The following is a 72,089-nucleotide window of genomic DNA, read 5'->3' on the forward strand; positions in this document are numbered from 1 at the left end:
CCCTGACACTGCTGCAGCTGAGAGATCCTTGGGACTTCCGACATTCAGCCGGTAGCAGGTAAGATTTCTTACCATGTCAGCCTCCTGGAATCTCTATCTGTGGAGGCAAATGGAACCAGAGGGGTGAGAGGCCTTTTTCTCTCTTTCTGAATTTAGCAGGAGAAAATACTTGTGGAACTAGTTCCTTGGGCTAGGTTACACTTTGGCTACATTTGGTAGAGTGCTCTTGGGTTCCTGACCCATTTCCTCCCAGAGATGGTCTCTGTTTTCCTTTGTCTGTCTTCGGTGTCCTTTAATCCCCACATGAGGTAAGGCTGTTGCTAAGGGACATGTTGGAAGCCAAAGCGGCAAAATTGGTGGGCACAGGTCGAACACTTAAAAGCTGTTAGAGTGCTTACCACCTCAAGAAGGCTCCCATGTTATGGTAAGTTGGTCACAGAACAGGTTAGATTGACACTAGGTCACCCCTGAACCTCAAGAAAACTTCCGTGCAATGAGATACACTGTAAAACAACACACAATCCTTAACCCCGCTGCACATCCCTCCTAAGTATTAGTGTGGCTGTGGCTCCAAGAGACCCAAGGCCTAGCCAAGGCTTGTAATGTGCATATAAAAGATGTGCCCTTTCCTCTTGTTCTGTGTGGTTTTTTTCAAGATTTGAGAGAGAAAGCACGAGTGGGAGAGGGAGAGAGGGAGAGAATCCCAAGCAGACTTCCCGCTGAGTGTGGAGCCCAACTTGGGCCTCAACATGGGGCTTGATCCCATGACCCTGAGATCATGACCTGAGCTGAAATCAAGAGTCGGATGCTTAACCAACTGAGCCACCCAGGCACCCAGTCATGTTCTATGTCTTAAGAGTACAGCCGGGGCACAGGAGTGCAAGAGCACCTGGCTCGGGGGGGGTCCCAAACAGAACAGGTTTGGCCACTCACTGCTGACAAAATCCAAAGGCAGAGAAGGGAGTGGTGGTGAAACAAGAAAGGAATTTATTTCAGTGAGGCCAACACCCAGAAGACAGTGGACTAGTGTCTCAGAGACTGTCTCCAAAGTGCTAAAAATACTTCTAGGTTTATATCAGGAAAATGTGGGGCAAAGGTGGGTGAGTACCTGCAGGTGGGCCGTGAAGGTCAAGTCGATCATTGTCCTGAAGTCAAGCACAGGCAGGGTCTTGCTGGCTCAGGGCAGTCCTTATGGCTTAAAGGGGTAGTTTTGGTTCCTATCCGGGGATGCTTTGCCCACAGGGTATTTTGCCCGAGTTAAGAGATAAGCCAGAAAGAAAAACTTAATCAATTAGAAAGTTTGAGGTCAAAATGGAGGTAGTTGAAGTCCTCTTTCAAGAGCTTGGCTTTGTGACCAGTGAGAATATTGTCTTTGGTCTCTACCATTCAGAGGGTGCACTTTCTTGAGCGTACTGGCTGACCAGTCAAATAGACTGAGATCCGAGGCTCACTCGCTCTGTCTGGCTGTGGGAACTTTGTCATGAGAGGTTCTGGCCCAGAGGAACCCCTGTCATCTCAAACTTCGTCGCTTGTCAGTGCGGGAAAGTCCCATTCCAGGAGCACCCGCCCCGTGTCACAGATGAGCAGGTCTGTAACTGGAGGCATCTCACGATTTTGTGAGGACCAGAGACACAGTTTTCCCTACACCATCCTTACTGCCTATGCAAGGCACACTTTTGCTTTCTTAGACTAATTTTGGGAGTAAACTTTTGGATCATGGATGTTGTGTCATCTAACCCCTCTTTGGAAGCCTTGCATCTCTGGCTAAACGTTTACATTAAGGCTTATTGGTTTATTAATACATCCTACTCAATGGCTGAAGGATGGAGACTTTAAATTGGCTATAGTAAAAACATTTTTTTTAACAGACAGCTCTCAACTGTCTTATTAGTGTAGTAGCTCGCCTTAGGGACCACCTTGACAAGATGAAATAACGGAAATTAGACTTATGACTTAAAAATAAATGTCCACATCCAATGTAAATTCCCCTTCTTAAAACCCAGCTTCATCTGCCCGTTGTAACTTCCCTTTCCCTACAAGATTTACAGGAAGCACTGCAGCCTAATCTCTAGGTTCAAAGTATACAGGTTGCTCATGTAAATGTTACAGGATTTTTGTCCCCTTAGTGCCCGAGGTTCTTGGTCACGCTGCTTCGAAGAATGAAGAGGTAGACCAGAGGAGTGGTGGGCAGCAAAGCAAAGTTGTTGAGCAAGAGTATAAAGCTCCTGGGGAGGGAGGGGGGCCCAAGAGGGTTGCTCTCAGAGTTTCTAAGTTTAGGGGTTTTTATGAGCTCTTTTGCAGAACTTTCTTAAGCAATCAGGGCTTTGGTCACATATCTGTCTATCTATTAGGTTAATGTCTCTGTGCTGATGGTCTTTTTTGCTCACATCTGGAGGCTTATGTCTTAATCGCCCCTCGCCTGTGATAGTGACAAATGCTTTGTGGTTAATTACCTTATTTTAGGACATTTTGCCGAAGTCATTTCTGCAAAGGCTGCAAAGCAGAATACTAATGTGGTCCTGTCTAAGCTGTAAAACAGGATGTTAGTGTTTTATTTTAGCTGTCCTGACTCCATATTTTCTTGTCGGGGACCCTGGCCCAGACTACCTAACTGTTCAACTAACTCCTAACAGTATTGCTAAAATTAACTCATAAAAGAGATCTATGTAGTCAGTTTGAAGGCAAGTGTTTGTAAGATTGGGCATATAAAATTCAGAAAAACAAAAACTAACCCAAATGTTTTTCAAGTTCACATGATCTGGGAAAGTATTCAATATGAAAGCTAATTTAAGGTTGTTGGTTAAGTTAAAATACACATTTTTAGAGTTAACAGCATTAAATATAAAACTTGTAGTCTGCCTGTGTCCACTGCAAGTCAAATAAGTCCGTTATCTCTGTTGCAAAATTTGTCTAAAAAACCAGAGTAATGGTTGACTTTGTCTGATGCCTTATAAAGTTTTGTGGGTAATCTAAATGTAATTGTTAAGAACAAGTAGTTTAAATAGATGTAAATAAGGTAAAAAGGTTTATAAGTAAACTTCTAAGTAGTTTCAAAATCTTTGGTAACCTGAAACTTTAAAAATTTTGCTAAGTTAAATAATGAGTTAAGTTAAATTTATTGAATACCTAAATCATTTCCAAATAAGACAAAATAATAAACCATCAAGTACTAAACATAGGTTTATCTGTTTTTATCTTATCACAGAGAAACTAAAGATAAATATAGGTCTTTTAGTAAACCTGGTTTATGTTTTATTGAAAAATTATACTATGAAAAAGCACGTTTCTAGAAATTATGAAATGTATTCATAAATTTGCTATTGTAAAGAATAATGGTATAACAGATGGCTCACAACTGCTTACTAGTTTTTACTAGAAACTAAGTTTTTAAAAAGTTATGAATTCTAATAAATGTAAATGAGAATACTGGAAATAAGGGGAACAACTCTGTATGCAAGGAAATTAAGACGTGTTTTTGGTAAGAAGTAGTATAAGGAATAGAAATACATTTTTATTGAGTTGAGGAAAATAAAACGATTTTCTCCTAAAATGATGCTGGTTATTTAAAGAGGGAAAACTGAGGGCAAAATGTGAATGTAAAAAAAGTTGTAGAGGGTTTATACAAAAGGAACCTTTTGAAAGGAATTTATGTGTGGTCAATACTGGCTAAGATTACGATAAATTTCAGTAAGTAAATGAATTTTAATGCCAAAAATGAAAATAGGGTTTTCTCTTTATTAAAAGGACAAAGTTTTCTTGAACTATTGGTCTGCTCTTAATAAGAAATTGTAAACAGAAGTTTTTCTTTACCTTTAAAGTTATCTGCCTAGGGGCACTTGGGTGACTCAGTAGGTTAAGCATCTGCCTTCGGCTCAGGTCGTGATCTCAGGGTCGTGGGATCGAGCCCAGCATCCAGCTCCCTGCTCAGTGGTGCTCCCTCTCCCTCTGCTGCTCCCCCTGCCTGTGCATTTGCTCTCTCTCTCTGTCAAATACATACATACATAAAATAAATTTATCTGCCTAAAAAACAAGGATTCTATGTTTTGCCAAAATAATTTCCTGTTTGTCAGGTCTTTGATTACTTGGAAAAAATAAAAACAAAAACTGAGTCTTAATATTAAAAAAGCTAAATTTTGCTCACTACTATGTAACCTTCTATATTTGCCTTTAATATCTTTTATTGTCACTTTGGTTAAAAATGGATATTGTTTCATAATACTTTATGATTCTATTTAATCACATGTTCAAACCTTTTAATATTTTTTAAACATACTTCCCAAAATAAAATTTTTTTTAAGCATTTTATTTATTTATTAGAGAGAGAGAGAGAGAGAACACACGAGAGGCAGGGAGAGGCAGAGGGAGAGGGAGAAGCAGACTCCCCGCTGGGCAAGGAACTCAACACAGGACCCGGGGATCACGACCTGGGCCGAAGGCAGATGCCTAACCGACTAAGCCACCCAGGTGCTCCACAAAATCAAATTCTAAAATAGTCTTTTGGCCACAATCTGAGGTGTTACAAAGGGTTCATGGAACATTTCAAAGATTTTGTGAGACATTAAACTAGGCTTATTTGGTATGTTAAATTACATGAGAAGCATTGTCAAGTAAGTGGTACTAAACCCTCTTAGATTATATTTGTATAGATATCTTATTAAGATAAGTGTTCTAAAAATGGTATGAAACTCCTAGAAATCCGATGTTCGGTATGTTATTAACTCGAAATGTTCATTTACAGTTACTGTTATACTCTGATGCTGGTGCAAATGTGTTTCATATTAAAAGATACTCATAGAAAACCTCTGAGTATAGGTTCCTGATAACCTTAAGATCCTAAAAGTGAAGGGCGCCTGGGTGGCTCAGTCGTAAGGCGTCTGCCTTCAGCTCAGGTCATGATCTCAGGGTCCTGGGATCGAGCCCCGCATCAGGCTCCCTGCTCCACCGGAGGCCTGCTTCTCCCTCTCCCACTCCCCCTGCTTGTGTTCCCTGTCTCGCTGTGTCTCTCTCTGTCAAATAAAGAAACAAAAAAATCTTAAAAAAGAAAAAAAAGATCCTAAAAGTGAACTGAGTAAGAATTTCTAAAACTAGGGGGAAAACTGGATTTAAGCAGAACAAAAAGTAATAACATAGAACTGCATGAACTGAAGAGGGTAAATGTAATTTTTATGACTTTTTTTTTTTTTTAAAGATTTTATTTATTTATTTGAGAGAGAGAGAATGGGAGACAGAGAGCATGAGAGGGAAGAGGGTCAGAGGGAGAAGCAGACTCCCTGCTGAGCAGGGAGCCCGATGCGGAACTTGATCCCGGGACTCCAGGATCATGACCTGAGCCGAAGGCGGTCGCTTAACCGACTGAGCCACCCAGGCGCCCTATGACTTTGTTTAAAACACTGCTGACTTTTAAAAAAAATGCTTTGTTTTTCCAAATTAAAAAAAATACTTTTAAGCTTACTGATTTATAGCAATTTGATAAAATATACCCTTGTGAACAAATTGAAACATTTATCTTTTGTCCCTACCTGATCCCTCCAGAATTCAGAAACTGTCAGTGAGTGTTCTTATTTCTTTTTAAGATTTTCAACTTTTTTTAAAAGATCTTAGTTTTAAGTAATCTCTACACCCAAGTGAGGCTTGAACTCACAACCCTGAGATCAAGGGTCACATACTCCACCGACTGAGCCAGCCAGGCATCCCGAGTGTTCATATATTTTTATGGCAATATATATTTGCATAAATTCAATAAGAATCCGTATTCCTTGTAGCAGGACACAATTGGAAACAATGGATTATATGACATAATTGAAATTGAAAATGAAAGACTTTGGCTGCCTCCATTTTGACCTCAAACTTTCTAGTTGGGTTCGTCTCTCTGGCTTATCTCTTGGCTCAGGCAGATTTTTTTTTTTTTTTAAGATTATTTATTTATTTATTTGAGAGAGACAGAGCAGAGTGTGTGAGAACATGAGTGGGGGGGGTAGGAGCAAAGGGAGAGGGAGAAGCAGGCTCCCTGCTGAGCAGGGAGCCCGATGTGGGGCTCGATCTTAGGACCCTGGGATCACGAGCTGAGCCGAACGCAGACGCTTAACCGACTGAGCCACCTAGGCACCCCTATATTTCCCGTTTTGATTTGAAAATAAAAAATCAGATTTAAGAAGTCCAATCCAGTATGAGAAATATTTAATACGACATAAAACAACCACAAGTAGATTAAGGTTATAAGTAGGTTGCTAAAATAAAAGCCTGATTGATTTCCCTTTAGTAAGGAAGATCCTTTGAGATCCTGTGTGTTGCTTGATCTCCACAGAGCTTGCATGTTCGAAAAATGTGCTACTGGTGTTTTTGTAGACACCCAGAGGGAAGTCATTTAGTATATTCAACAACTTTACTTTTCAGGTTGCATCCAAATTACTTTATGACTCCAGTGTCCAAAGTGTGGTAGAGGTCCTGGCAGAAACATTTGGATGAATCCCTCAGGTTGTGTCTCTTCTGGGTGCCTTTTCTTGAAGTAGAGTTAGGCTGGTTGAAGCATAGCCTTTCCTCCTGGGGAGTAGGTGGCCTCTGCTTTTTGGACATCCTCCTTGAATGTTCTGCGCTTCAGGAGTGGGACTGGTGGCATGTAGTCCAGCAATCTGCTGTTAGACAAGGGGATGAAGACCTTCGACTTTCTTGGGGCTGCTGTTGACCAGGCTACATTCTCTCTTGGCTCTGAAGCCAGGTTGGCCCTTGAAGTTCTGCTGCTCCACAGAGGTGGAGGCATGGGCCTGCTAGTGAGAAGGGACTTCCCGTTCTGGAAATCATGAGTAGGTGGCAGAGCTAAATATGAAAATATTTCTTATTCCATTTCTCCTCTTTTTATCCTTTAATGTGTATAGGAACTATATAATAATCAAATAGCATGACAAGGCAAATGCATCTTCAGCACACTCAGATGACATCAAAGATTGATGGCCAATCATGCAAAGAGTTCGTTCTTACCATAATGTGGTGAGTCACTTTTATTTTTCTCAGGGGAGGAAAAAAACATTACCAAACTCTCACTCAACTCATATTACTTAAAGATTTTTTTTCCTCTTTTTAAAGACTACTGCATATATGATTTTTACAGTGAGCAGGGAGCTAACTGTACATGACTAAAATTCATGTGCCTGCCATCCTTCCAACCATGGGGAAACTTCTGTTAAATGTCTGGCCTTCCACTGCAATAGTAGAGAGAACAATTATGCTCATCCATCTCCTTGTCTCCAGTAGCTGAAGGTAGATGTGAAATTGGAATATACCGTATAAGAGGAGGGTCATTTTCTCCTTTAGAGTGGCCTTAGCCATCCACTCAACAGAGCTCATTGACTACTGTTATGAACTAGGCACTATGTGGGTGGCCAGACCAAGGGTAAGCAAAGAGTCAAGGGCACATGGGGTCACAGGTGAATGCCATGAGCACAGATATTTATAAAACTTGGGAAGAACACATGCTATAAAACGGAGAAACCTAGGGGCGCCTGGGTGGCTCAGTCGTTAAGCGTCTGCCTTCGGCTCAGGTCATGATCCCAGGCTCCCGGGATCTAGCCCCGCATTGGGCTCCCTGCTCGGCAAGAAGCCTGCTTCTCCCTCTCCCACTCCCCCTGCTTGTGTTCTCTCTCGCTTGCTGTGTCTCTGTCAAATAAATAATAAAATCTTTAAAAAAAAACAAAAAAACAAAAAAAACCGGATAAACCTTGAGGACATTAGGCTAAGTTAAATAAGACAGTAACAAAAGGCCACATACTCTATGATTCCACTCATATGAGGTACCCAGAATAGTCAAACTCATAGAGACACAAAGTAAAATGGTGGTTTTCAGGGGTTGTTGAAAGGGGGGAGTTATTGCCTAATAGGTATGGAGTTTCAGTTTTTCAAGATGAAGAGTTGTGGAGATGGACAGCAGTGATGGTTGCATAACAATGTGAATGTACTTACTACTGTACAATTAAAATGGCTAAAATGGCAAATTTTGTTATGTATATTTTACCACAATTAAAAAAAAAACACCTGAGGAGAAATATCAAATTATGGTGTAACAAAGAACACAAGACTTGGAACTAAAAGAACCTGAGTTCTCATCCTTGCATGTCTACTGACTGTGTGATCCTAGCCAAGTCATTTAATTTCATTAAATGTCCTAATCTATAAGGCAAAGAAAATGATTGGAAGGTTATTGGGAGAATTCAAAGATGTAATGTATGACAAATCCACTTTAGTTAAATGTATGGGGCAATACAAAATAAGTTTTATCATGGAGGTGATGAGGGAAGGTTTCATAAGGGCACCGTGATTTGAACAGGTCCTGGAAAGGGAGGGAAAAACATTTATGAGTGCCGATTGTGTGACTGTTTCAGTTAACATAGCAAAGTTTTGTAGGTATTATTCTCAAAAAGAAGAAATTAAAACACAGAGACATAATTTGCCCAAATCCAAAAAGCAGCTCTGTCTTTAAAATTCCTCATGCTCGCCATTCACAGGAAGCTGGAAATAAAAAGTGTTGAAATTGGAAATAAAATAAAATAGAAAGTTAAAAAGTAGAAATTCAATAAATGCAGAAGCTGGTTCTTTTTTAAAAAAATCATTTTATTTTGAAGCAATTTCAAACAAAAATTTCAAGAAGAATACAAGGGAAAAAGAAGAATACAAATGACTCCCTCATGCCCTTCATCGAGATTCAACAATTGTTAACGTTTTGCCATTTAAAAAAAAAGATTTATTTATTTATTTATTTGACACAGAGAGCGAGAATACAAGCAAGGGGTGTGGCAGGCAGAGGGAGAGGGGAAAAGCAGGCTCCCCGTAGAGCAGGGAGCCCCATGCCAATGCTGATCCCAAGACCCCGGGATCTTGACCCAAGCCAAAGGCAGACGCTTAACCGACTGAGCCACCCAGGCGCCCCCATATTTTGCCATTTTGGCTTTATTATCTCTCTCTCTGAACCATTTGAGAGTAAGTTTCACACATCATGCCCCTTTAGTCTATCAGAGAGAAAAAACTTCCTCTACTCTCTTAGGTTAATGACTTGATGTCTGCAAATTAAACTGACAAAAGACAGATGAACAAGAGGAACAACAGATTTATTTACACACACAGCACAGGAGCTCACAAAGAAATGTGACTCAAGGCAGTCAGAATTTGGGACTTATCTGGCATCTAATAGGGGATGGGTAGGGGCAGAAGGTCACTTCTGGGAGAATAAATGACTTCTTAGAAGGAGGAAAGAAAGGGCACTTATGAAAAAACAAGTAACTTTTTGGAAAGATGAATGGGCCCCTAGAAGAACTGGTGGGAGCTATGATAGTTTTGTATCAATGCCTGTTTGACAAGGTTAGAGGTGCTCCTGGGTAGGAGATTTATGACAATTGAGTTCCTTTGGGAAGCTCTGCTTTTAGGCAGATAAGGCATTTTAGGAACTCAAACGTTTTCAGCTCAAAATAATTTTTATGCCACAGAGTCTTATTCTGGACCCTTTCAACTTCTATACTTCAGCCCTGTGTTTCCCGAGAACTTAGGTAAACAGAGAACATTCTCAAAATCAGGAAATTCAATGCTATTATCCTAGAGCTGAGCACTCTGTACCTGTTCTTCAATCGCCTCTGACAGTATGTCTTATCTAGAAGGGGGGTTGGCTAAACTGCTCCTTGCAGCTGTATGAGAACTCCATACTCAACAAGGATTTCTAGAGTGCCTACTCTGTGCCAAGCTCTGTTCTAGACACTTAGGATTCAAGATAACTGTATCCATGTTTTCTCTTTCCCTCTCTTAGACAGGGCATCTCTCTTGCTGAAGGCTCTTGCTCTACTTGTGCTCTAGAGCCCAATCTCCTCCCTTGATGATCTACTTTCTTTTTCTTAGGTTCTTCCCATCAGCACCAAAAACATGCCCACAATTTTCCTAGTGCTAAAACAATGACAACAACAATACTGACACTTTCCTCTACATCCTTCACCAAGTCCCAGTTCTCCCCACCCCTTCCAAATAGAACTTTGTTTTTTAAGATTTTATTTATTTACTTATTTGAGAGAGAGAGAGAGAGCGCGCAAGTACGAGTGGGGAGAGGGGCAAAGGGAGAGGGAGAGAGAATCTCAAGCAGACTCCACACCGTGCCCACAGTTCCATCCCATGACACCAAGATCATGACCTCAGCCAAAATCAAGTTGGACACCCAACAGACCGAACCACCCAGGCACCCCCTCAAACGGAACTTCTTGGGTGCGTTTTCTGCATTTGCAGTCTCTCCCTGCACCCCCACCCCCCTCCACCCACCACAACCTGGCTCAGCTTTCTGTGCTGTACTGGGTCTGATCTCTCAAGATCACCTATGAACTACTAAAGCCCATGGACATTTGACAGCCTCTCTCAGTACTATCTCACATTATTGACATCTTGATACATTCTCTTCCCTTTGTTTCTCTAATACCAAACTCTCACTTGTGGTTTTCCTCCTAATTTTTTTTTTTTTTAAGATTTTATTTATTTATTTATTTATTTGAGAGAGAGCACGAGAGGGAAGAGAGTCAGAGGGAGAAGCAGACTCCCCGCTGAGCAGGGAGCCCGATGTGGGACTCGATCCCGGCACTCCAGGATCATGACCTGAGCCGAAGGCAGTCGCTTAACCAACTGAGCCACCCAGGCGCCCCTTCCTCCTAATTTTCTAAAGTTCATTTTTCCTCTTCCTTGTATCCTTTTTACCTAAAAGCTGGTGTTCTTGAGTGCTTTATCCTAGGATACCTTCTCTTTCCTTTCCCTTTCCTTCTCTCCCTAGACGATCCACTCCCATGGGTTTAATTACATATTTGTGGTAAATCAGCTTGTACATGGTGTCTCCAACTAATTTCTACAGAGTTCCAGACCTGTACGTCCAACAAACCACTTGAAGTTCTCCCAGGCCGTCAAACTCAAGAGTTCCAAATTGAACTGCTCCTTTTCTGATGTTTCCTAGCCACCATTCAATTGTCCAAGCCAGAAACCTGAAGTCCTCTTGACTCCTTCCTGAATCTAAACCACATGAAACCATCAAATATAGTGGATCCTACTTTTGATTTGTTCTCTCTCTTTCAACCTCTACTGTCACCATCTATTTTATATCACCATCACCTCTTGCCAAGATTAGTGAAATCGTCTCCTAACCAATTTCCTTGCCTCCAGACTTGCCTCCCTCCAATCTATCCTTTATCCTTAGTCAAGGTGATCCACCAAAATGCAAATGTGATTATGTCACTCTTTTGCTTGAGACTTCCAGTGACTTCCCATTTGCAATTAGACTAAAGTCCATAACATATTTCTAAGACCTGGCCTCTGCTAACCTTCTTGGCTTAATCTCTTGCCACCCCATGCCTGCAACACTTAGTAATGCTTAGCATATATTTATTGTTTTAAAAATAAATAGTTTTTTTCCTTACAAAATACAAAAAAGAAAAATTGTCTTATTTATTGCTATATCCCTGGAGCCCAGAACAGTGCCAAGAACATAGTAAGTATGCAATAAATATTTCTTAAATGAATGAAAGAATATTTCTATCAGTTCTAGTGACTACAGAATGGGGTTAAGCAAGAAAAATGGAAACTTTTAAATCCAATAACCATCTCCTAGAGTAGCATATTTACAAGAGTCATATTCTAAAATTTGGCAAATTTAAAAACCAACTACAATGATCTCAGAAGAAAAACATTTTAAATGGGGAAAAAAGCACACTTGCTCAAACTTTATAAGAAATAAAATACAAATTCATAGTATCCTCATTACCTCTTATTTTCATGATTTTAAATTATGATTAAAAATGCATATATTTGAACATGTAATCAAGGAATGCAGTGTTCCAAACTTAAATCATTATATAATTAAAACAGATGAAGAGAAGATACTTACTTTAAAATCAGGACATCTATTTCAAAGACAGATCTTTTTTTAAACCTTTAAAGACTAATATTAAACAATCCACAGAGAGAGGAATTAAAGCTTGAAAATCTAAGAAGCAAAAAAATATTTCAATTAAGACGTTGATGAAGACAGTACTTTTAGATAATGATATAATTAAGGATAATCTCCAGATTGCTAATCTATATTGCTTAGGAATGAGAAACACTATTTCAATAAAACTAAAAACACCTTAGGGAAAAAAATGATTTAAGGACTCTTGTCAAAGTACAAGACATATTCTCAATTCACTGTATTACTGAACTGAAAAAGTAAATAATAAATAGCTGCCTCCTATATAAATAAGAATGGTTTATTAAATGAGAGATAATTTCACTTATTATAACCATTCTCTCAAAAGGATATAAATTTATGTCTCCTCCTGGCTGGCATGAAATAGCTCTTAAGACTAACCATCTCCTTTGAGATGACTGGCTAATCATTTAGGGATAACAAAACACAAGATTATATTCCTACTTTGCACCAACATCAAAATACCTTGCATGTAAATTAAAGATTATAATATTTGAAAAAATGAAGTCATAAAATGATCATAAAATGTTCGTGAATATTTATAAAATCTTGAGAAGACTTTGAAAACATTTCACCAAAGGTGGAAAACATAAGGCAAAGCTTAACAGATCATGATATATAAAAACATAAAAATAAGCATTAGCATTATACTTAAATGAGGTTTTAATTTATTCACATGTAACAAATCAAATGGCAGAGCTGAGCTTATGATGAAAAGCAGTAAGACAATAATCACTCCCAGGAAAAATGGGCAAAGGATGGGAATAAACAAAAATAACACAATGGCCAATAAATACATTTAAAAATGTTTAACTTTTTTTCTAAACAAAGAAATGCAAATTAAAATGGGATGCTGTTTGCATATCCAATTAAGAGAAAAAAATGTAAATGCAACAAGGCGATATGTATATATAAAACGTTCACATTTCAAGAAAGTAATTTTTCTTTTAAGATTATCTTAAGAGTTTCTAGAATTATCCAAAAAATCATAGATATGCAAAAAGATTTAGTTATAAGTATATTCCTCACTGCTTTGTTTATAACATTGCAAAACTGGAAATAATAGGGGTTGGTTAATTATGTCATATTCAGGGGTGCCTGGCTGGTATCAATACCCATACCCACAAACACAGGTTATTTTGAATAGTTTCAGTGAGCAAAATCTTTAGCCAATACTTTAAGTATTATGATTTTTGGTTCATTTTAATTGGAGGAAGAACTATTTAAAAGGGTCAAGGCCTGGAAGACATTCTGGACAACCAGAGCGAGCCTGACGACAGTGGAAGCCAAGAAGGCATATCAAAAGGAGGCAGGATCTGACACCACTGTGATCAGGGATATCAGGGAAAATTTATGTCATAATTCTGCATTATGAAAATAAGTAATTTAAGTACATAATATCTTGAATATGCCAGGCACCATATTAAGAATTTCATGTAAACTGCTTTAACAATCTTAAAAAGGAAAATACTGTTATATCTATTTTAAAAATAGTTCATGCTACATAGAAAAATAAACCTGGAACCTGGATTTCCTACCTCCCACCATATATTCTAGAAATCAAAGATCTCATTGTGAAAGTACAACTCTAAAGCAAATAGAAGAAAGTGTAGGATGTTATTGTGACTTTGGGATAGGACAGCACTTTTTCAGTGAATGAATCAAAATGATTCATGAAAACAATAAAAAAATTAATGGATTTGACTATATCAAACTAAAGATACTCGTTCAACAACAAAACCTCATAAATAAAACTTATAAATGGGTGACAGGCTGGTAAAAATTATTTGCAACATCTAAAATGGACAAGAGAGGGGTGCCTGGGTGGCTCAGTTGTTGAGCGTCTGCCTTCGGCTCAGGTCATGATCCCAGGGTCCTGGGATGGAGCCCCGCGTCGGGCTCCCTGCTCAGCGGGAAGCCTGCTTCTCCCTCTCCCGCTCCCCCTGCTTGTGTTCCCTCTCTCGCTGTGTCTCTCTCTGTCAAATAAATAAAATCTTAAAAAAATAATAATAAAATAAAATAAAATGGACAAGAGATTGATATTTAGAACATGGGCTGTTCTGTAAACAGTTAGATAGTAAATATTTTAGGCTTTGGGGGTTATACGTTCTTTCTTGCAACTGCTCAACTCTGCTGTTGTAGCATGGAAGCAGCCATACACAATATATAAATGAATGAATGTGGCTGTGTTCTTTTTAAAAAAAATTGATTAATTTATTTCAGAGAGAGAGAAAGGGCAGGGGGAGGAGCAGAGGGAGAGACAGAATCTCCAGCGGACTCCCCAATGAGTGTGGAGCCCAAAGAGGGGCTTGATCCCAAGACCCCAAGATAACGACTTAAGCCAAAGTCAAGAGTCAGAGGCTCAACAGACTGAGCCACCGAGGCGCCCCTGAATGTGGCTATGTTGTAAGAAAACCTTCTTTACACAAATAGGTGGTGAGCAGGATTTGGCTTGCAGGCAGCAGTTTGTTGACTCCTAATCTAGAATATACAAAAAATTCTTACAGATCAATAAGAAAAATTTAGTAAACTCAATGGACAACCCGGCAAAGGGTATCAATAAGCAACTGGCAAAACGAAAAATCTAAGCGGCTAAACAAGTGTATGGATGCGCAACTTTATTAATCTGAGAAATGCAAATTAAAAGGAAATGCCATTTTGCACCCAATGAAAAGTCAGACAATTCAGGGGGAGGTGAGGGCATGGGGAAATATGGAACCCTAATGCCTTGCTGATGAGGGTCAGTTAGAGAGACATTCTGCAGAGCAATCTAGAAGGGCTAAGTGAACTTATGTATGTGTTTCCATAATCCAAATAAAGGAGAGCTTCTTGATAAAGGACAGCAGGCACCTTATAACAACACAAATACATTTTCCTTATTTTGTAATTAGATATAACATATTTTTCTCATTTCACTAGAAATAGACAAAAATACCATCATAGACTGTCACTAGTCTACAGACCAGCTGTTATAAACTACTACCGATGTGTTTTAGGGACATATGAAAAAAATATTAATATTCTTAGCACCTAATTCTTTCACAGTTTAGAGTTTCATATCTTTAAGAGAACTGGCTTTATGATACTTGACTGAGTGTAAAATTTACATAAATTTAAGATAAAGCAAGACTTCAATTTTGTAGGATGGAAGCCAATTACAGGGTTCTACTCTTAGATCTTTCTGAGTTTTTCCCCTTCTCTAAGGTGTCAGGAGCACATCAGTAGAAAAATTTGAGAAATGGTCAGTTAATAAGAAGGGACAATTATTGAATATCCTTCAATCTTTAGCTAAATAAAACTAAGCTATAAGGATGTTTTTGTCTCTCTTCAATGGGAAATTAGGCAATATCACCTGCTTGGTAATTAGAATTGCAGCTTCCTTTAACCATTTTTTCCCTACCTCCACCCTGAGTATAATCTATTGTGGTATTAGGTTTTGAAATAGAGACTTTCCTTTCATTGAATTCATTTGCCATGGTCTGATAAAATATACAATGAATTATTCAAATTAGTATGGCCGAAACAGCAAGAGTAGCTTGCAAATACACCGATTAAAAAGGCATATTGTCTCAAAGAAAATATATCCACATGCTTTATCTTCTTTGGGGGGGGGAGGGGCAGAGGGTGAGGAAGAGAGAAAGACTCTTAAGCAAGCTCCACACCCAGTGCAGAGCCCAACATGGGGATCGATCTCACAACCCTGAGTCATGACCTGAGTCAAAATCAAGAGTCAGATGCTTAACCGACTGAGCCACCCAAGGTGCCAATCACATGCTTTACCTTTTTTTGTTTTTTTAAAGATTTTATCTTTAAGTAATCTCTACACCCAACATGGGACTTGAACTCACAACCCCGAGATCAAGAGCTGCGTGCTCTACTGACTGAGCCAGCCAGGCGCCCCTCTACATGCTTACCCTTAAAAATGATTTGTTATTCAACTCTATTCCAGTACTGAAAACCACTTCAGAGTTAAAAGCTGTGAAATAAATGAAACATTTTCTTTCTTCCCAGTCTTTTATCACATGCTCATTTGCTTAAAAGGTTAGATTATACTAAAGCCTATGTATACTATTGTTTGAGTAGTCATTAAAAGAAAAAGAGTTTACAGTGGAATTGTACACATTAAACAGGTGAATTTTATGGTATTTAATTCTATCTCAAGCTGCTAAAAAAAAGTGGTTTAGATAATCAGTCATCTAGTCTTGTGGCTCTTAACTGTAGTAGAATGGGATCAGAGGCAAAAAGGAGGCATGGAATGATGCTAGCCAATCAGGATTTGGGCTAAATTTCCAGCCTATTTTATCTGGATTTTAGGTAATCTAGAAAGAGATTATGTGCCTATGTGTGTGTGTGTGTGGAGGGGGGATGGGTGGCATAGAGAGGGAAAGAGAGAGAGAGTGGGAGGGGAAGAGAGAAAAAGAGAGGGAGAGAGAGATTGAGGCTGGCCCTGTGGACAAGGGAGGAAGTGCTAGAGCAAAAGGTCAAGACGAACCAAATGTCAGAGTTGAAATACTTTTCCATGAATTCCTAAGAAACAGACTAACTTAGAGAAGACTTCTGTCAGACACTATTGAAAGGAAACGTGATAGTCCTCTTTCTTCATCCATAAACAGGCCATTTCCAAAACACTAGTAAGAGCTCAGGAATCTTGTTTAAAAAAGACTTCTTTTGGGGCACCTGGGTGGCTCAGTCAGTTAAGTGTCTGCCTTCGGCTCAGGTCATGATCCCAGGGTCTTAGGATTGAGCCCCAAGTCAGGGTCCCTGCTTAGTGGGGAGCCTGCTTCTCCCTCTCCCCACTGCTTGAGCTCTCTCTCTCAAATAAATAAATACAATCTTAAAAAAAAAAAAAGGCTTCTTTCTGTGGCCAGCAACAACTTTCATATAAGGACTGCTTGAGTGAAAAAGTGAAGGCTGCTTTTAGAAACAAGAATTGAAAACAACAAAGATCATACTGTATGTAAAGGGAACACTTTTGATAGAATAGTTTTTTTAAAAAAGACAACACATAAATATGATAAAACATAGAGTGCTGGTACACATTTATTCTTTTATTGCTAAACATCAAATGCCAGCAACTATGGTATCTTGGTATCTTCAACTTGAATACTAAGAATGAATTACAGCACAGTCGAAAGATCTGTAGAAAAAAATACCTGTGCACCATCAATTAGTATGTGGACATTCAATAAATACCATAGGACAAACTGATGACTGAAAGCCATGTATCCATGAAGTGCTTGTTTAAAATTTGCTGTTAGAATAGAAGACAATGACCCTATAAGAGCGATCATCAAAAGGTCAAGTTTAACGCATGTCTTTTCAAACTGAGATGAAAAGAATATATACGTTCTTTACATATTGTAGGTGATTTAAAAAAAACTGTTGAAAATGTAAACAACATAGAGTAGGAACACTGAAAGTAAAGTTGTACTGTTGAACATGACAACACAGAAAGCACATTTTCTTCAAATCCTCAAAGTAATTCATTTTTCTAATTGCTCTACAGTAACCAAAATGGATTATTTTCATGAAGATAATAATATACTAGGGACACAAAGACCTTCCAAGTTATTGTTTTGTTAACATATATTTACAGTAAATATTCAATAATACTATTCATAGCTTACTTAAATAGAAACATGCTTTTCTAATCCATAAATACCACTATTCATCATCCATTCAACCACGTTTAAGTATTTATGATGTCTCATGCACTGTGCCAGGGATGCAAAGATGAGTATGGCATGGTCCTTGCTCTAGAAGTGCCCACAATCAAGCTGAAGAGACGACAACATTTCCTTTTTTACACGATGAGGCCATTTCTATACAAATGCGATTGATCTGCTCATTATCCTAATAGGAGTGGTTCTCAAAGCCTGACCCTATGAAGCAAGAGACCAAGAAGTTCAAATGCTACAAGAAAATGAGGTGTTTGGTTGTTGTTGTTACAGTTGTTGTTGTTTTTTCCACCCAGAAAAAGAAGTTAATGGGTAGGAGTTCCTCTATTTAAGTTCTTCTCTGTTTTAAAAAACTGATCTGCACATATACGACATATTCATTAGTAAACTGCATAGTTCATGTAATCAAATTAATTATGCAAGTATTTCATGGCATTCCCCAAGCTCTACTACCTAAACCAGGTCTGAGCTCTCTGCTAAGACTTTGATCCTGAATGACTATCTACCTAAGAATAGAACCACCACCTTTTTTCTGGGATAAACGAATAACTTGTATGGTTTAAATGATGACCTCAAGTCATTAATAAAATCTTAACATTATACTCAATAAATAATTTCTATTTAAGAAGGCAGGCAAACTTGCATACAGTCTAAAGAGTTTCTTAAAAATGATTAAAAACCTTTATTGCCTGAAGAGCAGCTCAATGATCAGAAAAAGGTGAACCCCATGGAATGCCTCACTTAGTGAAAAAGTTGGGTACACAGTTGTTAATGTGCTTGAGTGTATGAGGGAAGCACATATTTTTCATCAAAAAACAGCACGCTCAGACACTTAGAAGACCAAGAGTTCACAGTGGCCTGGTGACTTCCTGGATCTTCCAGGGCTCCAGCTCCAGTCCAAAAGACCTCGAACTACTCAGGGCTCTTTTGGGCTCAAGAGGCAGTTCCCGGGCCCTGGCAAGTCCACGTCTGTACTCACGTGTGGCCATTCTCACTGTACTACCAAGTCTTCTGTGGACCCACAGAGGTAGCTTGGGAGAAAGATGGAAAACAAGGACTGGGTGTTTAATTACTCACTACAGAGAAACACAGAAGCTGCTGGTGAGGACAGAGTATGGTTGAGAGCTTAAGGTAGTTGCTCCTTGAAGACAGGAACCCACGACCTAGGCCCCAGATAACCCCAGCAGCACAGAGAAAACGTCTACCCTGGAAAGGCTCCGAGCTTCAGAGCTCTGTAGAGAATGGTAACCAGGACTGCAGCAGATCTGCCTCGTGATCTGTTAGAAGACCAAGCTCAGTTCTCACGCTCAACTTTAACTTCCTCAACCCACATGCTGCAAGTGGAAGATACTTCTTGTAGCTCAGTCTGAATGTCAGAACACAGTGCTGCTTTAGGAGCGTATGGGGACACATTATCAAAGAGGCAACTCTTGTGGGGCAAGGCATTTATCACTGTAAGCCCTACTTCCTACTTTGTTCACTTATTTGGTATCATTTGACAAAGATTTTCCCTTTCATGTTAGCAGATTCCTTTATAGAATTTTATTAATTGTAATCAGACCTCAGTTGTCAGAGTACAAAATAATATACCAATAAATCTTAAAATACTTTTCAAACTAAGAAAAAGGTCAAGAGATATAGGCCAAGAAAATGCTCACCCTTCCACTTGGCCAGAGTCTGGTCTTCTTCAAATCTGGATTAATGATGCTTTTTCAAAAAGTTTTCCCCGATTAATTCCACCCAATTCAGTTCTCCTTTACACTACTGCAATATGATATGTAGTCACACAAAATGGTTTAACATGAATTTTCACTTGTTTAGAAATTGTTCCACAAGCATCTGAAGTTGGTTAAGTTCAGTCTTTAAAAGTCGGATGTAGTCAGAGACTATGCCTTTCATTCCTTCTGTTTATCCCCCATCCCAGAGTTTGGATATTCTGATACAGGAGGAGCTTAAAGTCGTTGGTTAAAATATAATTTTAAGGAAATGCTTTCTATTTCATATGAAGCATCATTCTGCAAGATGAGTGCAAATATTACCGTGCTGTAACCATCCAGAGTCCCAGGGTCACGTTGGCAGCCAAAAGTACACTACCACCAAGCAAGATGAAAAATCCTATCAGATCTTTGATATCATTGTCTCCAATCACTGAGGTAAGGGTAGCATCTAGGAAAGAGTTTAAAATCCACTGACCATCCAAAGCAAAGCAGGGCACTGCATTAACAATAGCTAGAGCTCCTGAGAGGGAAATCAGGTACCTGGTTAAAATGAGTTAAGGAGCCGACTGTGAAGTCTGAGTGGAAAACACATATCTAATAGTCAGAAGAAGGTATTTTACTAGGACTGCATTTGAGATCATAGTTGACTTCCCTCCTTTCTTTAAATTTCTGCCCACCAGTACAGGATATGCCTTCTTAGATTCTGGTATTTATTTATTTTTAAAAAGATCTATTTATTTATTTATTTTAGAGTGAGTAAGGGTACCTGGGTGAGCAGGGGGGAGGGGCAGAGGGGGAGAGAGAGAGAATCCTGAAGCAGACTTCCTGCTGAGCAAGGTGCCCCATGAGGGGCTTGATCCCACAACCCTGAGACCATGACCTGAGCCAAAACCAAGAGCTGGCCGCTCAACTGACTGAGCCACCTAGGCACCCCAGATCTCTACTGTTTCAAACAAATTATTTATATTATTTCAAAGCTCAAAAACCTTGACTAGAAAAATAAAAGGACAACCATTTATAAACGAAGGCAATCTATAGCAAACTCAGAGGAAGATGGAGTCTTTGTAATCCTCTAATGACACAAGGAGGGAAAGGAATGTGGAAGCAATTAGAGATAAGGGAAAATCACTTTTTGATCCTTACAGAGTATTAACTTATCTTAGGAAACATAAAGATTTTGGCTGCTTCAACTCTATTTTACTATTATCTATAAGGTTACAATCTTGATTGTACATACTTTTCAGTAGCTGCTCATTTGTTTTCCCTTTCATTTTTTTGCAAATTATTGAGGAAGGAAATGAAAGTGATTTAAAAGCGACAAAAATACGTATTGTGCACCTGAAACGAATATAACACTGTAATGTTAACTACACTGGAACTAAAAAAAACAAAAAGATCCATGCTTAGAAATAAACTTAAAATCTAGAAAGTAAAAAAAAAAAAAAAGTGACAAAAATAAAGAACCCTTACAAATTGTTTGGTTTGTTCAGATTCTTCATAATGATGAATTTTAAAAAAACAAGTTTTATATTCAAACTGAATATGCTAAAGAACACAAGATTTTGTCCTCTGAATTGCTATTTTAATAGTGGAAACCAGGTCGATCTCCCTTAATCATTCCTCCATTTAGTCAGAGCTAACAGGCTCAGAAGGGGCAGAATTCATCACCGTGGTAGTAACTGAAGCTTTGATTCTTTATAAACTTACTAAAGGGTCTTAGATCTGTAAATTCAACTCTCAGTTTATAGGCTGGGTTCCCTTCCTTCCATATCTTAACTTTTCTCCTTCCCCGATCCATCTCTCTCCCATGACTTCTTCCCTCCTAGGTACAATCTGATCTTTTTCAACTTTAAAGTCTCCTTCTTAGTTGTTAGCAATCAATAGGTACCTGTAAGGTCTATGCATGCTCTATTCAAGGTAAGCCTGATCATGTTCCAAGTAACACTTATAAAAACATTCTTCACACCAGAAAGGATACTTGACAAATGTCTCCACAACCACAGGCAGATCTATGCTTAGAAAGTTGAAACGTGGGATAAAACTGGTGATGCTCACTAAAAAAAGAAAAACAAGGAATAATGAATATTGTTCACACAGATAAGCAACAGTATTATAAAAATTTTTCCATATGGTCAAAAATTAGGCTAGCCTATTAAATTGGTTGAGAAAGCCCTTCCCAGACATATGCAGGCAGCGTATATGCCCCGCATATAAAAACAATTATTCTAGAACACCTAATAAATCTAGTGGAATACAGAAATTCATGTCCCAGTGTGCACTTATATTTGGAGGTGAGAATAAGATAAAACTGACTATATACCAAGTATGACTACTAAATACAGAGACTGACTTAAAAACTATGCCAGAATTTATCAAGAGTCCTTATCCATCAAAGAGATATAACCTTAAAATCATAATCACTATAACTATTAATAAATAAGAAGAATGACCCAGGTTGTATCTCAGGATATGCCTATAAAGCAATGGGAGAGCCTTTTAAAGAGTAACATAAGACCTACATGTTCATCAACTGATGAGTGAATAAAGAGAATGTGGTATGTTCATAGAATGGAATATTTGGCCCTAAAAAGGAAGAACATACTGACACATGCTACAACATGGATGAACCTTAAAGACATTATGCTAAGTGAAAGAAGTCAGTCACAAAATATTCTACTTATATGAAATGTGCAGAACAGGCAAACTTACAGAAAGAGAAAGTAGATTAGTGATTGCCAAGAGGTGGGGGGGCGGTTTGGGGAGAAATAAGAACTGACTGCTTAATGGATATGAGGTTTCTTTTTGGGGTGATGAAAATATTCTAGAACTAGATTTGGTGATGGTGGCACAACTCTGAATATATTAAAAACTCTTCAATTGTATACTTTAAAAGGGTCAAATATATGGTACGTGAATTATATTTCAATACAACTGTTACAAAAAAAGGAACTTAAAAAATTCTTGTACAACAAAATGAGTTGGACCATACGATCTTCAGCCATATGGAGAAGCTATCTATTTAGTCCAATCATGTAGCCACTGTTAAAACAATTATGCTGGCCCAGTTTTGAAAATTATATTCATATAAAATTCATGTGTTATACACAAATTATAGTCTTATGATGACTCTTGGCATTCTCTGGGGTATGTTGCTCTTGCCACTGTTTTGGGAGCTTGGATAGATTTAGTAAACTCTCAGAGAACATCTGAGAAATCATCTATGTGACTTGGGCATAAACGGTGGTGAAAAGAAAATACATCACTCTCCATAGGCAGACATGGGATTCAGCTCCATCTTGCTTCATAAATTCAGATTATTTTCCTAATGGTAAATTTCATGCAACGCTTAACAAGGTAATAAGACTTTGAAAAGTGGTCACATTTATAATAAATAAAATTAACACAGGATTTGTACTGAGTTTCTACCATGGAGAATATATGGCATCTTAATGATCTTCTGAGGGTCGCCCCACAATAAATACTCACCTGTGTAGTGAAGGTGCAGTGGATGGCCTACATACAACATATCAATTTGAGGTGGATGTTTCACTTTTATTAAGCGAGTATGAGTTTCCAAAGAAGGTATTATACAGAAACTTGAACTTGAACTTTTTTTACAATCTTTATTGGTTCTACAAACTTGTGTGGCTTCAACTGCTTTCCGGGCAGGTAAACATGTGTGCTATGAACAAAATATTAATTAGTCAATACTAAAAATAATTTATAACAAGAAAACCAGAAAGTTACAGCTCTTTAATATCTTTTATGTCACAGAGCATAAAAGGAACAAAATTCATATAGAAGAAATGCCATTTATGTGCACCTACTATAAATTAGATTCAAGTATTCCACTTCGGCCAAATAAGATATTACAGCTATAAATTGTTAAAGATTCTCAGATGAAATGTGACAAGTGAAATGTAGAAATTTTAATAAAACGACACAAAGCAAAAAGTAAAATTTTCATAGACTCCATTTTAGTTCTATATGATTATTTTGTAAAAATTATATCAGACAAACAAGATTGCTTCAGGGACAACTCACCAAACGCTTATTAAAGTTATTTCTGTATGAAAAGCACACATCCGTGAGGCTGTGATTATTACAGCATTCGGTCGAACCATCTAGCCGTTTGTATGCTAAAGAGAAATAATTTATTAGAATCTGTTATACAGAAGTACATTTGTAATAAAAATTTTGCTTTCAAGAAGGAGGGGGGTGGGGGGATGGGTCAGCCTGGTGATGGGTATTAAAGAGGGCACGTATTGAATGCAGCACCGGGTGTTATGCACAAACAATGAATCATGGAACACTACATCAAAAACTAATGATGTAATGTATGGTGATTAACATAACAATAAAAGAACCACAAAAAAAAGAAAAAGACAAAAAGAGTAAAGTGCACACAAATTTGGAAACAACTATATGATTCAGAGTTCAGTCTGACAGGCTACTTGCTGCAGTGATTTTATGGTACAAAAAAGGACATGATATTACAAAAAGAGATGTGTCCAGTTTGGAATCAAGAAGCAGCACTTCCCCTCGGTTACCTGTCTTCACATAAACTTACCTACAAATAAAGCTGGAGTTCCAGGGTCTCAGTAAGGTTTTGCAATAACTCCAGCAGGTCAAGCACAAATATTTAATGAGCCACTATTAGTGGCTTTAATGCTACTGATCCAGGATTACTACTGAGTTCCTGCGTTCTAGTGTTAGCAGAGTGGGCGAGAGGATGCCTAAGAGACTCTCATCCCTAAAATCACTATTATATCAAATATCTATCTTACCTCCAATGCTTACCTTGGGGCTTTCCTCATAAAACCAGGGCAGCCCAATGTGACCCCAGAGATGTGCAATATTTGCCAGCCTACCAGTAATCCAGTTACCATTTTTGGAAGACAATGGAAACAGGGCAACTATTTATTCCCATTATTCATTTATTTTTAAAAGTTCTTTGGTAGACTGCCTCACTTGTATCTAGGGCAGAATAAGAAAACTAAGTCACTGATACAGGTGGGATAAAAAATTATTTCCATGTATTTATTTTGGAAGGTTTCCTGCATTCAGCATATCAAACTTGTAAAGCATAAATCGATGTGTAGCATAGACCAATTAAACTTAGATTCTTATATTCACACTACCATACTCAGATGTGCTGAGGAAGATAGACTCAAGAGCAAAGTTACCAGAGAATTACAAAAAAAAAAGTACATTTTTCTAGTACCACAAAAAGCTTTTCTGTTACAAGAGTATCTTCAGGAACACTGGCATGAAAATGTTAGTTGATAGGCAATGTGATTTTATAAGGATTTTTTATTTTTGCCATCAGTTGTTGTTTTTAAAGTTTTTTTTTTTTAAGTTTTATTTATTTAAGTGGTCTCTACACCCAACAGTTGGCTTGAACTCCTGACCCTGAGATCAAGAGTCAGATGCTCTACTGACTGAGCCAGCTGGCCAGGCACCCCAAAACAGTTTTTTTTAAACTAGGTTATTTGAGGGGTGCCTGGGTGACTTAGTCCATTAAATTTCTGACTCTTGATCTCAGCGCAGGTCTTGATCTCAGGGTCTTGAGTTCAATCCCTGCATTGGGCTCTACGCCCAGTGGGGAGCCTACTTAAAAAAAAAAAAAAAGAAAAGAAAAAAAAACTAGGTTATTTGAGGAAGACATCTTGTATTGGTTAGACTGTCACTATCTCTCCTTGGCCAACATAAAACGAAGAACAAAACAGAGATGAAACAAAATGGCTGATAAGTCAGTTTCTCCTCTGCATTGCTTGGCTGTGTGGGTAGTTTTGTTTTGTTTTCTTAGCATAATTGAACAGGTATTTAAATTTTGGATGATGAGTTGTCTCTGAAATATGAAAGCAAACTGAGTATCTAATGGCACAGACAAACCTGTGCCTGTAATCATTCATCAGCCTTAATTATAAAGTATAAGGTAAAAAGTTGTTTAGGATTTTTTATTGTTTACCAATACAGGCTACAATTTCAGTGTTCTCTCTGATCAGTTGCCAAGTCCCACCAATTTTAACCTCCTTATTATTTTTCCACCTATATATTCCCATTTGAATGTAGATTCTACTCCCTCTCATCCGACCCATTTGAAGAATCCTAGTTAAGTCTTGTTTGCTCACCAGCTAGCTAGCATTTGCAAGCCTTTCTTACATACTGAATGCTTCAGATTAACCTTCCAAGGTAGAACTACAAGAATGTTAACTCCTCTAATTCAAAACTTCCAAAGATTGCACTGCTCCCAAATAATGTCTAAATTCCAGACTAAAATAGAGAGACTAGAGAGACTTCCGTTCTTTTATCACCTTATCTCATACTATTATCTTGCTGAACCAAATTACTAGCAGTTCCCTGACCACTTTTTGTCTACGGTACCAAGGTTCATTTCTGTCTTGGCCTCCTGAAACTAAACTCACTGCTGAGGCCCAACTGAAGGGCTGCTATTATGAAACCTGCCCTCATCTTCTCAGTCAAGACTGACTGCCACCAACTCCCATAACTCCCACCAATTCCTGTCATTACCTACAGTTAACCTTGTACCATAATAATATGGGCATGGTCTGCTTCTTTTTTTAAAAAGTTTTTATTTAAATTCCAATTGGTTAGCATACAGTGTAATACTAGTTTCAGGTATATAACATAGTAATTCAACACTTCCATACATCACCCAGTGCTCATCACAAGTACACTCCTTAATCCCTATCACATGGTCTATATCTCTGACTAGATTGAGCTCCTTGAGAAAAAAGTTTCTCAATCTTACATAAGGTGCATAACTCAATATACACTGAATACATGAATGATGTTCTATGCCATTTGCCTTTGTATTAGTAATTGTTTAGAAAATTTACATCTGATGCTCGATCACTAACTTTTCTTGGAGGAATGTATACAATGCAGAATTGAAAGTCAATAATTTGATAACACTTTTGATACAGCATGTCTGGTAACACAAATGCTTAAAGGGGCCAACCAGGAAGCAAATAAATGAAGTGCATAGTTTTGGAAAAAGTAGTAAGTGTTGGGACTGTGATGAATTAGAAAATATATATCCTGCTTTAAGGGGTGAGCAGTGAGGCTACTCAACTTGGGGGCCTGATTCCACAGATCATCTATTTTATTCCAAAAGAAATATGAAATCTGTACTTTCATATGAAGCCTCTTGTTATTGGCATCTAATTAATATTAAAAAAGATACCATGCAAGCCAAACCAAATACATCTGCTGAGGTTGGATTTGGCCTCTGGGCTACCACCAATTTGTAACCTCTACGTTATGGCTTCTTCCTATGGTGATTACTATAACCCAAACATAAATCCATGGCTGTGGCCATCCTGACAAGTTTAAATACCTCTTGACAAACAGAATTTTCCAATAAAGAGTTAAATATTTTGTTGTGATTTGAGAAGTAAATTTGATTATTTCTCTGTTTATCTGTTAAAAAAAGTTGTATTAGAATCTTTTCTACTGGGTCACATTTAAGGACAAGTTGCTAAGCCAATTTCTGTAACTCAATTCTTAACCTATAAGATGGTATGCCACAGACAATTTTCACACTAGTGTACATACTTTTATTAAGAATGAGAGGCCAGTCTAATTCTACTTTACAAAGAGCCGTCAAGACTGCATTGAGAAGCCCCCGAGGCATTCATAGGTTGAATTTAACTCTAGAAGATTAGAATTGGCCCTTAAATCTCCTCAGTCTGGAAGACAATTAGGTAATTCAAGAACAGATCAGTTTTAGAATTCTACTATAGGGACAACCTGCATATTCTGAATATACCCTAAGATGGGCCTCAAAACAAAGTTGTAGAAATAGTCCAGCCTCCAAAGAATAGTCTAGACCAGAGGTTTATTATATTAAAAAAAATTTTTTTTTAAAAAGTACTCTCTATACCTAATGTGGGGCTCGAACTTAACAACCCTGAGATCAAGAGTCGCAGGCTCTACCGGCTGAGCCAGCGAGGTACCCCACCAGAGGTTAATTTTAGAATAATTATTGGCTGGAAAGAAGAGACTTTTTCAATCTCCAGTTCATAGTCCCCACTACTTTCTATATTACTAAAATGAACTGAACAATTTTCTTACTCTAGTTTATTAAATATATAAATGTAGTTAGAGCTCCAACACAGGGAGGTAAGCCTAATTATTTATTCTTAGTTCCACAGCAGAATTTATACCAGCATCACCTAGTAACCAGTAGCTAAAAAATTATAAACACACACACACACATTCTCTCTTCACTTTAGGGTAGCAAAAAAACTTTGGATCATAACTTGACATTCACAATGGAAAAACAGATACTTTACTCCAAACCTTAAAGAAGGCTTAGGCATAAAAACAATCTGGGTACTCAAAATATATGGAAAGGCTTCCTGAACTTTTCCTTTGATTCTCTTAAACCAGGCGGGGAAAGGTCTTTTCTCACTTGAGTTGAAGGTATGTAGGACAGGGCAATATCCTCATTCCCAGGCAGTTACAGGGAGGTACCCTTGCCTCCTCCGAAAAGGAATACAGGCTGTTCAAGGGGGATGTCTGAATCTGAGCTCAAAGCTTCATTTTAGGGAGCAGCTGCCTTTCGTTTTCAATCTCATGCTCCTGAAAATGTAGTTCAAATGGTGGACCTGTTGAGTATAGTCTTTTTTACGCCAGACAATGCTTTCAGGAAAGAAAAACAGGAAAGGATTAACAGAAGAAAAAGTAGGTCTAAACAATTTCCTAACGTGGATTAACCATATTTTTCTAATTTGACAGAATTCTTCTGTTAATATTTTAAGAAGAACATCCAGTCTGCTTAATTATATTTCAAAAAATTTAATAATATACCCGGGAGAGATAAGGGGCCAGGTATGATTGCTTGGGACAGCTTACATGCACATCCAGGGTCAGATCTTTCCAAGGTGGCTTTATTGTTTTGCAGTGGTATAATTTCCTAGAACTTTATTTATTTTATTTTTTTATTTTTATTTTTTTAAAGATTTTATTTATTTATTTGAGGGAGAGAGAATGAGAGAGAGAGAGCATGAGAGGGAAGAGGGTCAGAGGGAGAAGCAGACTCCCCGCCGAGCAGGGAGCCCGATGCGGGACTTGATCCCGGGACTCCAGGATCATGACCTGAGCCGAAGGCAGTCGCTTAACCGACTGAGCCACCCAGGCACCCGATTTCCTAGAATTTTAATTATGTATACTAAATTCCACTCCAAAATGAACACAAATCACTTTTGGATTATTGACCACTTTGTATTACTGTATTTAGCTGTATGTTTCCCCAATGTTTATAATGAAGGATAAAAAAACGTACTAGAGACATGTAAAATACTATTAATCCATAGCTTTCTTAAAAATGTCCACAGCCCCAGTGGTCAAGTCTGCCATTAAAATTAATCTGGTATTTATTTAAAGTTACATTTATAGTCATTAAGATTCCTGTAAGTTGGCTAAATATATGTACTCCATTTTATTTATTTTATTTTATTTTATTTTTTTAAGATTTTATTTATTTATTTGACAGAGAGAGACACCAGCGAGAGCAGGAACATAAGCAGGGGGAGTGGGAGAGGGAGAAGCAGGCTCCCTGCCGAGCAGGGAGCCCGATGCGGGGCTCGATCCCAGGACCCTGGGATCACGACCTGAGCCGAAGGCAGCTGCTTAACGACTGAGCCACCCAGGTGCCCATATGTACTCCATTTTAAAATGGTTAAATAGAGGTACAGGTTTATCAGACACAGTCATCATGTAGAATAAACATGTATCCTAATATAGTCACTCCTAAGGAGATGAAATAGATATTGAAGAATTACTTTGGGACTGATTTTTTTTTTTTTTTTTTTTTTATTAGTGTGGAAAGAATAATACCTGCTTTGGGTTTTTACACAAATACCTCCAAAATATACCATATGACTCATAAAAGTGAAATACTCAAAAAGTTAATAAGAGTTTCAGAGTATTTCAGGGAAAATTTTCATTTCCATTCTGTATGACAGGAAAAGAACAAAACCTTAAACATCTGAAATGCAGATATCCTAAATAAAACAATTCTACTAGAAAGAACTTTATTTGATCACTGTGTCAGTTTGGCTTTTGTAATTCAATAGAAATTATACCAAATTTAGAGAAATTGGAGGAAAATGATAAAGGACTTAAGAAGTATGAGATAATGTGTTATTTTTCTCGGAGAAGAATGCATTAGAGGTCATATACCAACCTTGTGTCATCTGAAAGGTTTGGGAAGATGGTAAGTGGTTCTTGAGAACAAGAAAAATTGATAAATATTTCAACCTTAAAGAATCAGGTTAGCCCACTGAATAATGTTAACATTACCACAGGGTGTAACACTATGTGCCTCCTGACATGATGCAATAGGAAGTAGTGAACAACAACTATGAAATATTTTCATCCCCTCAAAAAATGGATCCAGAATTTAAGCAAGCCTCTAAACCTAATGACCATTTATAGGAAATCTGAGGGATAACTGAACATGTTAACAACATCATAAGGATAACACAGAGCCAGACAAATCCAGAATATGGGCAATTCGACAAAACCAATGACTGTTTCTTAAATGATATCCCCCCCGCCCAAAGGGGGAATTGTTCCAAGTTCAAAGACACTAAAAGGTACCATCCAATCTAAACCAACTATGAAAAAAACAATTAGGAAAAAGTGAATACCAACCAGATATTAGGAATTGGTGTTAATTTTCTTAGGTGTGAATAACAGTACTATGGTCATGTTTAAAAAGTCATCATATATTAAAGACATGCTAAAGTTCATGGATGAAAGGATACAATGCCTGGGATGTGCTTTAAAATACTCCCCTCAAAAGTGGGCTGATTAGATAAAAAAGCTGGCAAAATGCTGATAATTACTGAAGCTGGGAAAAGGATGCAGGGGATTTCATTTATACTACCTTTTTTTTTTTTTAAGTTTTATTTATTTAAGTAATCTCTACACCCAACGTGGGGCTCGAACTCATAACCCTGACCAAGATCAAGAGTTGCATGCTCCTTCGATTGAGCCAGCCAGGCACCCCCATACTACTTTCTTGACTTTTATGTATGTTTGAAAACTTTGTAGAATAATAAAAGTTCTTAAAAATGTATTATAAATGGAAGATTACATTTGAAAAAAAATTAAAAATCAGTTCTTACTACTCTGCCATTCTTGCACACAGTACTTAAGTGAAGTTTTTCTTGATTATCATATTTCCTAACCCCAAGTAGATGTGGACAAGCATCCAGGGCGTTTCTTGACTTAAAGAGATTGTCTGTGAACATAATTTGTGTTTTTCAACACTGATAATAATCTGGGCCCCGTGATTTTGTATAAAGACTTGGGAGGCTGATTTTTCAGAGCTGAAAGAACTCAAAATAAATTTGGCAGCTTCTGAGAATAAACTTGCTTCACCTTGTCACTTTCTACACAGAACAAAAGATCTGACTTCAAAGTGTATGTTCGGATGCCAAAATGACTTCCTCTAGATGCCTACATAAAATAACTACCCCAAATAGCTTTGGATAGGACACCACCGATACAGCATGCAGGTATTTAGTTACTGGAATTTAGTTAATTGGTTATGGTTGAGCTTGAATGCTGCCTTAACACAAGTTCTTCTAAGTGAAGAATTAGATACTAGAGTCCTAAAACTCAAATATAATATTATGAAATTAGTTAGAAATTCAACAATATATAAATATTAGTACCCAACTTACCAAGAAGAATGTTTCCTAGTTTGGGCCTATTATTACTTTACTGATTTGCTTTAAAGAAATTAGAACAAAACACATCTATAGACATGGTCTAAGAATTGGTGAATGGCAAGTACTGCTGCTTGAAGCATTATATTATACTGAAGAAATATACACACCTCTAACTGGGAAGCTTAACTGCTGTAAAGTTGATGCACTAATACAGTAACCAATTTGGGGCTCATAGGCGATGGTATCTAGACATTCATTCCAATCTTGTACATTAGTAACAGGACAATCCTGTAGATGGGTGACAAGGTCTCCCACAAAAAGGCCTCTGGGTCCAATGGCTGGTGAATCCTTGGGAAGAGGGTACAACCAAATCAGATAATGTATGAAGACAAGCTATGATTAATCTGACCAAATAATAAAGACACTGAGTTAATCAGGTAGAATATTTTGACTAATGCAGAAAATAAGCCAGCTTTGAATCCAAGATGTAGAGTCCTAGAACATTAATAAAATAATACCTAACAATTACAGTTACTTTTCCAAGATTCATATTTTTTCATAACTGAAAGAAAACCTACTTGCCAACTATCAAGATTAAAATGATAAAGTTTTTCCCAAACAGCTGATTAAATTTTTTGTGAAAGTAGTCATCAGATGCCTTCATTATCTTGTATACCCTCAGTGGATAAAACTGTAAGACAAGTCCTTATCTAAACACAGTCCCAAATATGCAGACTATACCATCAGCACAATGAATACGTGAGCCAGTTGCTCACTAAGGTAATTTTCCTCTTCTGAAGGTCTGAATAGAAGACTTGATGCCATTGTAGTAATTATTGTCTAAGGCAGTGAAATAAAGAGTTGAAGAAAGTAACTTAAGCTCCTGTGAAAAGTTCTGGCTGGCTAGCCTAGGTTTTAATCTTCTTACTTAGGAATAAGGACATCTGACTCAAAAGCACAGTTATAAAAATAAACAGTAAAGTTAAATGATGCATTTTATCAACAAAGTACAGGTAGAAAATCTTGACACTATCTTTGTAACTCAGAACAGAAACAATTTTAAGTATTTTTAAAAAGCCAATGGGTTTCAAAAAACTTTTTGTTCAACTCAAAAGGATTATAGTAATTTCTTCAGGAGAAACTGAACATTCTGCATATGGAAACTTGAATATACATTCCTAACATAAAATGCTAAGTGTTACATCACAGAATCTGGTAAACGAATGCCCCACGTAATCCTCATTATTTACCTCAGCAACTTCAGTGATAAGCACCCCGACTCCAGTGTAGTAAAATGGCAAGAGAATTACAGGGAGGAGCACAAGAGCTAAAATACCAAGGAGTGCAAGGACGAAATTATGCCAGATACCTGAAAAGAGAGGAAAAAAAGGAATAAGCTCAACCAGGGGCAGGATTGATCTAGGTATCTGGACTTCAGAATACCTGGGCATTCTGATAAATTAGTGAAGTAACCAGAAGAAGCTGTGAAGCAGATAAAACTACTTTAGTACCGAGGAAAAATGTTCAGTTAGAGGCCTCTTCCATTTCAGATTCTGAAATGTAAAATGAGCATGTCAATACCACACAAAGAAGACCATATACTAATATGATTTAACATTAGTAGAATCTATATATTCTAATACATATATAAAACATAAAGAGAATTAATATTTTCTACTTGCTTCATCTTCTTTTCAGAAAATGTACACATTAACTGAAGCATACTTGTGATCTTTGAAAAAAATTTCAAACCTATTCAAATAAAAGTTAAGATGAAATAAAAAAAAATTCTTGCTGAGCTGGTTCATGGAAATTCAAATGGTACTTGGAAAAAGAGAGTGTTTTAAGAATTAAACTATTATGGAGAGTAATATCGATGGACCAAACACAGTATCTTACACCGTGTCACAGACTATAACCATCTCTACCATATATACAGAGATTTTCTTTCTTTCTTTCCTTTTTTTTTCCCCCCCTTAAATATAGAGAAGGTGAAAGTGAACTCAGTGGTATGCGGGAGGCCAGTCCTACCAGCTTGCCACAGCTGACTGTGTACATCTCTTCCTAATTCCTCCTTCAGGGACTTTGGGTTGGCACCTTGAAATTGGTCAAGGCAGGAGAAATTATACCACAGAAACCAGCAAATGCTACATATGTAGAGCTCCTCATTCTCCCTTCCAGAGCCAGGGCTTAAACAATCACTAGCACATCACTAGATACCCTTTTCTTCCATACCTAGTCTTTCCTTCTTCTACTAATTTTTCTCATGGGGCAGGGTGGGGGCTCTACTAGCACTCTGAACCTTGCAATTCTTAGTTGTACAAGTCTGTCCCTTGCATTACAGGATGTTTAGCATTTCTGGCTCCCATCCACCAAATGCCATTAGTACTCTCCCCTCACTGAGGCAACCAAAGAATACTGCCTACGCCCCACACATTGCAAACATCTCCAGGAGGGTAACAGCACCAGTGGTTGAGAACCAATGTTTTATAGTGACAGAAATGTAACCCAAAGGCATTTCCTATACTCACAGGAAGCTGAGTATGGCCATATGCCTGCTTTGGTTAACAGGGTATGAGTGGAGGTGATGGGAATTTCACTGTCCTTATGGCTGGAATGGGGCTATGATGGAGATAAACCTGAGTCCATGACATAGAAGCTGCATGTTGGGAATAATAGAGCTAACAAGGCAGAAAGGGCCTGAGTCCTCCAAATAATAGAATTAACATATCAGTGCTGAATTACCTATATTTGGAATGTTTTATGAGAGTTTAAGCCATTGTTATTTTTAGCTATTAGGGTAGTCAGATACCTAGCTAAGACATGTTTCATGTACCTTATTCACACTGTTAAGATGTTCTTCCACTTTTCTTTTTTAAGTGTTGTAAGTTGTTTAATTCCAGAAATATCCAGAGCAGGTCTAGTCCAGGACAGAATGGGTAAACAATCTTTTTTGTTCTATACACAGAGAGATCTTTTAAATACACCAATGGTATCAAACTACTTATTGGAAACTATATTTTGCTTTTCCATGCATGTATTTTGGACTTTCCCCTCATCTGCATATTCATATCTATTCCATTTCTTATATCCACTTTATTTTCTTATATCCATTACTTTCCTAATTTATCAGAATGCCCAGTTCTTATATCCATTACAGAGTAATCCATGTTAAAAAACATACTGACTTATTTATAAGGTTCCCTACTAATGATCACTTAGGCTGTTTTAACTTTTTCATACAATGCTGCAACAATCAGCTTTGTTCATATTGTTATCTATCTAATTAAGCATGCATCTATGAAGGTATGGAAAGTTACATAGAAATGGAATTGTTGGATCAAAAAAATGTGCATTAAAATTGACCTCCAGGGGCACCCGGGTGGCTCAGTCAGTTGAGTGCCTTCGGCGCAGGTCCTGATCCCAGGGTCCTGGGAATGAGCCCCATTCCCAGCCTAGCGTTGGGCTCCCTGCTCAGTGGGGAGCTTGCTTCTTCCTCTCCTCCCTGCTCATGCTCTCTCTTGCTATCTCTCTCTCTCAAATAAAATCTTAAAAAACAATTGACTTCCAGGGAGTCTGCATCAATGTTCTCATAATTGGCATAGGTTTCCCTACCCTGTAAATAACACTGGATGCTATGCAATGTTAGATTTTGCGATCTGCTAGGTTAAAAGTAAAATCTGTTCTGATTTGTTTAAGTATAAGCTTGTACATTTTCCATGTTTATTAAGACTATTTGTATTTCTGTTGAGAACTATTTCTATCCATCGCCTGTTCACATTTTTTTACTAATTTGTATATATTATTATTGAATGTATATATTGAAGAATTTGGTCCTTTTTTAAAAAAAATTTTTTTTAAAGATTTTATTTATTTGACAGAGAGAGAGAGAGAGAGAGAGAGAGAGAGAGAGCGCACAAGTAGGCAGAGTGGCAGGCAGAGGGAGAGGGAGAAGCAGGCTCTCCGCTGAGCAGGGAGCCGGACGTGGGGCTCGATCCCAGGACTCCAGGATCATGACCTGAGCCGAAGGCAGCCGCTTAACTGACTGAGCCACCCAGGTCAGTCCCCTTAAAAGATTTATTTATCTGAGAGAGAGAGATAGTGAGAGAGCAAGAGTGGGGAGAGGGAGAGGCAGGCTCCTCACTGAGCAGGAAGCCTGATGCGGGACTCGATCTTAGGACCCTGGGATCATGACCTGAGCTGAAGGCAGATGCTTATCCAACCACCCAAGCGCCCCCGAATTTGGTCCTTTGTAAGAGGTATTACAATTTTTCTTCCAGTTTGTTTTTTGGCTTGGCTTATAGTTTTGCCTATGCAGACATTTTACATTTTGGTGTGGTCAAATTGCTCCTCTGCATTAAACCTTTCCCAGTTCAAGATTACAGAAGATACTCACCTGGTGTTTTCTTATATTGCTCTCAAGCTTCATTTAAAAAACAAAAATAGGGCACCTGGGTGGCTCAGTTGGTTAAGCGACTGCCTTCGGCTCAGGTCATGATCCTGGAGTCCCGGGATCGAGTCCCACATCGGGCTCCCTGCTCAGCAGGGAGTCTGCTGCTCCCTCTGACCCTCTTCCCTCTCGTGCTCTCTATCTCTCATTCTCTCTCTCAAATAAATAAATAAAATCTTAAAAAAAAAATAAAGCAAAAACTTTTTTTTTGCCCACTGGAATTTACTCTAGTGAAACTAATTTAGGGATACAGCTATAAACTCCGCTTCCCCCCCAAATTGCTAGTCCCAATACAATTTCACAAAATAATCCATCCCCAACATTGATTAGATTTGCCATTGTTACCATGTGTTAAATTCAGCTTTCCCCCAACTCTTCAGGATGGCAGTTCATGAGGAGACTGCCATGAGGAGAGTTGCACTCTCACCATTTCTCCCTTATCAGGATAATACCACCACACAACCATAGTATTGTTTTCCCATCCAAACAGTCAGAGGGGGCACAGAGCAGCACTGCTTTCCTGACTCTCTGGGCAGCTTCTTTTCTCTTGTCAGGGAGGCAGCTGGTAGAACAGCACCCCTCTAGATTCCAGATTTGCCCATGATGGCTAAGTGGCAATAAACATTTCCTTTATTTAAACAACCTCTTGTCCATTAACGATTTGTTTGTAAGTATACCGAAGGAATCTTTGTTCTAACTTATATATTTTTACTTTTTCTAGAGCAGAGTGTTTTGACGGTGGCACTAGTGGCATTTTAGGACACATAATTCTGTGATGTGGGGAACTGTCTTGTGCACTATAGGATGTTTAGCGGCATCCCTAGCCTCTACCCACCAGATGCCAGTAGCACCCTCCCCATTTTCTCTATTTTCTAGCTATGGTATTCATATAGGCAAGCTTTTTTTTCTTTCTTCAGAAGAGGTATTTTATTTTTGCTTTTTCTATTACACAAGATATACACATCAAGTGTTAAAGCCAATATACACACAATATATTGTACAACTGAACACCACTAACTGAACATGCAGAGAAATACCACACAACAGCACCCGACAGTATTTTGGGGAAATAAAATGACTAAAATAGATTTAAACTGACTAATACTACTAAAACACATCTAATATTCAATACTATGGAAATCAGTGCAGCTAAGTTAGGAAAAATGTGTTTATATCAAAGAATACAACCAAAATTAAGATAGCAAACAAAACCTATATAACTTTTTTTAAACAGGAAAATACTTTACATATGTAATTGTTCATTTTTAAAGAAAATCTGTTGCAAGCAAAATTATCAACATTCAGAACAAACATACTAAGAATTACCAAACACATTCCTAAAAGTATTAAATATAAACATCTGGAAAATACAGAACTTTAAAAATTTGTAGGCAATACATGAACTTCATATTTAAAAAAACCTGAAAATAAGTCCCATTTTTAGAACAGTTGCATAAAGAACGGTCTTTTGATGTGAGGTTCATAAATTATCCTCCTGTTGGGACCAAACTTTACAAAAACACCATGTATTTCAAATAGCATTACAGAACAAGATATAGCATCTTAACAATGTTATCTTATATAAAGGAATACTTTTTTTTTAATTTTACTTTTACTACTCTATCAAAACATGACCCTTAGATGTGTAGGAAACATTAAAAAAATTATTTCCTGGAAGCAATGCACAAGAGAGGCATATTTATTTGCAATCACACTCCTAGAAGACACTTCCCAAGTTTGAGAAAGGTCTGCTCTTTTTACGGGCTGTTTTTATTCTTTACGTGTGTTAAGATATGAGATTTCAGGTTAGTTGACTGAGCGAACTTCTTACTGCAACCATCAAAGGGGCATACGTAGGGCTTGTCTCCAGTATGGATTCGCACATGTGTACGCAAATTGAAATCCAGAGAGAAGCGTTTTCCGCAGCCTTCAAACGTGCACTGAAAGGGCTTCTCTCCAGTATGCACCAGTTGATGTCGTTTTAATTTTGAGCTCTCGACAAAAGCTTTGCCACATTCTGCACATACATGGACTCTAGGACCGTGTGTGTGCAGATGTTTCCGCAGAGCAGAGTTATCCCTGAACATCTTCACACAGCCTTTATGAGGGCAAGCTATTGTTCTTGGAGCATCTTCTCTGGGTTTTCTTGGTTTCATTCTAGTAAATTCTGCCAGTTGTTTAGGATCTGAGAGATCAATACCAGGTATTCCTTCGGGAGGAAGCTTCTTCCCTGTCATGTACTCTGAATAATCAGGAGCGGAGTTCTCAATCTGTCCTGTCCCATCGTCTCTTTTCTCACTTGGGGACCACATGGTGACAGAGAACTCACCCTCCAGAGTTTTGATCTGCACCTGCTTCTGCTCCCATTTCTTGGGGCCCATCTCCTTGGAGTTGCTACTTCCCGCCTGGGGCTCACCGATGGTGTAATTTTTCTTACCGCTGGCCTTTCTGCTGCGCTTCTTGCTGCGGCTGTAGGTTGACGGTGATGTGGTAGCTGACAAGGAAGTCACGGTCGGCTGGAAGCCGTTGTCTTCATCAACCGGAATGATCATCTGGTTCTCGAAACTGCTGTTGGCCTGCAGGTTGTCTGACTCGTAGTAGCCCACCACTTCCTCCTGTGTCTGCACCATGATTATTTCCTGGTCGTGGTCCCCTTGGTTCGAGTTGCTGATAAAAAGCGGTTGCAGTGCGATCAGAGGTGGATGGTGGTGGCCACCGTGGACCCAACTGCCGCTGATAATCTCATACTCTGTGATGGTTTCCATCGCCACAGCCTCCACAGGGATGGTCTCGACAGGAATGGTCTCCATGGGGATGGTCTCCACGGGGATGGTCTCCACAGGGACAGCCGCCACGGGGACGGTCGCTACTGGGACGGTCTCCACATGGATCTGGTGCAGCTCCACAGTATCTGTAAGTATCTCCGAATTTTCTGTGGGGATGTAGAGAGCGTCGTTTGAGGCCATGGCTGAGAGCCCCACAAAGGCTTTGGCTCCTGGGCAGGCTGTGTTAAAGGCTGAGAAAAGCGAGAGCTCCAGAGGAAAGCACGAGCGCCAGAGGCGGGCGTGGGCGGTTGAGTCATAAGACTCAGAAGACCCGGAAGTCGTGGCTGAGGACGCCGAGGACACGGAAGACGCAAGTGTTTCTGGGAGCGCCCGGCGCATGCGCTTCCCACTACCTCAACAAGCGCGTGCTTACGTTCACGCGCGCTCATGGACGCTCCAGCCCTCATGCGCATGTCACCCTCCCCTCCCCCCTCCGAACGCCACGCTATTGTTTTTTAAATATTAATTCGGTTACTAGGTTTTTCACTGAATTTTTCTATATTTCTGTTGATTTTTCTCCTTTCCTTCTCCCACCAAAGTATATAACAGTATCTGAAAAAAAGGCCTACTCCTAATATTTTTCCTTTCTTCCCTCTTACTGTACTGACCCATATTTAGAGACCCACTTAATGGTATCAGTGATAATTGATAATGGGATTGCTTGTCTTGTCCTTTAATAGGAATGCTTGTTAGTGTTATGCCATTAGGAAGTATCCAGCTATTTTTACTTCTCTTAAGGAAATTTTTTGTTTTTTTAGCCATTAATGGATGTTGGATTTTGTTAAATACCCAGTCCAATATCTGCTCGATGAGGATTACTTTTCCCTAATGGTAAATAATGTTTACCACTTTCAAAAAGATTTCCTATTGTTGAACCATCCTTGCATTGTTTAGATACACCATATGTAGAGTTTTTGGTACTTTACAAGATGTTGTGTCAGTGTTATATTAGTCTAGTTTTTTTTTTTAATTTCTTCCATGCACTATGGAAAGTTTATAAATAAGTTGGAATTAAAAAAAAAACTTTCCTTCAAGATTGGAAAAGATTACACCTATGAAACTTTCAGGGACATTCTTCATCAACTTTTTAAATTTCTCCCGTTGTAATTAGCCTATTTAGATTTTTTTTTCTATCTTCTCTGGAGTTTATGCCATTTATATTTTTAATTAATTATCCAAGTTTTTGAAAATTTTGTGCAGAGATGAACAAAGAACACTTTTATAATTTAGTTTTTTCTGTATCAGTTGTCATTCTGTCTATACATGCTTTTTGCCATGTATAATCCTTTTTTTCTTCAAAAACCTCTTGGGCCCAAGGTTTTTTTTTTTTCCTAATTTGTAATTTTCTACCTATATCCTTATTACATTGCTTCTTAACTATTTTATAGTTCTTTTCTCACTTCTTCAGTTGAATGTTTAACTTACTTTCATTTCTTATTTCATAACTCTGTAAGGCAGTGAATTTTCCTTTTAGCAAAACTTTACAACTTATGTCATTATCATTTTTAAATATACCACAATTATGTTTGGAACCGAATTGGTCAATTTTTATGTTTCATGATCACTTGAAAAGAAACTGTCATGATACAGAGTTTGACATATTTATTGAATTTTACTTCACTAATTTGAGTTTTGATGATCTGACTTTTCATACTTACTTGCCATGTATTAAGAGATAAGCTTCCTTTATTACATTTTTGTTTTTTCCTTGTACTTGCATCTTTTCCATTTTTGCTTTGATGGTTTGTTACTTGATGCAGTGAGTTCACAACGATTACATTTTCACTGTGGATTACCCTCCTTATGATTATTAAGTCACCCCCTATGTCTAACTAACAACGTAGTCATATTTCCTGTTCACATTTCCACAGTATGTCCTGTTCATTTTATTTTCAACCTTTTTAAAGTTGTTTTTGAAGACACTGGAATGTAAATTATTTTGCTTTATTACTTTTTAAAAAAATATTTAAGTAATCTCTACACCCAACATGGGCCTCAAACTCACAAGCTCAAGAAGTCGCATGCTCCTCAGACTCAGTCAGCTCGGAGCCCCTTGCTTTATTACTTTTAACTGAGAATCTTACAAACTGAACCAAAAGGTGAGATGTTTTCATTTGTGATGTGAATATTTTCCATAATGATACACATATGAATAAAGAAATTTAGGTTTGTTACCTGCACAGAATATCCTTAGCTGCTGGACTGGTGATATAAGTTGCAAATGAGTGGTGAACAGATCAACAAATGCTCCAGGATAAATAACGAAGAGAAAAATCCCAAAGCCATTAAATCGAACTTGTTCCCTAAGAAATCACATAAGAAAAAGGAATTTACTACTAGTACTGCATTTTTCAAATTAATAATGTATTTTAAAACTTACCACTGTGATTTAAATTCTTGCTTAACAAGTCTCTCTGGACAGTCGAGAAAAATAAACATATATGACGTATATTTATCTCATAATTTTATAATAGTATACAGATTTGGTTATCTATGAAATTTTATTATGTAAAACAAGGGCATTCTAAAATAGGCTTAAAACTTCAAAACTTTTAGAAACCAATATGCTGAGCAAATAACTTGAAATTAGTCACATATATAAAGACATGGTTAATATTTCTGTGAAAAACTAAATGAAAAACATTTTTATGGTTTACTCTGATTTATTTTCAGAGAAGGACACAAAAGAAAGTATAATTCAAGTAAAGTATCTAAATATTTATCTTTTAGCTATTATTAATAAAAGTGGAGGTTTATTTAAGTGTATTCCTCTTGAATTATTGTTAAAATAAGTATACTTAAATATGCATAATGCTCAAACTGTCCTTAAGAGAACTATTTTTTATCAATTCATTCTCTAAAAATGGAATTACATATAATAGCCTCATAAGACCAAACAGCTACTCTAAAAAACCATTCCCCAAATATATTGTGCTGTCATTTAGTACTGAATATGACTGTAAAATTTACTTTCACTTGGCAGTTGGATTTCATAAAAGATTACCCACACTGTTTCACAAACATACATTGAAGTATTAAACTGTTAATAACAATGATTTTATATGCAAAACCCTAAAAGCTGCAATGCTAAAAATAAGGAAGCAAAGGTGAGAGATTAAAAAAAAAAGTAGCTGCCCACTTAAACCACTATATGTCACACTTGTGTAACAGTATATGCTGTCAAGATGAGGGTTTATCAGCAGTCAACAGACTCTTGTTCATAAGCAACTGGAAAGTAATAAGAAAAAATTCTATAAAATCTTTTATCTGGTCCACATACCCAGAGGATAAAACACATTCCCATCAGTATGTGTGTTCACCATGGCAGTAATTGTCAGTGGGAGTGAAGGGGGCATTGTGCTCCCTTACCACAACTTTCTACGTTTAGGAGCCTTTAAAATACTCAGGTGTAATTACAATGACACATTTGAGTAGTCAAGACAAGAACAGGGCATGATACTTAAAGCAAGTTCCAGGTCTCATCCTCTCTTATCTTCTACTTGGGTATCTAGATAGGCTATGATATTTGTTAACAAACCCAGAGCTTTCAATGTTCTTGCTCTAGCCAGCAGAGGCCATGAGTAGAAGTAGGAAAGTATTTCAGCCAATAAGTCAAACAAAGTACTAAGAAGGCAGGTAGGTGGTCTCCAAGTGTAGCGGTTATCATTCCAACCTAATGATGAATATAAAGATTAGGTTTCAGGGTTTGATGAAAATCTTAAAGCACCATGAAGATATAACCAGGCTGGCAAAAGGCAAAGGGTAGAAGACCTAGATTACAGATGTGCACATAGTTATTTGAGTATATTCATCAATATATTAACCATTATAAAAGAGAAGGTACCTCAAAATAATGTGGATATGCACTGGGCAATATCCACAGAAAGAAAAAACTATCAAATTTAGATTTTAGTAATAAACCCTTCTAAGTAAAAAGTTTTTACATGTAGTAGAAAGAAAAATATTACCTAATAGCTGCTATCCCATGTCCAATTTCATGTACAACACCACTAATGAGAACTGCAGCGAAGAAATAGGTCAGTTGGTTGACAGGTAAATTTATACCAGGAACCTGTTCACAGACACAATGATAAATACACACATGGGCACAAAGAAACCACGATGTTCACTCCAGGTTAAAGCTTAAACTTCCAGGCTGAAGGTTCTGTAAACTAAAAGTAGGGGTGCCTGGGTAGCTCAGTTGGTTAAGCATCTGACTCTTGGTTTCAGCTCAGGTCATGATCTCTGTGTCATGAGATTGAGTCCTGCCTTGAGCCCCGCTTCAGGCTCGGTGGTCAGCACTGAATCTGCTGGAGAATTCGCAACCCCCATGCCCCCCACTCCTGCTCGTGTTCTGTCTTTCTCAAATAAAGAAATAAAATCTTTTTTAAAAAAAGTAAAAGTAATATGAATAGCAGTGGTTCACTTCACTACTGTATCACAATAAAAGTAAAAACATCAGTTTTTTTGAACTAGGCAGTTTTTGAACTAAGCACACCACCAGTCTAAAGATAACAGTAAACACCAGGTTAAAAAGTCAAAACTTTCGGGGCACCTGGGTGGCTCAGTCGTTTAAGCGTCTGCCTTCGGCTCAGGTCATGATCCCGGTGTCCTGGGATGGAGCCCTGCATCGGGCTCCCTGCTTAGCGGGGAGCCTGCTTCTCCCTCTGCCCTTGCTCCTCCCCGCCTGCTTATGCTCTCTCTGTGTCAAATAAATAATAAAATCTTTAAAAAAAGTAAAAACTTTAGCTTCCTGAAGTATTCACCATGGGAAAGAATTAGGGAGCCTGGCAAAGTGTCAGGGAATGCGGCGTGACAATGACAGAGTCAGCAACTGTTCTACCCTCAGGGGCTAGAAGCCTGATTTGGAAATTCTTATTACAATTCCTAGTCCTTCTTCTGAATTGTTATTGCAAGGTTCCAAGTACTTAAGTGAGTAATATAGGATATTCCTGCCTCCCATCAATGAGTTTTCATTTTAATATTCTTGAGTTACATGAGCACTGGTAATTAAGAGTAGTGTAATCAAGTGCCTCATTGGTGTAGGAGTGGGAGCACCATGACCTCCATTTCTTTGATTCCATCAAATTTGTCTAGTACCTTGGTCAGAAAAATAGTATCAAAATGATACATAAGTATTATATTAAAATTTAATGCAGGAAATAAGTTCTTTGAACATATAGACATATCAAGGGCCTATGAAGAAGCAGAAGTTGTCTTGCAAGCACATGCTCCTAAGATGATGTGCATGTATCACTGCATACACAAAGCAAGTTTGCTATTGTCAGGGCTGCATGGTATAGTTTTTTAGATACCCAAGAATCGCCTTGTAAGATAAATAATCATTCCCAAGTTATGTCAACTGTTAAGGAGAAATTCCATAAATTAGGTTAAGTGGGGCACACCAGGCATCATTATTTACACACTGAGCATCTATTTCTCATAGTCCAGGAGTTGGACCCTAAAAGTATCCTTCTAGAGGAAATTCCTCCTGTCTTATTATTATTTTAATTATAAACTGGAAAACTCAGAAAAACAGAAGCCTATAATCCTGATCCCAAAACACAAAACAAAAAACCATTCTCAATGTTTTATGTCCTTCTAGTCTTTTCATATACATATATTTTTAAAAAATTATACTTTTATTATAGATATGGTTTTGAAACCTGCCCCTTTCACTTAATGGCATCATAAACATTTTTCCACGAGGGTTTTCTGGCTCAACATGATTTTTTTTCTCATCATGATTTTTTTTTAAAGATTTTATTTATTTATTTGAGACAGAGAGAGAGAGAGAGAGAGAGAGAGCACATGAGAGGGGGGAGGGTCAGAGGGAGAAGCAGACTCCCTGCCGAGCAGGGAGCCTGATGCGGGACTCGATCCAGGGACTCCAGGATCATGACCTGAGCCGAAGGCAGTTGCTTAACCAACTGAGCCACCCAGGCGCCCTCTCAACATGATTTTTAATACCTGTATTGCATTCTATAAAATAGACTGTTAGGCATTTAATTGTTTTAAAAGTTTCTCCTCTTATAAATACTGTGACAAACCTATTTGGACACATATATTCAAATATTTTGGGGGAATAAATTCTTAGACAAGCATGGTTGGTTCTGGCTCTGGAGACATGTCACTTGGGTTTGACATTCTGGATCCATCTCCAACTAGCTAAAGTGACCTCAAGGAAGTTTGGATTATTCCCCCCAACATTGCAATTTCCTCACTATTAAAATGGAAATAACCACATTTACATAAAAGGGTAATTTTGAGGATTAAATAATTCTTGTCCCATGTTTAATATTATGCTTCATGGAGAGTAATAAATGCTATCATTACACAAAATTTAAAGGACTTTGATACATATCAAAGTGTTCACCAGAAGCAGACCCTTCCATAACCTTGGGCAAACTTGTATTATTCAAATATTTCAAATCTGCAATTTGAGGGAAATAAAGTTTCTCACTGATTTATATTTCTTTGATGATTATTTTTTATTTTTATTTTTTTAGTTTTTTTGTTTTTTTTAAATTTTTTTATTTTTATTTTCATTTTTTTAAAGATTTTATTTGACAGACACAGCAAGAGAGGGAACACAAACAAGGGGGAGTGGGAGAGGGAGAAGCAGGCTTCCCGTGGAGCAGAGAGCCCAATGTGGGGCTTGATCCCAGGACCCTGGGATCATGACCTGAGCTGAAGGCAGATGCTTAATGACTGAGCCACCCAGGTGCCCCTCTTTGATGATTATTAAAGCTCAATTTTTCCCCTACTTCTGACCATTGATAGGTCTTTTGTGAGTAGTCTACTCATGACTTGTCTATTTTTTTCTCCTAGAGTGTTCTTTTGTTCTTATTGCTCTAGACGATCACTTCGAATATCTACGATCAGTCCTCTGTAATACATATCACAGATGTATTCCCAAGTTCTTTTGCTTAATTTTATTTTTAGTTTTTTGATATATAAAAATTTTTATGTCATCAAAGCTATCAATATTCATGGTTTGTGCCATTAGTGTTATGCTTATGTCATCCTAATTCTGTGTTCATATACCAGAAACCTGTTTTTTATCTTTCAAGGTCTTATGATTTTGTGTTTCAATTTTAATTCAATTGGAATTTATTTTTGTGCACAGAGGAATTTCACTTTTAAGTCTCCTTTAGTAACTGAAGAGGAGATTCAAACCATGTTGCAGGATCACTTTCTAAATTCATAAATTGCAAGTGTCTTTCCTTAGTTATGAAACTAGTTTTCATAATTTTCATTTTTAATGTATGCATATTTCCCTGTATGACAATCCCATAACTTAAGCATTCCTCAATTACACATTGTGATTGTTTCTAATTCTTCATTATAATAAATAATGTTAGGAGAAGAATTTGATGAATACTTTTTTTCCATATTTGGAAGTGTTTCCTTAAAACTAGAGTCCTAGATGTGGAAATAAATGGTCAACATATATGAATATTTTTATGATGCTCATTATCTGAAGTTCTCTTTACTCAGCCCCTACTAAGCAACTCTTTCTAAGAATATCAGGATGGGGCGCCTGGGTGGCTCAGTCATTAAGCGGCTGCCTTCGGCTCAGGTCATGATCCCGGGGTCCTGGGATCGAGCCCCACATCAGGCTCCCTGCTCCGCGGGAAGCCTGCTTCTCCTTCTCTCACTCTCCCTGCTTGTGTCCCTGCTCTCGCTATCTCTCTCTGTCAAATAAATAAATAAAATCTTAAAAAAAAAAAAAGGGAATATCAGGGTACACTCTTCTACATACCTGCTGTTTCCATGTTGTTAGGGGTCTGCCTGTTCAGATCACTAGTTTCCTTTTCTCTGACCCCTCTTCTAAATTTATGTACTTAAGATTAATTCTTATACACTCTCTCTCTTTTTATAAGTATCCATCTTATTTTACCTTTACTTCAAATACATCAGTAGGCTTGATTCAATAGGACATTGGTTCCTTTGCTTTATTATTATTTTTAAAAGATTTTATTGAGAGTGTGCGCACACATGCACATGCACGCATGCGAGAGAGAGAGAGAGAGAGCATGAGCGGGGGAGGGACAGAGGGAGAGGGAGAGAGAGAATCTCAAGCAGACTCCATGCTGAGCACACAGCCCAACACAGGGCTTGATCTCTTAACCCTGAGATCATGACCTGAGCCGAAATCAAGAGTTGGATGCTTAACCAACTGAGCCATCCAGGCGCCCCTTTTGCTTTATTATTTTATGGATGTAATGATGAGATAAGGTTAAGGATTTGAGTGTGTGACTATACTAACAGATGGTAGGTCTTATTTCCTGGCAACAGTATGTGACTGCCCATCTGTCTTGGCCATGATCACACAGGGTATTAGATGTACCAGAATTCTGATCTCTCAATGACACAGAGTGCCAGGTTTTTGGGATTTAATACTGAATGAGGCTGTAGGAATTATAATGTAAAATAGAAAGTACGTTCTCTGAGCTACAAGAACTCATATCAAAGCCAGAAGACTTAACATTCTTAAATGCACACATAAATATGCACAGTGGACTACAGAGGACAGCTTTTTCGTGGTTCTGAAGCATGACTCTCCTAACAGAGTCAATATTTTTGTGAACTCTATGAATAAACTGAGAAGCAGAAAGAAGAAATAATAAAAACACTTTGCCATTCTAATCCTAGCAGGCAGACAGGTGAATGATCACATTTCCTCCCAACCTGCTTCTTTTTCTACTATCTCTTCTTTAGCAAACAATAACCTGTTGTGTAGCCTGAGAGTTTAGGATGACTCCAGCCTTATTAAGCCAGCCAGATACCCCCCCCCAAAAAAAACCTTTTTAGAATGGTCTTTCATAACCCAGACCCTATCTCTATTTCCCATCTTATCTCCTGTACCATATACCATACACCAATATACCACCCAGACACAGGTGAAAGTTACTTTATAGTTCCTTGAAGAATTACTGGTCTTTCTTTAGGGAGTACAGCATAATGGCTCTGAAGTCAGTGGTGGGTGAACAATGGGCCCACCATTTATAAGCTGTGACTACAGGCAAGTGGCTTAACATCTCCCTCCCTTGGTTTTCTCATCTGTGATGAGATACTTATCTCTAGATTGTTGCAAGAATAAAATAAAATGGGCACAAAAACCTCACACAGGAAGCACTGTTATTATTACTCTATTATTGCCCCCTCCCTAAAGGGGAACACTTTACATAGGGTTAAAATGCAATTTATTTATACGGTATAGAGATCTTTAATAGGCAAATATGGTTCTCTGTTACTGGGATGCTTAACTGCCACCTTTCCTTAGAGGCTATGGGGAGTCTCCTCACCCTTCCCTTGAAGCTCTCCTCTCCTCTCTTCCCAGGGCCAGGGACATCTCAGCATGCCTCTTCTCTGTGCCATAGTACCTGGTACTCTGTCCAGTTGTAGCACAATCACGGCAGCTCTCCCTCCAGACTAAAAGCTCCATGAGTGCTAGGATTGGATTTTGTTCCCCATATAAGCAGGATTCAGCATAGGGCCAGTAGGCAGAATACATTTAGTAAATGTCGAAGAAATAAATCATCTCTTCTGAGGCCTCACCTGGCGAATCCTTTGAACCTCTAAAAAAGAGCTATGACCATAGGAGAGATTCATTATCATTCTCTACAAATGACTTCTAAATCTATCCATAGTTGCCCAGCCTAGTAGAAACCACAAAAAGAAGAGTTAAAAAAAAATCAGTAACTAGCTCTTAAATAGTCTATTCCATTAATAAGAGCATGATTAAGAACATAACACCCATGACTCACGGAAATAAAAACTATACATGTAAAAAATTTGAAATAAAAGTTAGTCAATGGTAAAGCACCCTTCCGCACTCTGGAGACATGCATCAATAAGATATAGGTTTATACATGTGCTTTCAAGTGAGAATTATTATAAATAGCTTATAAAGGAGTAAAGGAGTAAAACTCAGCACATTATTCTTCACATCAGGAAATCACAGTGACTACTGAAGGTCTTATATCTTTAAATAAAAGGATATTATTGCTTAGAGTCTGAAAGCCATGAAGAGGAAAGGGGAACACTTTACACAGGGTTAAAATGCAATTTATTTATACAGTACAGAGATCTTAAATAGGTCACCTCATTCCTTGATAGAAACAATCATTTAACACCTCGAGAAGACAACATGAATTGAATCAAGTATCTGTATAACTGTTGACAATCTTAATGGTGGTGCATTTGTTCTATTACTACTGCTGCTACTACATATTGCATCAAATCTTTGCTAGATCCCCATTAATATTTTTGTTTAAGCAGGTAATTTGAGAAATGAGACTTTTCATCTATTTCCATATTTATAATATGGAGAGGAGTTATGCTAGCCAGAAGAAATACCTTATATTCGTGTTGCAATAAACTTAAAAAGCAAAAAGAAGGTACTTACCACAACTTGTAGCACTTGCTCATTGTGAAGTGAGGAGGAGGAGGAAGAGGAGGAGGAAGAGGAAGATGATGAAAAGGAAGAAGCAGAGGAAGAGGAGGAAGAGGAAGAGGAAGAAGAGGAGGAAGTATAAGAAGAGGGAGAGTCAGCCATCATCTGTGCCAAAGTCTGCATTAACGTTTTCCCAAGGAGGAAAAAAGAGCTGAACATGGCAATTACGCCAAACACCATTCCAAAATTGAACCTGTCGGGAGGAAACAAAATCACATAAACACCCAATTCCTTCCAATTTGTGGGTTAACAAATTCATCGACCAGCCACATTTCATAGCTTCAAAGTAATGGCTAAAAATTTCACTACTTCTGCCTCGTTCTCCTACTTGAACTTCAGGTATGTGACTGAAGCACAGGCACTGATCTCTCTAAGCAACTGTAATAGTTTATAATTCTCTCATAGCTGAAGAGGCTGAATACTGTTCCCAATAAAAAGTTTCTTTCCTCTCATGTCTTTTGCCCATTTACATAGAATTGTTTTGATCTCGTTCTCATATAATTACAAAAAGCTCTTTTGACATTATAGACATCCATTTCCTTTTTCCCCTACCAATTCTTCTGTTTGCATTTTATTTTAGCTATATTTTGTGATGAGCTTAAATATTAACATGGTAAACTTTAACAACAGTCTCCTTCTACTGTTTTAATAATTACTAATTACCCTTCTACAGTTGGGAATAATCTATTACATTTTCTAACTTTTTTTTAAAAGATTTTATTTATTTATTTATTTGCCAGAGAGAGAGAGAGAGTGCAAGCAGGGGGAGCAGCAGAGGGAGAGGGAGAAGCAGGCTCCCCGCTGAGCAGGGAGCTGATGTGGGACTCGATCCCAGGACTCCAGGATCATGAGTTGAGTCAAAGGCAGATGCCCAACCGACTGAGCCACTCAGGTACCCCATATTTTCTAACTTTTTATAAGTTGTGTTTTTCAAGGAACTTGTCTGTTTCATCTAAATTGTCAAATGTATAGGCACAGAATTGTTCACAATAGTTTCATTTTTTTAAAAAACATCTATGGAATAGGCAGTAATGTTCCTTTTTCTCAATTCTGATTTTTTTTTAAATTGAAGTACAATTAACATATTCGTTTCAGATATACAACATATCGATTCTATACATTATTCAATACTCACCATGCTAAGTGTAGTCATCATACAATATCATTACGGTATTATTGACTATATTCCCTACGCTGTACTTTTCATCTCCGTGACTTATTTTGTAACTGAAAATTTGTACCTCTTAATCCCCTTTACTTATTTCACCCATACCCCTGCCTACCTCCTGTCCGGCAACTAACAGTTTGTTCTATTTAAGACTCTGCTTAGTTTTTGTTTGGCTGTTCATTTGTTTTGTTTTTACATGTAAGTAGAATCATACAGTATTTGTCTGGACCTGTCTAATTTATTTCACTTATAATAATATCCTCTAGGTCCATCCATGTTGTTGCAAATGGCAAGATCTCATTCTTTTTTATGGCTAATATTCCATTATGTATATATACCACACCCTCTTTATCCATTCATCTTTCTTTAAAAAGATTTATTCATTCTAGAGAGAGAATGAGAGAGCGAGTGGGGGGAGGGGCAGAGGGAGAGAATCCTCAAGCAGACTCCCCGGTGAGTGTGGAGCCGAAGCAGGGCTTGATCCTATGATCAATGAGATCATGATCTGAGCTGAAACCAAGAGTCGGAGGATCCACTGACTGAGTCACCGAAGAGCACCTCCATTCGTCTTTTTTTTTAAGCTTTTATTATTATTTATTATTTTTTTTGAGAGGTGGGGGGCGAGAACAAGGGGGGGGTGGCAAGAGGCAGAGGGAGGAGAGTCTTAAGCAGGCTCCACACCCAGTGCACAGCCTAACACAGGGCTCGAACTCACGACCCTGAGATCATGACCTGAGCTGAAATCAAGAGTTGGACACTTAACTAACTGAGCCACCCAAGCGCCCCTCCATTCATCTATTGATGGACACTTGGGCTGCTTCTATATCACAGCTATGGTAAATAATGCTGCAATAAACATAGGGGTGCATCTATCTTTTTTAATTAGTGTTTTTATTTCCTTTGGCTAAATATCCAGTAGTGGAATTACTGGATCATATGGTATTTTTCAAAAAAATTTTTTTAGATTGAAGTATAGTTGACATACAATGTTACATTAATTTTACTGTACAGCATAGTGATTCAACAAGTTTATACCTGTGTTCACTACAAGTGTAGCTACCATCTGCTGGTATTTTAGTTCATTTTTTTTGACAAACCTCCATATTGTTTTCCACAGTGGTTGCACCAATTTATATTACCATCAACAGTACACTAGGGTTCCCTTTTCTTTGCATCCTTGCTAATGCTTACTGCTTTTTATCTTTTTTATACTAACCATTCAATTCTGATTTTTAGTTACTTGTGTTTTCTTCTTCATAATTATGGAAGGGGTTTATTAGTTTTATCAATCTTTTCAAAGAACCAACACTTGACTTTTCTGATTTTCTTTCTGTATAGTTTTTATTTCACTGATTTCTGCTCTTTATAATTTCCTTCTTTCTATTTTGTTTGATCCGCTATTACATATTTTGCTTTATAATGATCTGATTATTTACATTTAGCTCTATTCCATTGGAGCTAAATTTCTAGCAAAAAGGAATTTAGACAGGGGCGCCTGGGTGGCTCAGTCGGTTAAGCGGCTGCCTTCGGCTCAGGTCATGATCCCAGGGTCCTGGGATCAAGCCCCATGTCCGGCTCCCTGCTCAGCAGAGAGCCTGCTTCTCCCTCTCCCTCTGCCTGCCACTCTGCCTACTTGTGCTCTCTATCTCTCTGTCAAATAAATAAATAAAATCTTTAAAAAAAAAAAAAAAAAGGAATTTAGACAAAGGCCTCCTATGCCCACACTAGAAATTCTGCCAACTACAAAACCTGTCAGTCTCTACGGTGTCCCAAAGATCATTATGAACCTCTTAACAATAAACACTATATGCTCCTCAATTGAAAAAATTTGTTAAACTAAAGGGGTATGCCTGGCATGGCCAGGGTACTCCAGAACCCTGCTGCTACAATCTGGCTGGCCATTTTCCCAATTGGTTTGTGTATATGCCTTACTGGTTGTGAAATATTTTATTTTTTTTTAAAGATTTTATTTATTTGACAGAGAGACAGCGAGAGCAGGAACGCAAGCAGGGGGAGTGGGAGAGGGAGAAGCAGGCTTCCCGCTGAGCAGGGAGCCCAATGTGGGGCTCGATTCCAGGACCCTGGGATCATGACCTGAGCCGAAGGCAGACACTTAACGACTGAGCCTAGACTAGCTGGCGTCCCATGGTTGTGAAATATTTTAAATATCATTCCCCTGGAGGGGTATCACAAAAGAAGTATAGGGAAAAGCCTGCAGACTTCTGGGCATCCTATGACTCCCTGGACCCTTGTTTCTATGTGTGATGACAGGGGACAGAATTCTACAGAATTAGTTTCCTGATAGAAAATGCTCCAATTTTTTTTTGCATTTCTTTTGTTTTTGCATTTCTAGTAGTGTATAACTTACACGGTGAAGTGCACAAGTCTCATACATACAGCTCACAGAATTTTTACATGTGCACCCATGTATCTACCACTCAGATCAAGATACAGAACCTGGATTTTTGATGTATGCAAAAGTACAATGATGTAATCTCCTAAGTTTATATAAAACTAGAAAAGTTTTATACTGCCATTTTAAAACACAGCAGATTGGAAAATAATGGAAAGAGTTCATTCAACAAGCATTTCTCATGATCACAACGACTGATTTAAACAAAAAAAAGAAAATGAAGAATACCACTGGTAAAGCATCCTTGCTTTCCGCCGTCCCCAACTGTAAAAGGCACGATTGAAAACAGCAGTTTGCCATCTTATGTGAAAAGGGGAGATGCTCAATCCGTTGTTTTCCAGCCAGTCTTCATAAGAATGCTTAAAATACACAGATGACTAGGAGAGAAAGAAAAGTTCAACATCACTCAGTTTTGAAGAACATGTATGAAGTTTAAGAAAATCAAAAAAGTCTTTTCTATAGGAAAGCAAGACACTGACTGTCCAGACACTTATAATTTAAAAGATTTATGTTCATTCTTCAGGATATTAAAGGTCTCAGACTAGCTGGTCTACTGAGGTTAGGGTCTGGCAAACTATGACCCATGGGTTAAATGTGGCCTACACCCTGTTTTTCTTTTTCTTTTTTTTAAAAAGTAATCTCTATGCCCAATGTGGGGCTCAAACTCACGACCCCTGAGATCAAGTCACATGTTCTATCGACCGAGACAGCCAGGGACCCCATAATACAGCCTGTTTTCGTACAGCCTGTGAGCTAAGGATGGTATTTACATTTTTAAGGGATTGTAAAAAAAAGACAACAAAAACCAAGAATATGTGACAGAGATGCTATGTGGCTCACAAAGCCTAAAATACTTATCATCTGGCCCTTTACAGAAAAAGTTTGCTGAGCTCTGCTTAGAGGAGCACTGTCCAACAGAAATGTGAGAGCCACAAATGCAAGCCACATATATAATTTTAACTTCTCTAGTAGCTGAATTTTAAAAAGTAAACAGAAACAGATTAATTTAAATATATTTTTAAACTAAAAATATCTAAGATATTATCATTTCAACATGTAATAAATAAACTACTGAAATATTTTACATTCCATTTACTTATTTGTATGTAAGTCTTTGAATCCAGTGTTACTGCACATTTCAGTTTGGACTAGTGCCATCTCAAATGCTCCATGACCACATGTAGTTAGTGGCTACCACACTAGACAGCAGAGTTCTAGAAGCCTTGTTACGACAAAAAGAGGTCTTGTGCTATAATTTAAAAAGACCCCCAACCAATCCAACACAGGGGACGAGTTAGTTGGAATCAGTGCCTTCTATCCTTTTATGAGCAACAACCCTAAGAAATTAGGCTGCCTTTGATCATTTAAAAGTACAAAACTTACGTAAAGTCATCTTGGGTCTTAGCAACTTAAATTTTTCAGGGTTGAGGGGATAGCTGCTATACACAGCTTAACAAGCGTTATATCTTTAGGGAAGTCTGAAGTCCTTGAGTAGTTCAGGATTTTGTTTTATATACCCTGACACTGACCCCTATTACCCCTCAGTTACAGAAAGCAGTTATGTATTTTGTTATATTGATGCTCATCCATTTGAGAAATTTGTCTCTAGAAGGATATTTCAGCCCTATCAGTCATAAGAAATGACCTGACTGAATATAAGTATCTGTTCGCCTTTGGATCCGTAATGTTCTCTGTTCTCAGTCTTTAGGTGAAGTTTTAAAAACTTGCTTGTTTTCCAGGACTTGGAAAAGTAGAGTGACACACCCGTTTAGTATATGTCTACTAAAGAAATCTTAGAAGAACCAAACGTGGAACAGCCGACCAAGTTGGAAGCAGAGAAGCTGAAGGTGTGGACTCCTAAAACTTGAGGTTTCTCCATTCCCCAGGAGATATTCTGAGTGAGAGTTAGGTCTTTCGCTCAAGGAATAGTGCTCTGTTGGAGAACTAAGGGCTGTTACTGAAAGTGAAGTAACCTGATCACCTCACACACTTGACCAGAGACTGTAGAGGTTTGAAAAGTTCTTTTTATTTTGGACTTTTGTCACATATGCAACATGAGGAAATCACGTGGTTTTGTTTTTTCTAAACAAAATCACTGTTTAAAGAAGCAGTGGCTGGTACTGCTATATGCTGAACACTATGCCAAGTACCTGCAGAGGAAGCACCTAAGGATCTTGTAAAGATACAGATTCTGATTCTGTAGGTCCGAGATAAGGCCTGAGATTCTACATTTCTGACAAGTTCCCAGATGATGCGAGTGCTGCTGGCACTTGAATTTTAGGTTGAATAGCAAAGCTTTATGTGCATGAACTAATGTAATCCTCTCTACAATCTCAGAAGATCCTTACCATTATTACTTCCATTTTGAAGATGAAGAAACCAAGGCACAGAGAGTAATTTGGCCAAGGTCACAAAGGCTGGGAAGTGGCTGAACCCAGCCCTTGCTCTAAGGACTCTCCTGTAAAACCTCCTCACTTTGTAAGTTTAAATCCAACAAAGAAGCACAAGTATCATTTCATTTTACTGTTACACCTAAAACACACAATACTAAACTGTAATATTCTATTTAAAACGGTATTCATAACATGAAGGTTTTATTAAACACTTGAGAACTGTACAGTGGAATAAAATCTGTATGTTGTAATGACTTTATTGTTACCTTCACCCCCCCATTCAATTTCACAGGTTGCTTGAAACATGTGGTCAGACAATTGTGCATAATTTTTGCTACCCTTCCCAAATAGCTGAAAAGTGGACCGTGCACCCGGGATGTACATGTAGGGTGGGGGAAGGAGATTAGTGTGAAGAAGTGGGTACAGGGTGCAAATTAGAATTGTAGTAGTCAGAAACTAGTTATTTATTTTTAAAGATTTTATTCATTTATTTGACAGAGAGAGACACAGCGAGAGAGGGAACACAAGCAGGGGGAGTGGGAGAGGGAGAAGCAGGCTTCCCGCCGAGCAGGGAGCATGACCTGAGCCGAAGGCAGACGCTTAACGATTGAGCCACCCAGGCGCCCCAGAAACTAGTTATTTAAATCCTTGTTCCCTGAGTATGCTACTTTGAAGTTTGGTCTGTAGACCAACAACACTGGTAGCACCTGGGAACTGGTTACAAATGCAGAATCTTAGGCCCCGCCCCAAACCTGCTGAATCAGAAAGCAATTTTAACCGGAACCCCAAATGATTGTATGCACTTTTAAAGTTCGAGCCCGCTGGTCTAAAACACAACTTGATTTAGATTCGTTCCAGTACCAGTCTTTGGAGGGTCGTGGCCTTAAAGACAACGAGGGAAAACAATGCCTTTCCTAGGCGGACTTTTTATTTTCCTCCCAGGTGCACTGCCGCGGGGTCTGGCAAAACCCCGACCCTCCCGAACCCACTACTGGCGCCTCCCGGGCAGGACCCGAAGGCAGCGGGGCCTGCAGCGCCCCGCAATGCGACTGCGGCAGCTGCGCAGACCGCCACACCCCTCCGGCGGTCTGCCGTGTTTTATACTCCACGGGGCCCGGGCGCCACGCGGAAAGGCGCACGTGGATACTGGCCGCGCGGCTTACAGCCCGGGAGGCGCGAGGCAGAGGAAGAGAAAAGGCCTCGGGCCTTGCGCCCCGGCCCTGGACACCGCGGGCTTGGGCTTTAGGCCCGAGGCCCTCACCTTCAGTACCAAGTCGGTCAGGTAGACGGCAGTCCAGCCGCCCACCACCACTACCACCAGCGACACTGGAATCATGGCAGTGGCGGAGGCAGCGGAGGGAAAGCGAGCCCCGGCGTCCTCTTCCCTGTGAGCGGCAACGAGCCGAAAGCGCGGCGCCTACAGCCCCAGCATCCGCGCAGGAACCAAGCTGCTGCCGGTTCCTTTCTCGCAGTGGCTCCTTTTCTCCCCGGACCCTTCCGGAAAGCACACCGAGACGGCCATGTGCGCACCGGAAAAGGGGGGCGGGTGCTTATTTTCGTGGGACACCCGGGCGCCGAGGTGTGGGCGTCTGCTCGACACCGGCTCCCAGACCTCTAGCGATTTCTTAGGCTCTGGCCCTCCCTGCTGTTGGCTCGCTATTCTCTCCGGTTCTGGTCTGGGGTTTGTTGTTCCTTTTAAAGCTGGTGAGAATTTGGGGTCTTCTGAAGGCGGCAGGTCATGACTCCGCCTCCCAGACCCTGTCATAGGTATCCAGATTTAAGTTAATTATGTTTATTCTTTTTTTTAATTGAAGTGTTATTTACATAAAGCGAAATCATAATGCAGGTCTCAGTTGTCCATTTCAATTAGTTTTGATAACTGCCTATATCAGTGTACCCTAATTAAAATAGAAAACATTTCCATCTCAGGAATTTTCTTCGTGTCTCTTCCCAGGCAGTACCCCCAGCCCACCCCTGTTCCAATGTATTTATTTATTTTTTTTAAAGATTTTATTTATTTATTTGAGAGAGAGAGTGAGAGACAGAGAGCACGAGAGGGAAGAGGGTCAGAGGGAGAAGCAGACCCCCAGCTGAGCAGGGAGCCCGATGCGGGACTCGATCCCGGGACCCCAGGATCATGACCTGAGCCGAAGGCAGTTGCTTAACCAACTGAGCCACCCAGGCGCCCTGTTCCAATGTATTTAAACTGTGTAAATAGAGCTATAGGATAAGTATACTCTTTTGTGTCTGGCTTATTTCGCTCACCATAATACTTTTTTAAAAATTTTATTTAATTCAATTAGTTAATATATAGTGTATTATTAGTTTCAGAGGTAGTTTATTGATTCTTCAGTTGCATAGAACACCCAGTGCTCATTACATCAAGTGCCCTCCTTCCTGCCCATCACCCAGTTACCCCATCCCCCTTCCCACATCCCCTCCAGAAAACCTGTTTATTTCCTATAGTTAAATCTCTTATGGTTTGCCTCCCTCTGTTTTCATCTTATTTTCCCCTCCCTTTCTCTATGAGCCTCTGTTTTGTTTCTTAAATTCCACATATGAGTGCAATCATATGATAGTTGTCTTTCTCTGACTGACTTATTTCCCTTAGCATAATACCCTCTAGTTCCATCCACCAACATAATAGTTTTGAGATTCATTCATGTTGATTAAATTAGGTTCTTTTTGCAATTGGTGTTATGTTTAAAAAATTGGAGCTCTGAATATCTGCACTTATTTTTATGTTGACTTATACCTGATTATATGTTGACCTGGAGTAGTGGTTTTCAGCCTTGGCTGTACAGTAGGATCATCGCGGGGCTTTTAAAATTTCCGTTGCCCATTTTCCAGCCTAGACTAATTGAATCAGAAGCTCAGAGTGGGACCCAAGAGTCAGTATTTTTTTTTTAATTTTTATTTATTTATTTATTTTAAAGATTTTATTTATTTATTTGACAGAGAGAGACATAGCGAGAGAGGGAACACAAGCAGGGGGAGTAGGAGATGTAGTAGGAGAGGGAGAAGCAGGCCTCCCCGTGGGGCAGGGAGCCCGATGTAAGGCTCCATCCCAGGACCCTGGGATCACGACCCGAGCCGAAGGCAGACGCTTAACGACTGAGCCACCCAGGCGCCCCAAGAGTCAGTATTTTTTAAGCTCCTTAGGTCATTCCACTGTGCAGACAAGATTGAGAATCACTGAACTAGAGGACTTCTAAAGGGAAGGAAAACCCTTATTTATGGAGTGTTTTAATGCATTCTCTTAATGTTCATGTTTTTGTAAGTTAACTTTTCCGGAAAAGCATCATTAGCAATGATAATATCAGTACTAATATGGAGAACATAATACTATTTTAAGAACAAGTATTCCTAATAAAAATGGACCCTCAACGGCCTCCGAAGTAAAAATGATAGTATAATACTATAAAGCTGTATTACAAATATTGGTATTAATTTGCCTCATTCTCCCATCCTTTTCCTAAAGATTTAATAATTTAGTACCATGTCCCTCTAGTTTCAAGAGCCCTTAAGACTCAGTTTTACATCTCCTTGCATACATGTGCGCATATATGTTGTTACAAAATGTTTCAACTTATTTTGGATGTAGCTGGGTGTAAATTATAAAAGTTTGTATTCAAGCACTCTGACCCCACAGTTTTCCATGTATAGGTGCCCCAACAGTCTTAGTGCACTTTTAGGTTTTGATAATTTCAGAAGTATAATTGCTACAAACTTATAAAAGCCATCACTTGAAAGTTTATTTAAATTTCTTTTATACTTATTTTATGAATTTTGAATAATTTTAAATTTCAAGTGTTTTAGTCTCTCAACTGAAGATAAACATTGAAACAAAAAATTGAAATACATTTACTGTTCAAAAATTCCCAAGACTAAGCATGAAAGAAATTTAGGTATTTTTACTTTTTTTTTTTTTAAGATTTTATTTATTCATCTGAGAGAGAGAGAGGGAGAGAGTGCACAAGCATGGGGGAGAGGGAGAAGCAGGTTCCCTGATGAAGCCGATGACCCACGAGCCCGAGGCGGGGCTCAATCTGGGCTCAATCCCAGGACCCTGCGATCATGACCAGAGCCAAAGGCTTAACCAACTGAGCTGTCCAGGTGCCATGGTATTTTTACTTTCAAAGGATGTTTTAAGTTTGTAGAATTTGTACTTCTGAAGTTATTAAAGCTTAAAACTGCACTGAGACTGTTGGTAGGCTATTGTGTTTGAACTGACCTTTGTTCACTCTTACATAACGACTGCAGTTTTTAACATTGTTTGCCCCCCCCCCCCCCAGAAGAGACTATGAACTTAAGATCTTTTTTGTTAGCCTGAAGCCCTTTCTGGACCCCTTGCTGGGACAAGTACTAGCTACTGTGTGGCTATCTGATTACCCAAAATATGTAGGAAATGAGTTGATTGTGTTTTTCTGTTCCCAACCTAAAAATTTACTTATTCAGCTGACTTGGTGTTCTCATCAGGGACCCAGCAGTCAAAACAAAACACTAAATTGAATCCTGCTGGTTTCTGGAATTTATCAGTAGTGGAAGCCAGCTGGTGGCAGCAGAAGAGACAAGATAGAGGATGCAAGATGGCAGCAAAAAATTCCTGAATTCCAGAAGATCAAAGTATATTTCCTTAAAAACAAATTTGTGACCTAATTTACAGGTCGTTTCACATTTCTGTCAGGTAATTATTTTATTGATTGATTGATTGTTTGAAGCTTTACACCCAACATGGGGTTTGAACTCACAACCCCAAGATCGCATGTTCTGTTGGCTGAGCCAGCCAGGCACCCGTGTCCGGTAACTTTTAAATAGAGGACACATAGCCTCTATTATTATGAAATTATTCATATAATTTTAATTTATTATTTTTAGAGGGGGTACCAGATATATATTTTGGCTGAATGCAAAATAGCCTCATTATTAAAAATCAATATTTGGCTGAAGCAGAATATCAACATCATATAATAAACTTCTGAGATGCCCGAATCAACATGAGATATAACATTAGATATTAATTTAAAATATTATTACAAATTTATTATGGAAAATATTAGTATTCAGATTTTTAAAGTCTGATGTTTTATGCAGGAATATGTCTTTCTTTTTTTTTAAAGATTTTATTTATTTATTTGACAGAGAGAGCACAAGCCAGGGGAGCTGCAGAGGGAGAGAGAGAAGCAGACTCCCCACTGAGCAGGGAGCCTGATGTGGGACTCCATCCTAGGACCTTGGGATCATGACCTCAGCCGAAGGCAGATGCTTAACCAAGTGAGCCACCCAGGCATCCCAGGAATATTTGTTTCTTATCAATGTAAGCTGATAGTTTGCTTCTGGGGTCATTATACTCTACATTTGTGACACTAAATTATACCAGTCAGGATAAACTAGGTTATGCCTGGATAACAAATTCTAAAATCCCAGGGTCTAGGGGAGCCTGGCTCAGTCGGTTAAGCATCTGAGTCTTGGTTTCAGCTCAGGTCATGGTCTGGGAGTCCTGGGATTGAGCCCTGCATCAAGCCCCACATTGGGCTCCATACTCAGTGTGGAATCTGCTTGTCCCTCTCCCTCTGCTCCTCCCCTTGCTCTTGAACTCAAATAAATAAATAAAAAATAGTTTTTTAAAAAGATTTTATTTATTTGAGGGAGAGAAAAAGAGAGCATGAGCAGGGGGAGAGGGACAGAGGGAAAGGGAGGAGCAGACTCCCCACTGAGCAGGGGGCCTAATGTGGGACTCAATCCCAGAACCCTGGGACCATGACCTGAGCTGAAGGCAAACACTTAACGGACTGAGCCACCCAGGCACCCCAATAAATAAAAAAATCTTAAAAAGAAATCTTAAGAGCTAAAAACAGTAAAGAATTATTTTTTGTTTGTGCTATGTATCCATGATGGGTTCACATGCTGATGGAGACTCCACCATTTTATCATGCTCACATCTCAAAATGAGGTTCAGAGTTTAGTGCAGCAGAGAAAGAGAAGACTAGAGTATGTACCACTGGCAGTGAAGTGCTATGGCCCATATGTGCACATGTTACTTCCACTCATGTTTCATTAGCCAAAAGTAGTCAAATAGTTGTACTTAACATAAAGGGCAGAGGGAGTGTCATCACCCGGAAAGAGAGAAGAACACTTGGAAATACACAGTAGTGTTATCTACCACATAAATAGCCATTCACTCTCACCTATGGAGGGTGTAGTGACACAAAATGTTTGGTTAGTGCTGTCATTATGGGATACTGCTAGTGTTGATGCGATGCTGCCACATAATTACTAAGCCTTTCCTTTCTGTTTACTAGGCACCGACTAAGGTAAAGACTCCTCTCCATTTTAAATCCCAGTCGGTATGGTTGCTGAAGATGGCACAGTTTGGTGGAAACAGTCCCATAAATGGAAGTTTCTTGTGCCAGTTGAAGAAAATATTTTCTGAATCTCTTCGGAAAGTGCTGTCTTATCATTTCATTCCTAATATATATAGACATTTTGCCTGCAATTGCTGTTTTACAGTCATGTGAATAATGTTTGTCCTTATAAACCTTGGTTCTAAAAATGTGCTAATCGAGCAATATAATTGGCTTTCAAGAAACCAGTCATCTAGGTTTTTCCATCTGTGTTTCAGTTTCATCTCGTGTACATGAGTGTCTTCATCTTTCTGGTGGGAGAAGAAAATCTGTTTTTTTTAATTTTTTTTTAAGGATTTTATTTATTTATTTGAGAGAGAGAATGAGAGAGAGAGAGCACATGAAAGGAGGGAGGGTCAGAGGGAGAAGCAGACTCCCTGCTGAGCAGGGAGCCCGATGCAGGACTTGATCCTGGAACTCCAGGATCATGGCCTGAGCCAAAGGCAGTCGCTTAACCAACTGAGCCACCCAGGCACCCAGAAGAGAATCTCTTTAACAGCTATCATGTAAGAAAAACTTGTACTCTGAAACTATCAGTTTGGTTACTTTTTCATCAGGTTCCAGCAAGCAAAGTACTTGCTCTGCAAGCAGTTGTAATAAGATGTATTGTTTTCATCTAAAAAGCATATTATTTTGGTTTTGTTCAAGATGGCTTTTAAATTGTTTAAACATCTTGTTAAATATATGACAAGGCAATTCCAAAATCTTTGGACATCATGTACTTTTGTCTTTGAAGTTTGATGAAGTGGCCCACTATCCTTCTGCTTATAGACAGTGATAATGGCTTTTTGATTAGAGTACTGAAGTGTGTATAAACAAAACACTGTATACTTATGATTCCTAAATCACTCTTAGCCTTTACCATGTTTGTTTTATTATTAATAATAGTGACACATTTTACAACTGATTTTTCCATTCTATAAGTAGTTCTTTAGTCAGAATGCAATGTTGATAGCTGTGTGAGACCACAGCAATCTCTGAACAGAAACAGAGTGGAATTCATTATTAATCTACCATTTCATCTGACTTAAATATGACCTGTAGTTGTTTCTATATATGCAAATGTCTGATGTCCTCTATAAAGTAACACATTTAACAATATTGTAGCCTTTCTATATACAGCAGAACAGTATTCAAGAAATTTTCCAATGACACTTTTTTAGAAGGAACTTAAAACTAGCATTTATAGCTCTAGCAAATACAAAAAAAAATCCTTCATCTTCAAATATTGAAAATAGTTCGTAGTATCTGGTAGGAGATGTCAAATTATGGCCTGAGGGTCAGATCTAGCCCTCTGCCTGTTGTGTAAATGATGTTCTGTTGGAACACAGCTATGCTCCTCTGTTTGCATATTATCTACCTTTGCACCAAAACAGAACTAAGTAGTTGTGACAGAGACTTAATGGCTGCCAATGCCTAAAATGTTATCCGGCCCTTAAAAGAAAAAGTGTGCTGACCTATGGTCTATAGTAATATTGTCGATAAGATTTTCTTTAACTTTTAGCTTCCCTAGGCATAGAACTATAAGGAGTTCTCTTCTTAAAACCTTCTCAAGAGGTCTATTATTTTGAAATTTGCTAAGTGGGAATAAAATGTGGTTTTGAGACCTCATTTTGCTTTAGCACTTTCTTTTATTCTTCTTATACTTTATTTTTTTTATGTATAAATTGAGGATGATTTATCAAGGATGCTATTGAACAGGACTTTGGAATTTTTCCTGCTTGTGAAATTTTGACGTGACAAACTGACATTCTGCCATTAATTTACCCTTGCAAGATGTGAAGAATTCCTTAGTGAGACTTTTTCTTGTAAGGCTTATAACCTAAGTGGAAGTGAAGAAGAAAAAATTAAATACAGTTCTTTATTTTAGAGTTTGTTGCTACACCATAACCTAGCAAAAGCCAAGCAATGCAGATTCTTAATTGTTTCTCTACATAAGCTTAATAGTTTTAAAAAATTATAATTATCACAGCATTTTACTCTTCAGTAATGGGTATACATTTGTTAATCAAGTGATGGATTTAAACTTAGAAAGCACATAAAAATGTTTTTACCTCAAGTTATTTTAGACTCTGCATGTATGTTTGAAAGTGAACATTAAAATATTTTCAGTACATTCAAGTGATACACCTTATTCATATTATTGACATTGTTTCACTAATTATATATCATGATATCTCCTCTGTCATATGATCACTGGTTGTGCAAATTTTCAGAGATTCCAGAAATGATATTGAAGTAGGCATTTGGCCATATAGGGGAGGAAAAGTAATTTTCCTTCTACCCTTTGAGTTTCTTGGCTGAGACCCCGCCCCCATAATAAAAGATTAACAGGAGAAAAGCAAACAGAAGCTTAATAACATGTACACCTCCTATATACAGCGGAGAGACCCAGGAAAACTGAGTAACTCCTTGAAATAGCCCAAGCCACCACCTTAAATATCTTCAGCTAGAAACAAACGATGTTAGTGGGGGGAGCTAGTTATGGGAGGTGACCAGGACAAGCACAGTAAACAAGAGTAAGGTTGTTAAACAGATTTAAGTTGTTGCCTTCTGCACTGATAAGAGTTTCTAGAGATTAAGAGTCATCCTCCTCCTTCTGGTACAGAGGGAGACACCCCTACAAATGGAGATTTGCCTTGTAAATGTTTCTTTCTTACAAAGGGTAACTTGTATTCAGTTTTCAAAGCTTCCCCTTTGCTGTTTCTTAAAAAACAAAACAAAACAAAACAAACTAGTTTAAAATAATCAATATGCCAAAGAGGCATATTCTGGGGTTGTAGGTATATTTTGCTCTGCTTCAGCCATTTGGACTTCTAAAGACAAGGCTCAGGGGGAAACAAGATCCCAAGTGCCAAGTTCCAAGGTTTAAACAAAACTTCATTGCATCGCTGTTATTTAATTCGTAATTTAATAAAAAAATGTAATTTAATCCAGCAGGCTCTGAAAGTAATCCCTTACTGCTTATCTGAAAATATCTTGATTTCCCTCTTATTTTAGATAGTTTCATAGGGCATATAATTCTAGGTTGAAAGTTGTTTTCACTTAGCATTTTGAGAATGTTACTTAATTTCTGGCTTCTATTGTTGGTGTCGAGAAGTCTGTTGTCAGTTTAACTGTCTCTTGTTTTAGGTAATCTGTCTTCTTTTTGGTGTTCCTCTTTGGCGTGTTTAGATGTGCATTTCTTTTTATTTAACTTGCTTGGAATTTGTTGGTATATGGGTCAGGGTCCAGGCAGGAAAATGACAACAATGCTAGGTACTTCAAAGCAGAGAGGATTTTATAAGGGAATTGGCTACACATATATCGGAAGGTTGAAAGAGGAACAAAGGCGAGGTAGCTGGGAGACTGGAAAGCATAAAGTAGCTAGCATATCCCTAAGGCTCAAGGCACCAAAGGGAGGAGGTTATGCTACTAGAACCTTGGAGGGTGGGGGAAGGGGCCACCATCCCAGGAATGATTGGGCTGGATGGTTGGAGGAAATGTTGTGGCTAAGGGCTGTTGGCCAGAAGGAGAAAAATTAAGAGAGCAAGTGTGAGAGCAGAACTCCTACTGTTACCCTCTTTCTACTTAAGATTAAGTACCAACCAGTGCCTCTTATTGGTGGAATCCAGGAAGAAGCCACCTGCTAAAGGAGCCTGGGACAGCATTTTGCAAACACCCAACCCCAGGGCTACCTTGCTGGGGATAGAAGGATGAATGTGGAGCTGAAAGCTAGGTAGGTATACAGCACTATTCAGCTTGTTGAATTTTAGGATTTGTCATCTTCATCAAACATGGCAAATTCTTAGCCATTCTCACTTTGTTCTTTTTCCCCCCTCATTTTGAAAGTCTGATTAGATGTAATAGATTCTTTATCCGCCCTGTCTTTTTCCCTCTCTTTAATATTTTCCGTGTCTTTATCATGCTGCATTCTGGGTGTTTCCTGAAATTCATCTTTCAGTTCATTATTTCTTACTTTGGCTGTGTTTAATTTGCTGTTCTGAACGGTCTATTGACTTTCCAATTTTAATTATTTTATTTTTAGTTTCTAGAAATTATATTCGGTTTTGTTTCAAATCTGATTTGCTATTTTTTTTTTACTTTTTCTTGTTCCTTAGTCATATTTTCAATTCTACATATTAAACACGGTCATTATATATTGTGTATCCGATGATTCCAGTATCTGTAATGTCAGCTGTTCTGATCCTTTGTTTCTGCTAATTATTGCTCATGGTAATGTGTGTTTTTTTCCTTTTTTATTGCAAACTCATGTTTGTTGGAATTCTATCTGGTGGAAGTAATTAATGCCTGAGCTTAAGGTAAGCTCCTCCTGAGAGGAGTAACATTTACTTTTGCTAAGTACCTTAGGGCTCCACTAACCTGAGGCGTCACTTAAATCCAAATCATTAATTTTTTAGGTCCCAATTAGATGGATTAGGACACCATTAGAGGTGTGGTGTCCAGTTGTGGTAGGCTGCTTCTGAAATGGCTCCCAATGATCATTGCCTCTTCATAATCATGCCTTGTGTGATCCCCTCCCTTTGTATGTGGGCTAGACCTAGTGATGTGCTTCTAACAAATACAATACTGCCAAAATGATGGGGTGTGACTTCCATGATTAGGTTACAAAAGACTGTGACTTTTATATTCCTTATTCTCTCTCCCTCTCTCTCTCTTTCTGGCTCTTCTCACTTCTCACTCTGATGAGACAAGTTACTGTGTTATAAGCTGTCCTGTTGAGAGGCAAGGAACTGAGGGCAGCCTCTGGCCAATAGCTAGTGAGGAACTGAGGCCTTCAGACCAACAGCCTGAAGAACTGAATACTGTCCACAACCTCACGAGCAGGGTTGGCAGCAGATCCTTCCCCGACTGAACCTTGAGACGACTGCGGCCCAGCTGACAACTTGACTGCCACCTTGTGAGAGACCCTGAGCCAGAAGACCCAGCTAAACTGGGCCCAGATTTCTGACCCACAGAAATGGTGAGATCAGAAATGTTACTTCAAGACACTCAGTTTTGGTGTTATTTGTTATCAAGTAGTAGATAAGTATCACACCAATCACCAGCAGTAATAGTCCTATTCTACTTTGTACAGGTTGAGCCAAATCTATGTTATTTCCCACTGTGGCCATTATTCCTCAAGAGGATCCTGGAACAAACCAGAAAGTACCCAAAGAAAGACTGTTAGGGGGGTAAGTGGTCTGGAAAATATGTCATATGAAGAACAGGTGAATGAATTAGGTGAGTTCTACCTGAAAAGTTTATCTATTATGATTTTTTTTTTCACATTTTAAAAAAAGATGGTGTTTGAAAAGAAGCCTCATCTAGGAGCAATAGGAATTATCAAGACTTACAGGCTCCAAAGCTGCTGGAGGCTAGTTTGTAATCAGAAAATTCCATGGGAGACTTTTTTTTTCTCTTCCATCTATAGCCAAGGCCAGGAAGGGTGAGTTTCTTCTTTAATGTCATGCTCAGGGGATGTTTGGTCTGTTCTAGTTCACTCACTGAGGGTCCAGTTTCCACATCTTCTGTCCCTACTGAGGGCACATTAAAATAGCTAAGGTCAGCAGATGACATCAGTTTTAGAGCTTACTCCCCTCTCTGAATTCATGTTTTCTCATCCTGAAATTTTTTAGAACCTTTGAAGGTGCCTGGGTGTCTCAGTCGGTTGAACGTCTGCCTTCGGCTCAGGTCATGATCTCAGGGTCCTGGGATCAAGTCCTGTGTCATCGGCAGGCTCCCCGCTCAGTGGGGAGTCTGCTTCTCCTTCTCCTACTGCTGCTCCCCCTGCTTGTGCTCTCTCTCTCTGTCTCAAATAAATAAAAAATCTTAAAAAAAATAAAACCTTTGAGGATTTCCCTTACTTTCCACTACTTCAACCATGCATTTACAAAATATTTAAAATACTTTTCTAATATTTTATGCATTTTTGTTCTAGGAAGTTTTTCAGGATAGCTAATGTGCCATTTTACTGGAAATGGAAGTCCCTACGGACCTGATTTTTTAAAATTGTGGTAAAATATATATACATAAACATTACAGTTTCAGCCATTTTAAAGTGGCATTAAGTGCAGTCACAATGGTATATAACCATCATCACTATTTCCAGAACTTTTTCATCATCCCAAAGAGAAACTCTGAACCCATTAAATAATAACTATCTATTCCCCGCCTCTTCCCAGCTCCTGGTTACCTCCTATAGGCCTTTTTTTTTTTAAAGATTTTATTTATTTATTTGACAGAGAGAGAGACAGCGAGAGAGGGAACACAAGCAGGGGGAATGGGAGAGGGAGAAGCAGGCCTCCCCCTGAGCAGGGAGCCCGATGTGGGACTCAATCCTGGGACCCTGGGATCATGACCCGAGCCGAAGGCAGACGCTTAACGACTGAGCCACCCAGGCGCCCCTACAAGCCTTTTTTTTTTTAAAAAAGGGATAAGTTACTGCAGATCTTTGAGAATATATCTGCCTAACCCCAGCTACTCTCAGATCCTAGGTTGAGGAAAAATGGCCAAAGACTATAAATTTAACATTGGGGACTTACTCCAGGGAAGAGCTATTGATTATTTCTGTGCTCTGTGCCAATGACCAGTTCCTTTTAAAGTTGACATGTGCTGCCAATATTCATATTTTAAGAAATTGCAATTTGGCTTTTCTGCCATTCTCCAGAAGCCCTGCTGTTTCCCAATTTTACCTTTATAACCTTAAGCAAAAAACCCCCCATGCAGCATGGAATTCCTGGTATAGGTTAGTAGATATTGCTAAAAAGAGCAAGATCAAAACTTACTGCATTTTAAGTGAAAAGTCTGTTGTTTGTATGTGTACCCACTATCATTAAAAAGAAATAATTACTCAGTGGTACCTTTTCCATAGGAAAGTTTCATTAACTTCATAGCTAAGTGTATGAGAAGACAAGATACATTAAAGACTGAGCATTCTCTACTTCTCTCCCCATAACTGTCTAGTAAAGAGAACCACAGCTCACCACTCCCACCCCCCAGAGTTTCTGAGTAATTAGATCTGGGTTGGCGGAGTGGGTGGAGAATTTGCATTTCTAACCAGTTCCCGGGTGATGCCCATACTGCTGATCCCAAGAGCACACTGCGGTGCGAGCCACTGAGGTCCCTGATTGCGAAGTCCCAGTGAGAGGCAGTGGAGGTGAGAGGTTGTTGGATTTAGGATATATTTGTAGGGGTCTAGCCAATGAAACTTGATGTTAAACATTGTGATCCTAGGTTGTTCTTTGAGTAGGTTTCCTATTTGTGTGTTTCTGCTTTTTAGTTTTTTATTTTACTTATTTATTTTAAAATTTTGAGGTGGAGGGGTTGGCAGAGCCATCTGAGGCTTTATTTGGGAAAAGACACTTGAATTGGCTTTTAGTTGGGGGCATGGGCAAGAGGGGGTACCCAAGGCAGTAGACACCCCCAAGGGTAGGCTGAGGGCTGAAGGCTGAGCCTCAGGTGTGTGTCTTGTTCCTGATGCAACCTCCACAGCTCCTTCCCCCAAAGGCTCTGTGGTAGCCTCAGGAGCAGGGAGGCTGGAAGAGACCACAGTGGCTGTTCACTTGGACTGGACATCAGATGACTTGCACACCAGCTTCACAACCATGGTCTTGGAGGAGCTGACTTGGCTGAAGGAACTGGAGACCTCCCGCAGCTGAAGCTGGACTGGAAGGAGCTAAGGCTGTAGGTGACTGGCAGGGCTCATGAGGGCCCTGTAGGCTGAGCTCAGCCCACGTGAGTAGTCATTTTCTGCCTCACAGACTCCAGCTGGCTGTCTTCGCCCTCCAGCAAATTGCAGGAGGTGGTGATCTCGATGTTCAGGGCCAGGTTGATGTTCACGGACTCCTGTTACTCATGCAGCTGCCACGCCAGGTCCTGCTTGGCTCACTGCAGGGCAGCCTCCAGCTTGGCCAGCTTGGCATTGGCGTCCTTAACAGCTGGCTCCCCACACTGCTCTGCATCATTGGTGGCGGCCTCCAGGGAAGCCCTCTGGCCTTTGAGGCCCTCCATCTCAACCTGGAGTTGGCTCATGTTCTGGTTCATCTCAGAAATCTCCATCTTCGTGTGACAGCAGTCATCCCCGTGCTTCCCAGTCAATATCTGCAGCTCCTCGTGCTTGATCTGGTACATGGTGTAGGCCTCAGCCTGGCTGTCGTTGGTGATGTCCTTGTCCTGGACTTGACCTGGGCAATGATGCTGTCCAGATCCATGGAGCAGACACAAACGTGTCTGAGATCTGGGCCTGCAGCTCACCGATCTTCTCTTCATACAGCTGCCTTAAGAAGCTGATCTTGTCAGTCAGCCCTTTGAGGTGGGACTCCAGCTCTACCTTGTTCATGTCAGTATTGTCCACATCCTGCTTGATTAGGACACATTTATGTTCCATGTCTGCATGCTGTTTGATCTCCCCCTCCTACTTTTTCCTGAATCCTCCACCAGTCCCTGCATGTTGCCAAGTTCCACCTCCAGCTTCAGCTTCTCCTGGCCCAGCGTGTCCAGCTGTCACCAAAGGTGGTTGTCATAGCTCGAACATGTTGTCCTTGTTGCTCCGAGCCATTTCCTGCTGCTGCGCGAGGCTCCACTTGGTCTCCAGAATTTTGTTCTGCTGCTCTAGGTGCCACACCTTGATGAAGGAGGTGAACTTGTCGAGGGTTTCCAACTGCTCCTTCTCCTGGGGGTGCACAGCCTCGTTGCTGGGGTCCACCTCCAGCTTAAGGGGACTCAGCAGGCTCTGGTTCACTGAGCTAGCAGTGATGCCCCTCATACTCTCAGCCCCACTGTGGCTCCAGACCATACTCACGCTGGTGCCCAGGCCACACAGGAGAAGGCTGAAGAGCTGATGTGGGTGCCGGGTGCACTTGCGTACATAGGGCAACTGAAGGCCCCGGGGGCTGCAGGAGGACACCTTGTAGGACTTCTGGCTCACCCTGATGGACATGGTGGAGGCTAGAGTGGAGGCGAGTAGGCTGAACCTGAAAGACGTTCGAGAAGGACACGAGAAGCTGCTTCTATGTGGGGGCTTTTTAGTTTTTTAAATGTAAGAGCCAGTGCAGTTTTCTTAAACATATAAGTTCTAGGTTCAAATCAAAACTCTACCACCTATCAGTTGTGCAGTCTTGCACATTACTTCATTTTTCATTTGTAAAATGTGGATGAATATGAGCAGGGGGTTCTTGCAAGGAATAAATGAGATACCTCATATAAAACTTATCATGGGGGTGCCTGGCTGGCTCAGTCAGTAGATCATATGATCTCTTGATCTCACTGTTGTGAGTTTGAGCCCACATTGGGTGTACAGATTATTAAAAATAAATTTTCTTTTAAGATTTTATTTATTTGAGAGAGAGCGTGAGCCGGGGGGGGGTGGAGGATGGGGCGGGGGAGGGGCAGAGGGAGAGGGAGAGGGAGAAGCAGACTCCCTGCTGAGCAGGGAGCCTGATGCAGGCTCAATCCTGAACCCTGAGATCATGACCTGAGCTGAAGGCAGCTGCTTAACCTACTGAGCCACCCAGGTGCCCCCAAAATAAAATCTTAAAAAAAAAAAAACTTATGGTATATGGAATATGGATTTTTGCCTGGTTTAAGCTGGGGCAAGGAGACGCTGTTTAGATATTATAATGAGTATTGTCAAAACACAGAAGAAAATTCTTCTTTTCTTTTTCTTTTTTCTTTAAAAAATGTTATTTTTTTAAGTAATGTCTACACCCAACGTGGGGCTCAAACCCACAACACCCAGATCAAGAGTCATATGCTCCACTGATGGACGCAGCCAGGCACCCCTCCATTTATTTTCCAATATTTTTTGATAACTAAGAAATTTGCAGAAAGCTAATTTTTAAAATTTCTATTTTTATCGCCTTAACACAGAGCATATATTGTGTCAACAATAATTCTGATAGGTGACTTGAAAAATTTAGCTTATATCTTCTGGGCAAATTCTGTACAATATTATGTACAGTATTTAGAATGGACATTTTATCCACCCGGATTTAATGGGTTTTGGTGAGAACTGCAAATTGGATATCTGTACTTAGCACTTGGAAATTTTCATTTACTTATTCAGTTATCTTATCAGTGGCACAATTAAAAATTGCTGAATTATTATCCATTCAGCGATAAAACTGCCAAAGGTCAAAATCTCTGATACTGGTTTTTGGCATACTGACACGTAAAGCAAATGACGCAAAAATTTTAAAATGTTTTCAGAGCTCAGTAAAATTTTGGTCAAGAAAAGTTTTCATGCAGGAAACATGATGCAAACATCTATTTTTTCTTATCTTTCAGAAAATGGAATTGTCCACTACATAATAATACATAATTCCAACAAATTCTTCTGCATCCAATTAGCTATAAAAAGAACTAACCATCAAAAGGCAATCATCTGTAGCAAAACATTTTATCTTTGTAGATGCCAATAAAGGTTTCATTTCTTTTGAAAAATAGACAAAGATTATTTTCCAGCAAAATATAAACAGTCTTCGTGCATGCTGTAATGACCCAGGCTTGTTATTTTCTTTTCCAGTGGTTTTTAAGTGGAGACACACATGAGAATCACTTGGAGGGGGGTGCATCTTCACAATAGCCCTGGTCCTGGCCCCTGGCTAGATGCAAGGCTGAGACTCTCTGAGGCTAGAACATGGACATGTTCGTGTTATGTGCACTCGCATGCAAGTGTGGGGAGAGGCAGAGGACATGAGAATCTCAGAGTGTTGGCTGAGCACGGAGTCAGACTGGGCCTTGATCTCATGACCCAAGAGATCATGACCTGAGCCGAAATCAAGAGTTGGACGCTTAACCACTAAGCCACCCAGGCACCCTGTGGAGGCAAGTGTCATTTCATTTATCTATCTATCTATCTATCTATCTATCTATCTATCTATCTATCTATCATCTATCTATCTATCTATCGATTCTATT

General features: G+C 38.9%; 1 protein-coding gene and 1 pseudogene across 6 annotated transcripts; both read right to left on the minus strand.

Annotated features, from left to right (window-relative positions):
- Window positions 1-10,576: 10,576 nt before the first annotated feature.
- On the minus strand, window positions 10,577-56,244 carry MBTPS2 (membrane bound transcription factor peptidase, site 2). Of its 6 annotated transcripts, XR_003522567.2 has the most exons (13): window positions 56,048-56,244; window positions 52,622-52,770; window positions 48,765-49,005; window positions 42,319-42,422; window positions 40,526-40,653; window positions 32,326-32,444; window positions 31,243-31,423; window positions 23,409-23,503; window positions 22,851-23,046; window positions 21,343-21,418; window positions 19,305-19,904; window positions 11,888-11,986; window positions 10,577-11,016 (listed from the first exon to the last, which is right to left on the minus strand). XR_003522567.2 is itself a non-coding variant. In XM_027607918.2 (11 exons), the coding sequence occupies exons 1-11, from the start codon at window positions 56,120-56,122 to the stop codon at window positions 19,682-19,684; spliced, it is 1,587 nt and encodes a 528-aa protein (XP_027463719.1). In that variant the 5' UTR covers window positions 56,123-56,244; the 3' UTR covers window positions 16,789-19,681. The 6 variants fall into 6 exon arrangements, 2 of the variants coding, with proteins under 2 accessions (XP_027463719.1, XP_027463717.1); XR_003522566.2 differs by having other exon boundaries at window positions 10,577-11,986; XR_003522565.2 differs by lacking the exons at window positions 10,577-11,016; window positions 11,888-11,986 and adding an exon at window positions 16,789-18,677.
- Window positions 56,245-68,897: 12,653 nt separating this feature from the next.
- On the minus strand, window positions 68,898-70,110 carry LOC113931152 (annotated as a pseudogene).
- Between the last annotated feature and the right edge of the window lie 1,979 nt (window positions 70,111-72,089).

Source organism: Zalophus californianus, chromosome X (assembly GCF_009762305.2).
Source record: "Zalophus californianus isolate mZalCal1 chromosome X, mZalCal1.pri.v2, whole genome shotgun sequence".
Lineage (NCBI taxonomy): Eukaryota > Metazoa > Chordata > Mammalia > Carnivora > Otariidae > Zalophus > Zalophus californianus.

Bases quoted from the DNA above. Each gene is read 5' to 3' on its own strand.
- MBTPS2 (XM_027607916.1), bottom strand. From the start codon at position 56,122: ATGATTCCAGTGTCGCTGGTGGTAGTGGTGGTGGGCGGCTGGACTGCC. The intron at 49,006-52,621 runs GTATTCTTCATT...TCCTCCCGACAG, and splicing joins GCAAGGATGCTTTACCAGTG to GTTCAATTTTGGAATGGTGT. The intron at 38,458-40,525 runs GTAACAAACCTA...ACATCCCCACAG, and splicing joins GCTAAGGATATTCTGTGCAG to AAAATTCGGAGATACTTACA.